General features: G+C 39.0%; 1 non-coding gene and 2 pseudogenes across 1 annotated transcript; 1 reads left to right on the top strand and 2 right to left on the bottom strand.

Moving 5' to 3' along the window:
- Window positions 1-43474: 43474 nt before the first annotated feature.
- LOC114214075 (mitochondrial genome maintenance exonuclease 1 pseudogene) lies at window positions 43475-44500 on the bottom strand (annotated as a pseudogene).
- Window positions 44501-65024: 20524 nt separating this feature from the next.
- TRNAS-UGA (transfer RNA serine (anticodon UGA)) lies at window positions 65025-65106 on the top strand. Its single transcript has one exon. It is a non-coding gene; the product is annotated as a tRNA-Ser (tRNA).
- Window positions 65107-71664: 6558 nt separating this feature from the next.
- LOC114214244 (U6 spliceosomal RNA) lies at window positions 71665-71764 on the bottom strand (annotated as a pseudogene).
- Between the last annotated feature and the right edge of the window lie 325 nt (window positions 71765-72089).

Below are 72089 nucleotides of genomic sequence, written 5' to 3'. Positions count from 1 at the left end.
AAAAATCACAATTGAAGAAATCACTCCTCTCCTTTATCACCTACCTCTCTATCAGCAACTTCATCAAAGAGCAAAAGAAGCAAGGAATAGAACCACTGCCCTGGACTTAATTCTTACCAACAAAGAGAAATTAGTTAGTGAAGTGGAAGTGACAAGAACCTTGGGGAAAACTGAACAGATCACTTTTAGAGTTCATTACAGTCAAGGAAGAAAACACAAGGCAAAGTAAGACAAGTACTTAGATTGTTTAGCAGTTCAGAGAAAATATAAGCATGTTCCAGAGCCAGAGATCCTAAAGTGAAAGGTCAAAAAATAAAAACCACTACTGCAATCACATGAGAAAAAAAATATGGGAAAGTACATAATACGCAAATATAACTCAATGTGGTATACAAGGAGCTTTCTAAAGAGCTGAGATTTTTAAAGGACATACAAGAGATGAAGGAAGAAGGGAAAGATAAGAATGAACAAATCAGTATAGTACTGGCTTATTTAAAAAATGGACTAAATCTAGGATGAGCAAAGACTTGTGAAAAACACTCAAAACAATACAAAAACTTTAGGTTGTATTTGAGAAAGAAGGACAGAAAGGTACAACTGCTGGCCCTCCACTCCCAGACAGTTCATGATCTTGACAAATAACAGAGAGGAAGGAAAATTATAATATTTTGCATTTGCTTTCAACCTGTCTACCAAGGAAAATGCCCTTTACAACAGAAAGATTGTGCCAACAGTCTTGAGAATAAATTAATAAACGAGACAAAAGACAATGAAGGAATGTTTAACTGTTTAGATCAATGTCCATTTCCAGGTGTAGTCTATTGACCAGGGTTTCTCATTCTCACACTACTGACATTTTGGGCTGGATAATTCTTTGTTGTAGGGGGCTGTCCTGTGGGTTGTAGGATATTTAGCAGCATCCCTGGCCTCTACCCATTAAACACCAATAGCACCAGCCTCCCGGTTGTGACAACCAAAAATGTCTCCAGACTTTGCCAAATGTCCCCTGGGGAGCAAAAGTACCCTGGGTTGAGAACCACTATATTACAGAGCAGTGAAAATTTTGCATGTATCATCACAGAATTATTGTTTGCATCTTTGAGTAAACATGGCATTGAGAACTGACAGATGTTGTCCCATATATCAGAAAGGAAGGCTCTATACCCTATGACCCAGCAATTGCACTACTGGGTATTTACCCCAAAGATACAAATGTAGTGATCTGAAGGGGTACGTGGCACCCCAATGTTTATAGCAGCAATGTCCACAATAGCCAAACTATGGAAAGAGCTAAGATGTGCATCGATAGATGAATGGATAAAGAAGATGGGAGATATATATATATATATAGACATATATATATACACACACATATATATATAATGGAATATTATGCAGCTATCAAAAAAAACCCGAAATCTTGCCATTTGCAATGATGTGGATGGAACTAGAGGGTATTATGCTAAGCTAAATATGTCAATCAGAGAAAGATAAGTATCATATGATCTCACTGATACAAGGAATTCTTAATCTCAGGAAACAAACTGAGGGTTGCTGGGGTGGTGGGGGGTGGGAGAGATAGGGTGGCTGGGTGATGGACATTGGGGAAGGATATGTGCTATGGTGAGCACTATGAATTGTGTAAGACTGTTGAATCACAGACCTGTACCTCTGAAACAAATAATACATTATATGTTTAAAAAAAAAAAAAGTAAGAAGGGAAAAATGAAGGGGAGGGAATCAGAGGGGGAGATGAACCATGAGAGACTACAGACTCTGAGAAACAAACTGAGGGCTTTAGAGGGGAGGGGGTTGGGGAGGGATGGGTTAGCCCGGTGATGGGTATTAAGGAGGGCACGTATTGAATGGAGCACTGGGTGTTATATGCAAACAATGAATCATGGATCACTACATCAAAAACTAATGATGTAATGTATGGTGACTAACATAACATAATAAACCAAAATTAAAAAGAAGGGGGGGGTGCCTGGGTGGCTCAGTTGTTAAGCGTCTGCCTTCGGCTCAGGTCATGATCCCAGGGTCCTAGGATCGAGCCCAGCATCGGGCTCCCTGCTCAGCGGGAAGCCTGCTTCTCCCTCTCCCATTCTCCCTGCTTGTGTTCCCTCTCTCGCTGTGTGTCTCTCTCTGTGTCAAATAAATAAATAAATAAATCTTAAAAAAAAAAAAAAAGGTAAGCTCTAAAAATTTAAAACCAGTAAATTTGATGTTGGTCCTCAACAAATTTTAACACAGTATCAAAATTTTATTAATTAGAAGAGAACAATGGTCCAATGATATCTTGGTATAGTTCATTAAGAGCCACTCATACTAACATGGTTTAATTTTCTTCTTTTTTTTTATATCATTGCTAAAGAGGGTAAATTAGCTTCATTAAAACATTGTTTTAAATCTCTTATGAAATCTTCTTTCACAAGATAAATAAAAGCTGTCTCATACATTGTTGGTCTGAGCGTATATTCGTAAAATCTTTTTTGAAGGCACTCCGGCAGTATGCATAAAATTTTATATGCACAAACTTTTAGACAAAGCAATGCCACTTTTAGGAATCTGAACATGTATACGAAGATGCATGTCAAGGACTGCAGTATTGTTTGTGTTAACTAAAAAGCTAGAAACAACCTAAATGTGAATCAATTAGGGACTAGTTAAATAAACTGTCATATATTCTTTCATTGGTATGACTTTAACTGTGACCAGAGGGTCAGGAAAAGCCTTAAGAAATATACAAAATCCAACTGGATGTCATTTGCCTAGCAGTGGGAAGATACTAAAAATATTTAACCACCTCATTGCAGGCTCCAACCAGAACTTAGCCGAGAACTGAGTCTTAGAAGGCCCCTTTTGTGCCAAATGCTTGTCCTTTAATTGCTGGGTCTAAGAAAGGTCCCAGGCAAGAAGCCAAGTTGAGGAAGGCTACTAGCGGTGGGGAGAGGGGATACAAAAGTATTTCATATTTTAACAATTTGTATGGCCTTACTGGGGAATATCAGTCCTCAATCAATACAGAGAAACAACATGAAAATATTCCAGTATAAAAAAAAAAAAAAAAGAAAGAAAATATTCCAGTATAGCGTGGGGCAATAAATCGGTTAAATTCAACCAAGTGGCAGCTATAATAAAGAGTGAAATAAATGTATGTGTACTGATACAGAATGATACATTAACTTTTTTTTTTAATTTGCACCAGAAACTGGTAGGAGTTTTGGGGGTCAGGACAGGAGGAAAATTTATTTTCATTGTACAACCCTTTGTGGCAGATAGGTCTGCTAACATACCTTCCAGCTCTGGCCCAGCTCCACTCCTCTAGAGTTCAAAAACCAAATACAGCTTGGGTTAGATTTTCAAAGGTCGCAGGCATCAGATAACTTCTGGGAAAGCTGTGGGGGGCTTCTGGTGTCCAGCCCAAGAACCCAGAATGGTAGAAGCTAGTACGTCCACAGGACTGTCTCTCAGGTACAGTTGGAGGTTTTCCCCGCCTCGTCTTTGGCTGTTTCTCTGGGTCTCCTGGAGAATCTATGAACTATCTAATGTCACTTATGAAACTCTGTAGACTGTTGCAATAAAGAACTATAGCCAAGGCATCCTTTGTTTAAAATTAAAATAAATGTGCACGTATAACTTATTCAGTTTAAAAGTTCATTTTTATAAACATTTTTTTTAAGCATGCAAGCTGGATGGCGGTACAGTTCCGGCCTGAACACATCCGGTCAAAGAGGCAAATCCAAAATAGCTAGTCTAGAGATCTGGGTCCCAAAAGCCCATCTGAATGTTAGCGTGTCCCAACCACCAGAAAAAATGTTATACTAAAATTCATCTAGAAATGAACATTATGTGATCATATCTAGGAAAATCCTAGCAGGGCAGAAAAGAGTAAAAGAAGGATTAATCCTTCCAGGTATTAAAACATGTCATGAAATGAAATTATTTAAAAAGTAGGGATTGGAGGGCACCTGGGTGGCTCAGTCGGTTAAGTGTCTGCCTTTAGCTCAAGTCATGGTCCCAGGAATGTGGGATCCAGTCCCGCATTGGCTCTCTGCTCAGTGGGGAGCCTGTTTCTCCCTCTCCTTCTGCCCCTCCCCCTTGGTCATACTCTCTTTCTCTTTCTCTCTCTCTCAAATAAATAAAATCTTTAAAAGAAAGTAAGGATTGGAAAAAATTAGATACAAATATTACTGCAACAGAAGAAAGAGTGGGAAACAGACTATAATTATAAATTTAGCTTATGATAAAGATGGCATTTTAAATTAGCAGGAAAAAGAGTTATTCTTAAATAAATCATACTGGGTCAAATGAATAAACATTTGGATGAAAAATTAACATAAAACTGACTCCCAGCCTCACTCCTTTGCTCAAAATCAACTCCAGATGTAGCAAAGACTAAAATTCTGAAAGTATAAGTGAAATTATCTATAACACATTTATGCAGGCTAGTTGAAGCAAAAAGTCATTTAAAGGAAACACAAAACCCAGAAGTCATAAAGAAAGAGGTTTAAAATTTTGAGTACAAAAATATTTTATTTTCGGGGGTGGGAGGGATGGGGCAGCCAGGTGATAGACACTGGGGAGGGTATGTGCTATGGTGAGCGCTGTGAATTGTGCAAGACTGTTGAATCACAGATCTGTACCTCTGAAACAAACAATACATTATATGTTAAAAAAAAAAAAAGAAGAAGAAGAAGATAGCAGGAGGGAAAGAATGAAGGAGGGAAACAGAGGGGGAGATGAACCATGAGAGAGGATGGACTCTGAAAAACAAATGAGGGTTCTAGAGGGGAGGGGGGTGGGGGGATGGGTTAGCCTGGTGATGGGTATTAAAGAGGGCACATTCTGCATGGAGCACTGGATGTTATACTCAAATAATGAATCATGGAACACTACATCAAAAAAAATATTTTATTTTCTGCATTATTTAAAAATAAAACATAAAAGTCAAAAACTAAACAACAAATTGGGGGGAAATACAACATATTAAAAAGACAAAAAGCTATTTTGGAAAGATAAAAAGAAAAAATGTACAAAGAATGCAAAAAGGCAATTTATGTAAAAAGAAATACAATGGGCTAAATAATTACTTAAATATTGCTCAATCTCACTCATAACTAATTAAATGCAAATCTAAAGACAAAGATATATCATTTTTACCTATCAGGGTGTCAAAAGTGAAATTTTTGAAAGAGTATCATCAGTGTTAGTTAGAGTTGGGGAGATAAGCTCTCAGCATACAGCTAGTGGAGATGTAAACTGATATGAATTTCTTAAAGAGAAATAGGACAATAGCTTTCAAATTTTAAATTTTGCATACTCTTACCCTTTGATATTTCCAATTAAAGGTAATACTTAAGTTTTAAAGTGAGCATTTCCAAACTGGTGCAGCCACTCTAGAAAACAGTATGGAGGTTCCTCAAAAAGTTAAAAATAGAACTACCCTACCCCAGCAATTGCACTACTGGGTATTTACCCCAAAGATACAAATGCAGTGATCTGAAGGTGCACGTGCACTCCCAATGTTTATAGCAACAATGTCCACAATAGCCAAACTATGGAAAGAGCCCAAGTGTCCATCGACTGATATATATATATGAAATATTCCTCAGCCATCAAAAAGAATGAAATCTTACCATTTGCAACAATGTGGATGGAAATAGAGTACATTATGCTAAGTGAAATAAGTCACTCAGAAAAAGGCAAATACCAATGATTTCATTCATATGTGGAACTTAAGAAACAAAATAAATGAACATATGAGAAGGGGAAAAAAAGAGAGAGAGAGAGGGAAGCAAACCATAAGAGACTCCTAACAACAGAGAACAAACAGGGTGGATGGAGGGAAGTGAGCAGGGACAGGCTAGATGGGTGATAGGTATTAAGGATGGCATTTGCTGGGTGTGTGGGTGGCTCAGTGGATTAAGCAACTGCTTCAGCTCAGGTCATGATCCCAGGGTCCTGGGATCGAGCCCTGTATCAGGCTCCCTGCTCAGCAGGGAGTCTGCTTCTTCCTCTCCCTCTGCTACTCCCCCTGCTTGTGCTCTCTCTCTGTCAAATAAATAAATATTTTTTTTAAAAAAAAAAGGAAGGCATTTGTTATGAAGCACTAGATATTCTATGTAAATGATGAATCACTGAGTTCTACTTCTGAAACCAATGTTCCACTATATGTTAACTAAAATTTAAATAAAAATTTGAAAATAAATAAAGTAAGCATTTCTTTAGACCCAGTAATTCTACTTCCATGAGATTCGTCATGTACGTCAAGATATAAGAACAAGGATATTCATCACAGCATAGCAACATGAAAAAACAAAAACTACTAAAAACAACAAACATCAATACAAAAATGGGCTAAATGAATTATGCTACATCCATATAAAATACCATGAAGTTGAAAAGAATGAGATAGGTCTACCTGAATTACTATGCATCTGCCTTAACTAAAGATAACAGTCCTAAGTGGGGGAGAAGGACAGGTCAATATATACAACATTATACCTTTTTATTCTTGACCTAAATTGGGATTCTGAAAAACCAGCAGCAAGAGCATAATGTATGGATACCGCATAGGCAACCAACAGTGCCTATCACAGGTTATTTGATTCTGAAAACTAGCATTCTTTTTTATCTCATATTGGGGAAAACAGAATTGCTGGATCTAACCAAAAAGCAAGTTGATCTTGCAAACTCCCATGGAAATATGACCTATGAGCTCCAGCCCTGGACTAAGACAGACACTGATACCTCTTCTGGAGAATCACAGAGAAATCTGTTTTATTTCTTACTCTCCCTTCATCCCCAGCCACAAACACACATTAGAGGTCAGGGCCTTTATTTGATTCACCAGTATCTATCCCCAGCACTAAGAATAATGTCTGCTACACAGGTCATCTAAAATGAGTGAATTAATTAATTCCAAAGCCAATACCAGAGTAGACCCCATGTAGTACTTTCGGCAATCTTGCCTCTCAGTCATTCTGAGGGTTCTCGGTGAACTAATCCAGGGCCACTTTGCATTAACACCACCTCCAGAAACCTCATCAACTGAGAGCTGGTAATTCATTTATTATCTAATTAATTGTACACCTCCATCCCAATTCTTTACCCCAAATGCATAGACTGAGGAGATAAATGTTGTACAGTGTAATTTAAAGCAATGCTACTCAAAGCACAATTCTGCAATGATATAAGGAGCTTGTAAGAATGTAAATCAATGACAATTTCCTTCATCTAAAAAGTCTTGCTACAAAGTCTTAGAGCATTGATGACTTACATTCTGGTAGAAACTTCTTTTCTCCTTTCATGGACCAGTAACAGATTGAGAACTGATCATATGTTGAATACAGCTAATATAAAGTAGGGCCTAAAGTGCTCAAGTTCCACTACTTGAGGACCTTTCTTTGCACTAAACATTGCCTTCTCCATCACATCTATTTCCCCACTGATGGAGGGACCTGAAGCAGCACAAGTATACTGGTTAGGATAATGAAGACAGGAAAAAGAGGTGGGAGTGGGGGTGCCAAGTAAATTTGACCTAATTTACAATTTAGCACATAGGAACTGAAAATAATTTCTCAAACCATGGAAGTTAGTGATTAAATTGGTAGCAAATAAAATTGGCTGTGTTTAGGCACCAATAACATAGTTAAAAACAGTAATTAAGCATGTGAAAATTATGTGCAATAGCTAATAGTCCTGTTCACTTTCAAAAATTCTGTAGTCTCAATTATCAGCCACTTTCCATTAGATCTGCAACTTGACTAAACTCAGGAGTTCCACCCCACGGTACCATGTCACTTAAAATTCAGTAACCAAACAAAAATCTGAAAAATCATGCTTTTTGAGTCTCTAGACTAACATTCCCATGAGCCAACGACCCATAAGTAAACACTATTTAAGTCTTCATTACAAAGCACATAAGTTTCTCTTCAGGCGAGACTGAACCGCCAACTTCTCAAATCTTAATCCCTCTATCCCAGAGGAAGAATAAAAACACACCAACAGAAGTTGATAGGAATTAGAGAAGGGAACTCCCATCCTTCCATAGCTTTGGTCTTCCTCTAAATATCACTGCAAAAGAAAACTTCACAATTAAAAAAACTTTTAATACAGGCAAAAACATATCCTTTAAGAATTCACAACCCTATACCTCACCTCACCTCCCCTCCCACCAATTAATATTGATATCTCTATTCTCTCTACTTTTATTTCTCTGGACAGCCACCCCCTCTAAAAATCAAATAGTTTTACTGACCTCCAATTCCTTGGCTTTTTCCCTTCAATATAGTCTATTTCTACAACCATAACTCCCAAATTCAACAATAACAAAATTAAAACTTCATCTCTTCCCTGACTCCAACTCTAGCCATGTCCTATTCCATTCTCATGTTTCCCTAAGCAGAAAAACCCAACTGAATTTCTGCTCTTGTATATGCCCTCTATCCTTTTTCTTTCACCATGCTGCCCATAATTTTCTCCAATACTTCTAATTTCTCCCAACGTTTATCATAACTAAAGTATTTATCCTTCTTAATTCTATTTCTTTGTCACAGTTGGATCATAAAATTTATATAAATCAGAATTATGTATAGATGGTCCTCTAACAGAAGTCATTTATAATTTCTATTGTTCTAAGTCCAAAATAATATGATCAATAACAGTGTCAGCTGGTTTCCGGCAGAGCTGAAGCATTTTCCTCACATGTAGCTTTGTTGATATCTGTAAAGTTGATAAGTTGAAATTTTGTAAATAGAGGGGACTCTGTCCTTCCAAACACTTAGTACATTGCTATCTACATACCTGATAACAATGTTTTTACATATCAGAGACATTCAATAAATACATCATTTGGAAGACAAGGAGTTTAACAAGGCCTTAAAACACAACACGTCTTCTTAAAAATCACCACCTTTGTCTTCAACTCAAATGCCCTTTAATCTGAGTCCACATTTAAGAATATAGCTTGAAGAATCAGACCTATAAATATAGAGAACAAACTGATGGTTGCTGGGGCGGGTAGGGGGGAAATGGGCAAAATGGGCAAAAAGGAGTGAGAGATACAGGCTTCCAGTTATGAAATGAATAAGTCATGGGAGTAAAAAGCACAGCATAGGGAATATAATCGATGATATAATAGCATCGTATGGTGGCAGTAGCTACACTTGTGGAGAGCATAACATATAGAGATATTTAACCACTATGTTGTACACCCGAAACTCACGTAACATTGTGTGTCAACTATACTCAAATAAAAAAAATTTTTTTAAAGAATACAGCTTAAAGAAATGATCTTCAAAATAAATACACAAAGATATTTACCACAGCACTTAGGTATTCAACGATAATTAATAAAATTATATCCATTAACTTGGAAAAATGTTACACAGCAATTTAAAATGACATCTATGTAAAATAAGGAATATACACGGAAAATGTTTTGGTATAATGTTAAATGTAAAAGCAAGGTCCCAAATTTTATCTACAGTATTACTGCAATTCATTTTAAAGCCATGCAGAGAAAAAAGACTAAAAGGAAATACACCAACGAGATTACAGGTAATTTTTTTTCTGTGCTTTCAAAATTCCTATAATTCCTACAATTCCTTCAAATTTCTATGCTCATACTACTTTTAAGATGAAAAGAAAATAAGTTTTACTATAAAATCCCAATATTTTCCTCAAATAAGAAGGAAGATACAAACTATGTATAGGAGGGTAACAAAATAGCTGTGTCTACACTCTCTGTATTTTGGATGTATCCATTTAACAAATTTGTCCTTTGCTAATACTTAGGTCATTTTTTATAGTGGATGATGAAATTTTAACAGCACATCCAAATATGCCATTCAAATTTAATTGCTGATAATCCACATCTCCAAATCGCAACTATTCTCAATATGCTGAGCTTTCATTCTGTCTAAATAAGCTAACCACAAACCCAGAAGCAAAGCTAATTTGAAATCCTATTTTTCATACTTGTGTGTTCTAAGAAAATCACTGGATTTCATGTATCTTCAAAGACATTCTAACAGGCTTTCTTAGTGGTGTATATCGGTGACTCAAAACCTGTACAATCAATGACTTTCCTGATGCCTTAACAATTTCTTCTGGTTTCTATTTGAACTCATTCCTTCCAGTTCTGTCCCTCAGTGCAACTGAGAGCAACTGTTCAGTCACTAAGACCCCATCAAACAGTGACCTTCTCTTTACATTACTGAAGACTACATCTTACATAACGTGATTTTTATTTGATTATAGATGGTGGTAAACAGTTCTGAGAGAACTCAACCTCTTAATATTACTGCCAACTATAAAACAAGTACATGAGACAAATATTAAATTCAGGAATTACTTCTTTTGCCACTATCTCATTTGAAAAATTTTCTATTTACTGTGAACAAGCTTTTGGTTGAAAGTAAAATCCCTTCAAACATTTTCTATCTTTGCTTCCTTTTGCCCCAGCCCCATGCCCAAGCACAAGCATCCAGGCCGTATCTTATCTCTTCCTGCACAGCATTGCAATCGGCTTTTTATAGCCAGAAACTCTCTGAATGCAAAGCACGACCTTGGCTACTAGCTTCCCCTAGTTCAAAAGTTATTTATAACTTTAAAATTAGCATGAAAGCCTACATTTCTCATCATAACTATTCAAAACATTCCCAGATTATATAACAATGTAATGTGCTTTAATTCAGAAGGAAACTCCACATTTTAAGCCTACGATCTATAACTAAGGCAGAGCAATTCAACGCAGAAACAAGAATGTACTAAGTCCAGCTCTTCTCTTTACAGACTTGACTCTTACCTTTCTGTTGCTTTCTATAAAGTAAATGTTTTAAAAATTCAGCTCTTGTAGGGAATTTTCCAAAAAGAGTTTTGGGTGGGGCAGGGGAAGAAGACGCCGATGACTTCTTAGAGTTACCGAGTACCAAATTAAGAGGCAGTGGTAGTGGGGCAGTCACTTTAGCTGAGCGTCATTCACCCAGGATAAGAAAGAAAGGGGAGGTTACAGACCAGGGTGGGTGGTATCTAATCCTGAACTGCTAGTCACTGACCTCACTGACAACTTGTTACTGAAAATACTTCGGTGAAAAAGGCCAGACACATACTTTGCCTAGAGATCGACAAACATAGCTGTCGGGAAGCTCTGAATAAGTTAGACTTGCATTTCTCTAGTCCCTTCCCAAAATAAGGACTTCTTTATATCTAATTAAAGCTGAGCGCTAGAATTATGGAGAGTGAAAAAATGATAAAGCAGGGATAACAGGAGTCCAGGAAATCCACATATCAAAAGATCAATTATGTAAAATTCAGTGTCTTCAATACCACAGGACAATGTGACACATGTGAGATAGTGTTTTTCTTCTGAAGTCTTGCCTCTCTCACACACCTGCCCCACGTATCACATACTCTGTTCCCAGAGTTTATGTAATGCCACATAATTATCAGTAAGACATGTACAGTGAAGATTTACCAACAGCTCCACAGGTGAAACCATTGTTAAAGTTACCCAAAAAAGTCTTCAACAAAATTTCTTACTTCTGTGGCTGTTCTTTTTCATAGTTCCTCTTCTCTTTTTTTGATATCCTTTTTCCTCGATGCCCTATCATTCACCGGAATAAATCTGGCATATCCCTGCCTTATGCTTTATCATTTCATCAGATCCTTGACTCCCCACTTGAACTCATTTCCTTACACATTTCCTTACACATTAACGCTTCTGCAACTTTCTCCCAACAGCTTCTAAAACAACAGGTAGTAACTGTCCCTTAAAAAAGAACTACTCCACTGTACGTTAACTATACTGGAATTGAAATTTTTCTAATTACATACTTAATAAGTAAATAAAAGAGCTACTCACTTGAGTTTGGGCATTCTTGTTCTTAAAAAGTTGAATTCATACTGTATGGTGACTAACATAATAAAAAAAAAGACGGATGTTAGAAGAAAAAAAGTAAAAGGAAAAAAAAGAAGAAAAGCTGAATTCAAAATAAAGTCAAAAAAATAATTTAAAAAATAAAAATAAAAAGGAAGCGTTTGTGTATTAGCTCCACAGACACTCTTAGAACAAGTATTAGGGAAACGAGCGAAAAAACGAGCGAAAAGGCAGGGTCTGGGGACCGTCAGAGAGAATCAACAATGAAAGGAGCTTAATTTTATATGATTTCTAGGGAAATCTGCAAATAACTATTTTTATGTAGCTTCCTTTAAAATGTGCATAATTGGCGTTACATTTATCTAAAGGTTCTTAGTTGCCGACATACTGTCCTCCCAGATTTTTTTTAAAGCAGCTTTTTTTCCCCTGGAGAATCTAGCAATAGCCTCTTTTCACACTGAAAACAAAGAGTAAGTTTTATGTCTCTCAATCCATCTTTTCTTGAATAAAGAATTCACTTGACACTTGCAAAATAGAAGTTTTTGTTTTAGAGCTTTAATAATGAATGTTTTCCAAACCCAGACTGTTGAACTGAACCCAAGATAAAATATCCAAATTCTATTATGAGCCACTCTGCCCCCACCATAAAACCACAAATAAGTTACTTACCTGCTCTGTACCTCTCTTTTCCATCTGCAAAATGGAAATGAAAACCCCTATTCTTTCTATTTTTCAGAGAATAGGTGAATTAAATGGATAAAATCTGAAGTGCTTCAAATTAAACTGAACTTCTCATAGATAAAATACAGATGCAATTACAGTATTTGATGTTATCAAAACAATTAAATATTATAAGTATCTGAAATGTAATTTTAAAGAGCTGTATTTTTTTTTAATTGACTCATCAAAAATGTAACCTCCCAGATAGGTCTCAGTTGAAGTATTTCCCATTATGGCCACAAGAGGTCCTTCTCCTAGCAATTCAAATCACGTCAGATTTGATAGGCAGGGGCCCCACAATCCTCTATATTTCTATCAGTTGGCTGAGACAAAAATACAGATCACCTATGTCAAGTTTCCATAGCTAACTATAGGGCAGCAGACAAAACCAGAGAAATCCGGCTTTCTCTGGGTGATCAGTGAAGCATGCTGAACACTAAATAGTTCCTGTAAACTACACAGCCACCGCATTTTGCATCCTGGCCCCCTTCCAGGTTTTCACAGTAATTCCTTCTTGTAACCTTGCCCAGTCTTGTTCAATATTTATTCTCCTTCCCTATTTACTTGTTTCCTTTCTTTATACTTTTCAAACTTTAAAATTTTGGCTCACATTCCTCTTGCAAGCAAACAAAGGTTAGGGGTAAAGAGGAGCTGGAAAAAAGAGAGAATAAATCAGGGCAGTTGTAGCAATCATCCAGAGGTAATCAAAAGTGTGTCTCTGGCCCCAGACAAAGTCACTCAACCACATGTACTGAGAAGCCCCTTGATGTGGAGCCCTATATTAGGAGCCAGCTAGAACATCAGAGGCACAGAAGGGAGGCCTCCAAAAAGAAAATAATTCTATCTCTATCAGCAGCCCCTCTTGGAAAATAAGCCCTCCAGGATACAATCAGTTCTTCAATCAGAACAGAATACCTTTTCTTCTTTTCATTAAAATACCTTAAAGAATGAATGTAGCTTTTGCATGAACCGTGAGTCCATTTTATTCTATATATGATACCTCAAAAGTTTCAGGCAATTTCAGGTTGGGGCTTCAAAAAAATATGTGATTTTCTGAACAGCTATAACACCTTTTCAAGATGAGATTTAAAGCTAAGGATAATTCGTCGGTGGTAAATAAAATGATCTTATTCCAAAAATGTGATAAATAGTTCTGGCACTTTGTCAGGTCTTTTAGATGAAACTAAATGAATCTGCTCCTGTTTCAAAGGTCTTATATGCTGCAGCAAAGAAGATGTTTCCCAACTCTTCCTTCCCACCCCCCTGTAATTAGCTACTAATCAACTCTCCTGCCTCACAGACAAAAGCAGAAGCCACCTGGGAAGATGCCCCATGCCTTATCAACGTCTACAAAACCACCAGCACTGAGTCCCACCTTCTCCAGCTTCCCACCTATTATAATGTGAGCAGCACCCTTGCTCCTATCAAAGACTAATCTCTCCTCTTCTGCTCTGGATCCCTTCCTCTCCCCCCTTCTCAAGGACTCTGCTCCTTCATTATCACTTCATGTACCACATTATCACCCTTTCTGTAATGATCGGCACAAAAATATGCCACAAGAGCCCTAACGTAAAAATATCCAACAAACAAAAGCATTAGCTTCACCCTACAGCTCCTCCTAGTTTCTGCTACCTTCATCACAATACTTCCTAAATAAGCTGCTTACCCTCCCTACACTTTTAACTATCATTCACTCCATAACCCATTTCTGTTTCCTTCACTGCCATGAGGGCCATTTTGAAGTCTACCACCAACTCCTGTGTGGCCAAATCCATACAGTCACCTCAGGGGTATCTCATCCAATCCCACAGCTTTAAAGAGATCTATAATAAGATGTCAAGTGGGATTTTTCCTATTGTGCAGATTTGGCAACTAAGCTCAAAATAAAAGAAAATTAAGGCACCTGTGTACACTGCATGCTAATGAATTTCCAATATTTGAGGACAAACACCTCATTCAGGGCTCACTAAGAAGCAGTTAAGAGCTACATGCTCTTCCCCTCCTGTCTCCTTTCCTAGCCCTAATACTACAGAAAAAGTCAGGGGACTTGAAAAATTAGAGGAACAAGGCCAACTAAAGCTCTCCTCTTGAAGATACCATAACAGAAGTGGTGAAAAAAATCAATCTTGCCCCTTCCCATTTCCAAGTCCCTTGAGAAGACATCTGGTCAGTGCTGAAGGAAAAGGAGGAGATGAGATTTAAACTAGAATAAAGTGCAAGTTTTAAACTGAACTAAGCCGCCTTTAAAGCACTGCACTAAGGGCAGGAAAATTATGGTGCTTACCCAATATGTCATTCATGAATGAGAAAGGGAGATGCAATAGAGCAAAGGGACATGCAGAGACTGGAGAAGGCAAATTAGTTCACTGGATACACCAATCATACATCCATACACTAATGAATTCCAAATTTGTATCCCCAACCTGGACCTCTCTCAAGAGCCCCAGAGGCATACATCCAACTGCCTTATCCATTTGGATAGCTAATAGACATTTCAAACTTATCATATCCCAAAAAGGAGCTCTTGATTATGCCTCTCAAATCAACTTTTGTCATTCATATCCTAGTAATTGGTTTCATCACTAAATGCTTAAGCCAAAACCTAGGAATCATCTTTCATCCATTTTTTTTCCTCACAATCATCAAAAATTCCCACTAATCCTACTTCCTAAAGTTATCTTTAATACATCCACTTCTCCCTGGATTTCGTCTGGTCTCAGGAATTCAGCTGAATAGGGATCAAACCATACTGAACACCTACGAACTCAAGAGGAGATGGAAGATAAGAAGAGTAACAACACTCTGAACAGAAAAGCAACCACTTTCTGGAAGGTAGGATGTGCGGAGAAGTGAATCCAAGGCGATATTCGGGAGGATAGATGGCGGGGAGGGGGCCTCGTCGGCCGCTTCTGGCAAGTGATAGAGCCGCGGAGCACAAAATCGGAACTTTTAGAAGCCGGCTCCGCTGAGGGACATCGCTCCAGTGGCTAAGCGGGGGGTGGAACCCTCGCGGGACAGTGTGGTCTCAGGACCCTCGGGGGTCACAGAAAGACCCGGGATGCCTGAGTGCAGCAGAGCTCCCAGGTATCGGAGCGGGGAAGCCGGCTGCAGAGGCGCGGGCTCTCAGCTCGGGGTTGCCATAAACTGTGATCCGCGGCCCAGTCGGGCCACTGCTCCTCCAGCAGGGACCCAACAAGCAGCAAAGCCAGGGAGACTCCCCACCCTCCCCCGGCAGGAACGGCACGGGAGCGCACCGCAGGGATATGCTGGGTCTGGAGATTCCACATGGGGTCGGGTGCCAGAGATAGAAATGCTCGATCACAGGCCGGGTGAGCGCGGAGTGTGGCCGGAGACCGGGGAGACAGGAGTGACTGCTTTTCTCTGGGGGCACACTGAGGAGCGGGGCCCCGAGTTCTCAGCTCCTCCAGGCAGAGATTGGGAGGCCACCATTTTCACCCTAGTCCTCCAAAGCTGTACCGAGAGCTTGCAGGGAACAAAAGCTCCTGAGAGCAAACCCGAGCAGCTTGCTTAGCCCGGACACACAAGGGCAGGGCAATTCAGCCTCCGGCAAAGACATTCGGGAACCACGGCAACAGGCCCCTCCCCCAGAAGATCAGCACGAACAGCCAGCAAGCCAAGACCAAGTTTACCGATCAAGGAGAATGGGAGAACTCCAGCGCTAGGGGAATACTGCACATAGAATTCATGGCTTTTTTACCATAATTAATTAGTTTTTCAAAGTTAATTTTTAACTGTTTTTTTTTAATTTTCCTTTTTCCCTTTTTCAAACAACATCTTATCAATCCCTTTTTTAAAAAAACATTTTTCATTTTCCATTTTTAGTCATATTTTTATCCCTTCATAGTAGTTACCCTTATTTTTGGCATATATATATAAGTTGTTCTCTCTTTAAAATTTTGAGATACAATTTCTTCTCACAGATCAAAATATACCCTAAATCACTAGTGTATGGCTTTGTTCTAGTCTCCTGCCTGATCACATTCTCCCCCTTTTTTTTCTTTTTTTTATCTTCTTCTTTTTCTTTTTAAATCTTCTTCTTTCTTTTTAAAAAAAACTTCTTATCAATTCCTTCTATAAAATCTTTAATAATTTTCATCTTTACATTCATCTGCCATCCCTTCATTGTATCAACCCTTATTTTGTACATATACAAGTCTTTCTTCCTTTAAAATTTTAGCAGGCACTTTCTTCTAACAGACTAAAATATGCCCAAAAGCTAGTGTGTGGCACTGATCTATGCACTAGCCTGATCATGTTTGATCATATTGTTTTTTGTTTTGTTTTGTTCTGTTTTTGTTTTTATCTTTTTCTTTTTCCTTTTTTTTTTTTTCTCTTCTTTCTTTCCCTCTCTTGTCCCCTGGTTTCAGATCTTTTCTGGTTTGTAGAGAGTATATTTGCTGGAGACATTGTTAACCTGTTAGCATTCTGTTCTCTCATTCATCTGTTCTCCTCTGGACAAAATGACAAGACGAAAAAATCACCTCAGCAAAAAGAACAAGAGGTAGTACCGTCTCCCAGGGACCTACTCAATACTGACATTAGTACGATGTCGGACCTAGAGTTCAGAATCGTGACTTTAAAGATACTAGCTGGGCTTGAAAAAAGTGTGGAAGTTATTAGAGAAACCCTTTCTGGAGAATATAAAAGAACTAAAATCTAACCAAGTTGAAATCAAAAAGGCTATTAATGAGATACAATCAAAAATGGGGGCACTAACTGCTAGGATAAATGAGGCAGAAGAAAGAATCAGTGATATAGAAGACCAAAGGATGGAAAATAAAGAGGCTGAGAAAAAGAGAGATAAACAACTACAGGATCACGAGGGCATAATTCGAGAGATAAGCGATACGATAAGATGAAACAACATTAGAATAATTGGGATACCAGAAGAAGAAGAAAGAGAGAGAGGGGCAGAAGGTATATTGGAGCAAATAATAGCAGAGAACTTCCCTAATGTGGGGAAGAAAACAGGCATCAAAATCCAGGAGGCACAGAGAACCCCTCTCAAAATCAATAAAAATAGGTCAACACCCCGACATCTAATAGGAAAACTTAAGAGTCTCAGAGACAAAGAGAAAATCCTGATAGCAGCTCGGGGGAATATATGTAACCTACAATGGTAGAAACATTAGATTGGCAACAGACCTATCCACAGAGACCTGGCAGGCCAGAAAGGACTGGCATGATATCTTCAGAGCACTAAATGAGAAAAATATACAGCCAAGAATACTATATCCAGCTAGGCTATATTGAAAATAGAAGGAGAGAAAAAAAGCTTCCAGGACAAACAAAAACTAAAGGAATTTGCAAACACGAAACCACCCCACAAGAAATATTGAAAGAGGTCCTCTCAGCAAAAAGAGAGCCTAAAAGCAGCATAGATCAGAAAGGAGCACAGACAATATACAGTAACAGTCACCTTACAGGCAATACAATGGCACTAAATTCATACCTTTCAATAGTTATGCTGAATGTAAATGCGCTCAATGCCCCAATCAAAAGACACAGGCTATCAGATTGGATTAAAAAACAAGACCCATCGATTTGCTGTCTGCAAGAGACTCATTTTAGACCCAAAGACACCCCCAGATTGAAAGTGATGGGGTGGAAAACCATTTACCATGCTAATGGACACCAAAAGAAAGCTGGGGTGGCCATCCTTATATCAGACAAATTAGATTTTAAAACAAAGACTGTAATAAGAGATGAAGAAGGACACTATATCCTACTTAAAGGGTCTATCCAACAAGAAAATCTAACAACTGTAAATATCTAGGCCCCTAACGTGGGAGCAGCCAATTATATAAGGCAATTAATAACAAAAGCAAAGAAACACATTGACAACAGTACAATGATAGTGGCGGACTTTAACACCCCCCTGACTGAAATGGACATATTATCTAAGCAAAAGATCAACAAGGAAATAAAGACTTTAAAAGAAACACTGGACCAAATGGACTTTACAGACATATTCAGAACATTCCATCCCAAAGCAAAAGAATACACATTCTTCTCTAGTGCCCATGGAACATTCTCCAGAAATGATCACATCCTAGGTCACAAATCAGGTCTCAACCGGTACCAAAAGAATGGGATTATTCCCTGCATATTTTCAGACCACAATGCTTTGAAACTAGAACTCAATCACAAGAGGAAAGTCGGAAAGAACTCAAATACATGGAGGCTAAAGAGCATCCTACTAAAGAATGAATGGGTCAACCAAGAAATTAAAGAAGAATAAAAAAAATTCATGGAAACAAATGAAAATGAAAACACAACTGTTCAAAATCTTTGGGATACAGCAAAGGCAGTCCTGAGAGGAAAGTATATAGCAATACAAGCCTTTCTCAAGAAACAAGAAAGGTCTCAAATACACAACCTAACCCTACACCTAAAGGAGCTGGAGAAAGAACAGCAAATAAAGCCTAAACCCAGCAGGAGAAGAGAAATCATAAAGATCAGAGCAGAAATCAATGAACTAGAAACCAAAAGAACAGTAGAACAGATCAACGAAACTAGGAGCTGGTTCTTTGAAAGAATTAACAAGATTGATAAACCCCTGGCCAGACTTATCAAAAAGAAAAGAGAAATGACCCAAATCAACAAAATCATGAATGAAAGAGGAGAGATCACAACCAACACCAAAGACATACAAACAATTATAAGAACATATTATGAGCAACTCTATGCCAGCAAATTAGATAACCTGGAAGAAATGGGTGCATTCCTAGAGATGTATCAACTACCAAAATTGAACCAGGAAGAAATAAGAAAACCTGAACAGACCTATAACCACTAAGGAAATTGAAGCAGTCATCAAAAATCTCCCAAGAAACAAAACCCAGGGCCAGATGGCTTCCCAGGGGAATTCTATCAAACATTTAAAGAAGAATTAATACCTGTTCTCCTGAAACTGTTCCAAAAAATAGAAATGGAAGGAAAACTTCCAAACTCATTTTATGAGGCCAGCATTACCTTGATCCCAAAAGCAGACAAAGACCCCATCAAAAAGGAGAACTACAGACCAATATCCTTGATGAACATGGATGCAAAAATTCTCACCAAAATACTAGCCAATAGGATCCAACAGTACATTAAAAGGATTATTCACCACGACCAAGTGGGATTTATCCCTGGGCTGCAAGGCTGGTTCAACATCCGCAAATCAATCAACGTGATACAATACATTAACAAAAGAAAGAACAAGAATCATATGATGCTCTCAATAGATGCAGAAAAAGCATTTGACAAAGTACAGCATCCTTTCTTGATCAAAACTCTTCAGAGTAGAGGGATAGAGGGTACATACCTCAATATCATAAAAGCCATCTATGAAAAACCTACAGCGAATATCATTCTCAATGGGGAAAAGCTGAGAGCTTTGCCCCTAAGGTCAAGAACGTGGCAGGGATGTCCACTCTCACCACTGCTATTCAACATAGTATTAGAAGTCCTAGCCACAGCAATCAGACAACAAAAAGAAATCAAAGGCATCCAAATTGGCAAAGAGGAAGTCAAACTCTCACTCCTTGCAGATGATATAATACTTTATGTGGAAAACCCAAAAGACTCCACCCCAAAACTGCTAGAACTCATACAGGAATTCAGTAAAGTAGCAGGATATAAAATCAATGCACAGAAATCAGTGGCATTCCTATACACCAACAACAAGACAGAAGAGAGACAAATCAAGGAGTCTATCCCATTTACAAATGCACCCAAAACCATAAGATACCTAGGAATAAATCTAACCAAAGAGGCAAAGGATCTGTACTCGGAAAACTATAAAATACTCATGAAAGAAATTGAGGAAGACACAAAGAAATGGAAAAACGTTCCATGCTCATGGACTGGAAGAACAAACATTGTGAAAATGTCAGTGCTACCTAGAGCAATCTACACATTCAATGCAATCCCCATCAAAATACCATCCACCTTTTTCAAAGAAATGGAACAAATAATCCTAAAATTTGTATGGAACCAGAAGAGACCCCGAATAGCCAGAGGAATCTTGAAAGAGAAAATCAAAGCTGGCGGCATCACAATTCTGGACTTCCAGCTCTATTACAAAGCTGTCATCATCAAGACAGTATGGTACTGGCACAAAAACAGACACATAGATCAATGGAACCGAATAGAGAGCCCAGAAATGGACCCTCAACTCTATGGTCAACTCATCTTTGACAAAGCAGGAAAGAATGTCCAATGGAAAAAGGACAGTCTCTTTAACAAATGGTGTTGGAAAAATTGGACAGCCACATGCAGAAGAATGAAACTGGACCATTTCCTTACACCACACACAAAAATAGACTCCAAATGGTTGAAAGACCTAAACGTGAGACAGGAGTCCATCCAAATCCTAAAAGAGAACACAGGCAGCAACCTCTTCCACCTCAGCCACAGCAACTTCTTCCTAGAAACATCGCCAAAGGCAAGGGAAGCCAGGGCAAAAATGAACTATTGGGATTTCATCAAGATAAAAAGCTTTTGCACAGCAAAAGAAACAGTCCACAAAACCAAAAGACAACCGACAGAATGGGAGAAAATATTTGCAAATGACATAACAGATAAAGCGCTAGTATCCAAAATCTATAAAGAACTTATCAAACTCAACACCCAAAGAACAAATAATCCAATCAAGAAATGGGCAGAAGACATGAACAGATATTTTTCCAAAGAAGACATCCAAATGGCCAACAGACACATGAAAGAGTGCTCAACATCGCTCGGCATCAGGGAAATCCAAATCAAAACCTCAATGAGATACCACCCCACACCAGTCAGAATGGCTAAAATTAACAAGTCAGGAAACAACAGATGTTGGCGGGGATGCAGAGAAAGGGGAACCCTCCTACACTGTTGGTGGGAATGCAAGCTGGTGCAACCACTCTGGAAAACAGTATGGAAGTTCCTCAAACAGTTGAAATTAGAGCTACCCTACGATCCAGCAATTGCACTACTGGGTATTTACCACAAAGATGCAAATGTAGGGATCCGAAGGGGTACGTGCACCCCGATGTTTATAGCAGCAATGTCCACAATAGCCAAACTGTGGAAAGAGCCAAGATGTCCATCGACAGATGAATGGATAAAGAAGTGGTATATATACACAATGGAATATTATGCAGCCATCAAAAGGAATGAGATCTTGCCATTTGCAACGACGTGGATAGAACTGGAGGATGTTATGCTGAGTGAAATAGGTCAATCAGAGAAAGACATGTATCCTATGACCTCACTGATCTGAGGAATTCTTAATCTCAGGAAACAAACTGAGGGTTGCTGTAGTGGTGTGGGGTGGGAGGGATTGGGTAGCTGAGTGATAGACATTGGGGAGGGTATGTGCTATGGTGAGCACTGTGAATTGTACAGGACTGATGAATCACGGATCTGTACTTCTGAAACAAATAATGCAATATATGTTAAGAAAAAAAAAAGAAGATAGCAGGAGGGGAAGAATGAAGGGGAGTAAGTCGGAGGGGGAGACGAACCATGAGAGACGATGGACTCTGAAAAACAAACTGAGGGTTCTAGAGGGGAGGGGGATAGGGGAATGGGTTAGCCTGGTGATGGGTATTAGAGGGCACATTCTGAGTGGAGCACTGGGTGTTATGCACAAACAATGAATCATGGAACACTACATCAAAAACCAAAGATGTAATGTATGGTGATCAACATAACAATAAAAAATTATTAAAAAAATAAATACATCCACTTCTCCCTATCTCCTCTTCCCCAACTAAATTGAGCCATCTGCAATCTATTCTCCACAATCTAGATGATCTTTCAGAATATAACTCAGTTCATGTTATTCTCCTGCTTAATATCATCCAATGCCTTCTTACTAGGAAAAAAAAAATCCACGCTCTTTAACAAATCTACAAGGCCCTCCATGATCTGGCTCCTGTCACCCTTTTCTACTTTGACTTACAGCACCCTCTCCCCTAGTTCATGGGCTTCAATTATATTTTCTACTATAAAATACCCAAGCTTACGCTCCTTAGGACTGTTGCATTTAACTGCTCCTCTGCCTGAAATTATTTCCTTCCAGCTATTTATATGTCTGGCTCATTTTCATCCTTCACCTTCTCATGGAGGTATTACCTACTTACCTTTTCTCACTGCCCCGCACTCACTTAACACAACCTTGCATATGTGTTTGTTTACTTATGCTGTCTTCACCAGGGGAATGAAAGCTAGGGGCAGTGGCAAAGCCCCTAACACTATGGCATATTTAAATTAACTTAATACAAGGTGAAGCATCCATAGCTATGAGATTTCAAAGGAGGGAAAGATGGCTCTAGAAGAGGATAATCTAGGAAATTTTCCTGGAGGGAGTTATATTTGTCTTTTTAAAAATATTTTATTTATTTTTTTTGGCAGAGAGAGACATAGTGAGAGAGGGAACACAAGCAGGGGCAGTGGGAGAGGGAGAGGCAGGCTTCCCGCTGAGCCGGGAGCCCGATGCGGGGCTCAATCCCAGGACCCCGGGATCATGACCTGAGCTGAAGGCAGAGGCTTAACGACTGAGCCACCCAGGTGCCCCTATATTTGCCTTGATGCAGAAATGAAAGGTATCAGCAAAGTAAGACAACGGTGTCTTATTATCAAATCCACTGCCTCTCCATCTTTACAGCTACTACCCTGGTGCAAACAACAGTTATGTCTTGTATGTTATCTTCATATATTTACCACCAAATGTCTCCTTCTCCCTCTATTTCACTTTGTGTAAAACCCAAATACAGGATTTAAACATTAGTAGGTGTTAGTAGGCAGTTAAAATTAAAAATCTCAATTTAACTATTTCAGAACTACCGAAATTGACACATTAACTTTATTTCCTTGGTGATAACACAGAGGTAAAAACGAATGTTTTTCTCATTAATTTTTCTCATTTAATTTTCTCAGAATGCCATGTTTCAATTTTGACAGCCCATCTTCCTGTTAGTCAATAACCTTAACAGGCACAGTAATTACAGTCAATCATTTCTGTTTTAGTTCATTGATTACTTTGTTATTTCTTTTTCAACTTGTTAATGAAAATTCCCAGCACAAACCTTCTTGGTGACATTTCTTTTATTAATTAACCACCCTATCAGTCCCTTGAATATATTAATAAACCACAGGATCTAGTACTGATGGTTCTAAAAACAACCTTCTCTTGCAGCTTTGAAAAATCACAATCATTTTCAGGGATACAAAACATTTAGAAAGCAATCAACATTTACTGTCATGCAACCTTTTTGTTTCAAATTGTTTAAACAAAAGATGTAATTATTGATCAAATTATTTAATATCAGAGACATATTTAAACATTTTTAATTTTTACTTTAATTTTTACTTGAGACAGCTTTCTTTTTAAAGATAGATTTATTTATTTATTTATTTTAGAGGAGGGGGAGAGAGAGAGCATGAGCAGGGGGAGGGGCAAAAGGAGAGGGTGAGAGAGAATCTCAAGCAGACTCTGCACTGAGTGCAGAGCCCGATGCGGAGCTTGATCTCACAACCCCAAGATCATAACCTGAGCCGAAACCAAGAGTCAGACACTTAACCTACTGAGCCACCCAGGTGCCCCATTGATACAGCTTTTAAAAATGTTAAAGAAATTGTCTTATCTTTGTGAATGTAACCTCAAAAGCTAGTAGTAAATAATGTAAATAACAAGTAATGTAGCACCTTAGACTAGAGGCATTCAACAAGGAATGCAGTAATATTGATAACATTTAAAAGTAGAATCGTTTTTTGCCTTCTAAGAGTACCAGGTTAAATTTGCCTTTGAGGCAAATTGTCTCAAATTTCTTCTGAGAAAACCAATATGGTAAATTTTCTAGTTGCACAAATGCGCAAAAGCAAGTCTCACCTAAAATAGGAAGAAGAAAATGACTGCTGTTTTACACAGAGAAATTCAGTGAGGTATGTCTCTACAGATTTTTATTACTTCTTAAAAAGAACAGCTTCTTTTCCCCGGATGAATTTATACGGTTCTCAAGCCCATCAGAACTGACACCCTCTTAAGTATTTTCCAGTGCCCTTTTTTAACATCCTAAAATGAAATTCATAGTTACTAACTACACATTAACTTCCTAACTGAATCTTTAAAAACACATTTTATATATAAATGTAAGTTATTTACAATTATATGTATTTACATAAATTGTATATTTGTATTTCATTACACAAATGCTCAGGCACACTTATACTGGAACACATAATGAAAGTAACTTTTCCCCTTAAGCAAAGAATCACTGTGAATGTGATAGCTACAAATGTAAATTGGTAAGGATGTGTTGTGTTGGTAATTCAAATGTCTACAGCTGCTTTGCAACAGCTATAAGAGTTTTCTGAAATGGTGAACAATCCCTCATATAATACAAAACAAGAACAATCTTCCTTTGATACACCCAAGTGCAATATTCCTTAGATATACTCAAGTGCACTCCTAGAAAAATCAGTGTATATTAAAGCTATGCAAAAAAATACTCAGTGTTTATAAGTTAAAGCAGAGTTAAGTTCTAGGCTTAGAAAATTATAAACATGAATGTCCAGTGGGATATCTGAAACCTGCATGGGAAGTGGGACAATTCATTTTAGAGGAGAGTTTCACGCATTGCAAAACCTGTAAACTTCTTTAGCTCAAGCCAAGTAAATGGAAGATGTGCCCCCACACTACCGTGATAACCAAAACTGCCTGCCCCGAGGTGAAGCAGAAGAGGGGGGGACTTGAGAATCACGGCTGTAAACACTGCATTTTTACAAAAGCCCCAAGGCTGGGGGATGTGGAGAAAGGGGAACCCTCCTACACCGTTGGTGGGAATGCAAGTTGGTGCAACCACTCTGGAAAACAGTATGGAGGTTCCTCAAACAGTTGAAAATAGAGCTACCATACGATCCAGCAATTGCACTACTGGGTATTTACCCCAAAGATCCGAAGGGGTACGTGCACCCCAATGTTTATAGCAGCAATGTCCACAATAGCCAAACTGTGGAAAGAGCCAAGATGTCCATCGACAGATGAATGGATAAAGATGTGGTATATATACACAATGGAATATTATGCAGCCATCAAAAGGAATGAGATCTTGCCATTTGCAACGACGTGGATGGAACTGGAGGGTGTTATGCTGAGGGAAATAAGTCAATCAGAGAAAGACATGTATCCTATGACCTCACTGATCTGAGGAATTCTTAATCTCAGGAAACAAACTGAGGGTTGCTGGAGTGGTGGGGGGGTGGGAGGGATGAGGTGGCTGGGTGATAGACATTGGGGAGGGTATGTGCTATGGCGAATGCTGTGAATTGTGCAAGACTGTTGAATCACAGATCTGTACCTCTGAAACAAATAATGCAATATATGTTAAGAAAGAAAAAAGAAGAAGATAGCAGGAGGGGAAGAATGAAGGGGGGGAAATCGGAGGGGGAGACCAACCATGAGAGACGATGGACTCTGAAAAACAAACTGAGGGTTCTAGAGGGGAGGGGGGTGGGAGGATGGGTTAGCCTGGTGATGGGTATTAAAGAGGGCATGTTCTGTGTGGAGCACTGGGTGTTATGCACAAACAATGAATCATAGAACACTACATCCAAAACTAATGATGTAATGTATGGTGATTAACATAACAATAACAAATTTTTTTAAAAAGCCCCAAGGCTGAAATGAAGAAGATAGATGATAGAGAGATGATAGATAGATAGATAGATAGATAGATAGATAGATAGATAGATAGATAGATAGATGATAGATGGATGTAGGAAGGAAAATAAATTCTGTAAGAAGTCCGAACTAAAATGGCATAGCACAATCTAGAATGGACTACTGTAGTCCCAAACATGGTTTTAAAAAGAATTCAGATTTCTAGAAAACATTTTAAAGACAGTTACAGTAACTGCCTGGAGGAGAGGAGAAAATAGGCGGTACCCACAAGACCACACCTTATCTTATAAATGAGGGAGTGAGGTTTCTGTGAAAAGAATGGATATTTCCATTGTTATTTACTCTGGGAAAGAAGCTGAATCTAGGACAGGAATGAGAACTGGAAAACTAGGTTTTTAGCTGAAATGGGGGGGAGGGGACTCTTTCTCTGTAAAGTCCGTGGTTTGGGAGCCTAGTCTCCAGATAGAAAGGGAAAGCCAGACAGTATCCCACAGTGGAAAGGCAAGCTGACACATTCTGTGGTAGACAGAAACAAGTCAGAGAAACCCTTTTCAAGGATGCCTTGAAAATGACTCGGAACTTGGAGCAGGGACTACTGAGCATAGCCCCAGTAATTATTTATGTGTATGTATTTTTATTGTAATTACTGTATGTGTTACCTTTATCCTGTCTCTTTTTGTAAAACTCTGGTTAAAATGCTATGCTGTAGAAAATTAAGAAAAGTGTCTGTTTTCTAATTCAGATGGAATACTGATCTGGAGAACAAGCAACAGTGCAAGAGCATGACAACATGTCCAAAACAGAAAACCACGATGGGCCTCTTCCTAAACACAATTGAGAGAGCTCTGGGGATGACTCAGATATAGCCAATAAACACTTTGAGGGCTGGTTTCTGGCATTAAGACAATGGGGACTTGGGCACCTGGCTGGCTCAGTCAGTATAGCATGCAACTCTTGATCTCGGGGTTGTGAATTTGAGCCCCACGTTAGATGTAGATATTATTAAAAATAAAATCTAAAAAAAACAAAAATAAGAAAGCAGGGGAGGGGTGCCAGGGTGGCTCAGTTGCTTGGGCATCAGACTTCTGATTTCGGCTTAGGTCATGATCTCTGGGTGGTGAGACTGAGCCCCACATCAGGCTCCGAGCTCAGCAGGGGATCTGCTTGGGTCTCTCTCTCTCTCTCTTCTCTCTCTCTCTCAATAAATAAAACTTTAAAAAAGAAAAGACAATGGGGACTTGAGCTATTGAAATCTAGATATTTAAAAGAATATGTGACCTTATTTTATAAAACATGGTGTTGATGTTCAGACATATGGAACAACATACAGTTAAGTCTTCAATATATGGTAATTATATTTAATTATGTTAACCAGTTAGTAAACAGTATATGAGTTCACGTTGCATTTTAGGCAAGCTCCACCTCAACTTTAGCAATGAACAAGTGCAAGAAAGAGAAAGGACCAAGCAACAATATGGAGCCAGGCAAAAATAACACTAGAGGAAATGACCAAATGATAGGGCTAAACCCCAGAGAGACCTGGATACCAGCCCAACTGAAGTGGCTTGGGGGTTAGGAGGATACAGAAAACTTGTATTTAACTAGGACCAGTTACAATGTCCAAGAACCAAGAATCTAGTAAGTGGGGCACTGCAGCAGAAATCTCCTGCCAGCAGTATGGTGTTAGGTGGTAGTGATGCCCTATTTCAGGTGGTTCATCTGGAAACTGCTAAGCATTAGGCTGGGAGTTAGAGCCCCAGCCAAGTGCACTGGGTAAAATCCCAGTCACCTAGATTAAACAAACATGGTGGAGAGTTAGAAGGAAGGCTGTGACTCAATGGAGGCACCAGATATGGGACTAAAAGTCCAGATTCTATCCACAAACAGGATTTGTTTGGGAACTAGGATGGATCTGATTGAAGCTGTAAATTGCAAACATTAGTATCAACACAAGTGTCAAAGTTTGAGGTAGGCATTCTTTACATAATGCTTTTCTCAAGTAATCCATGCAAACACTTATTATGTCCTGAGTTGTAAGAACCCTTTTCACATATTCTTTTCTTTTTTTTAATTTTATTTTATTATGTTATGTTAATCACCATACATTAATTACAGCATTAGTTTTTGATGTAGTGCTCCATGATTCATTCTTAGCATATAACACTCAGTGCTCCATTCAATACGTGCCCTCTTTAATACCCATCAGCAGGCTAACCCATCCCCCCACCCCCCACCCCTCTACAACACTCAGTTTGTTTCACAGAGTCCATAATCTCTCATGGGTCATCTCCCTCTCCGATCCCCCCACTTCATTTTTCCCATCCTACTATCATTTTTTTTAACATATAATGTATTATTTGTTTCAGAGGTACAGGTCTGTGATTCATCAGTCTTACACAATTTACAGCGCTCACCATGGCACATACCCTCCCCAATGTCTATCATCCAGCCAACCTATCCCTCCCACCCCCCACCACTCCAGCAACCCTCAGTTTGTTTCCTGAGATTAAGAATTCCTCATATCGGGGCGCCTGGGTGGCTCAGTCATTAAGTGTCTGCCTTCAGCTCAGGTCATGATTCCAGGGTCCTGGGATTGAGCCCTACATCGGGCTCCCTGCTCTGTGGGGAGCCTGCTTCTCCCTCCCCTACTCCCACTGCTTGTGTTCCCTCTCTCACTGTCTCTCTCTCTCTCTCTCTGTCAAATAAATAAATAAAATCTTAAAAAAAAAAAGAATTCCTCATGTCAGCGAGATCATATGATATATGTCTTTCTCTGACTGACTTATTTCACTTAGCATAATACCCTCTAGTTCCATCCACATCGTTGCAAATGGCAAGATCTCATTCCTTTTGATGGCTGCATAATACTCCATTGTGTATATATACCACATCTTCTTTATCCATTCATCTGTCGATGGACATCTTGGCTCTTTCCACAGTTTGGCTATTGTGGACATTACTGCTATAAACATTGGGGTGCATGTACCCCTTCGGGTCCCTACATTTGTATCTTTGTGGTAAATACCCAGTAGTGCAATTGCTGGATCGAATGGTAGCTCTAATTTCAACTGTTTGAGGAACCTCCATACTGTTTTCCAGAGTGGTTGCACCAGCTTGCATTCCCACCAACAGTGTAGGAGGGTTCCCCTTTCTCCGCATCCCCGCCAACATCTGTCGTTCCCTGACTTGTTAATTTTAGCCATTCTGACGGGTGTGAGGTGGTATCTCATTGAGGTTTTGATTTGGATTTCCCTGATGCCAAGCAGTGATGTTGAGCATTTTTTCATGTGTCTGTTGGCCATTTGGACGTCTTCTTTGGAAAAATATCTGTTCATGTCTTCTGCCCATTTCTTGATTGGATTATTTGTTCTTTGGGTGTTGAGTTTGATAAGTTCTTTACAGATTTTGGATACTAGTCCTTTATCTGTTATGTCATTTACAAATATCTTTTTTCATTCTGTCGGTTGTCTTTTGGTTTTGTTGACTATTTCCTTTGCTGTGCAAAAGCTTTTTATCTTGATGAAGTCCCAATAGTTCATGTTTGCCCTGGCTTTTCTTGCCTTTGGCGATGTTTCTAGGAAGAAGTTGCGGCTGAGGTCAAAGAGGCTGCTGCCTGTGTTCTCCTTTAGGATTTTGATGGACTCCTGTCTCACATTTAGGTTTTTCATCCATCTTGAGCCTATTTTTATGTGTGGTGTAAGGAAATAGTCCAGTTTCATTCTTCTGCATGTGGCTGTCCAATTTTCCCAACACCATTTGTTGAAGAGACTGTCTTTTTTTCCATTGGACATTCTTTCCTGCTTTGTCAAAGATTAGTTGACCATAGAGTTGAGGGTCCATTTCTGGGCTCTCTATTCCATTCCATTTATCTATGTGTCTGTTTTTGTGCCAGTACCATACCGTTTTGATGATAACAGCTTTGTAATAGAGCTGGAAGTCCAGAATTGTGATGCCGCCAGCTTTGCTTTTCTTTAACATTCCTCTGGATATCTGGGGTTTTTTCTGGTTCCATACAAATTTTAGGATTATTTGTTCCATTTCTGTGAAAAAAGTGGATGGTATTTTGATAGGGATTGCATTAAATGTGTAGATTGCTCTAGGTAGCACTGACATCTTCACAATATTTGTTCTTCCAATCCATGAGCATGGAACGTTTTTCCACTTCTTTGTGTCTTCCTCAATTTCTTTCATGAGTATTTTATAGTTTTCTGAGTACAGATTCTTTGCCTCTTTGGTTAGATTTATTCCTAGGTATCTTATGGTTTTGGGTGCAATTGTAAACGGGATCAACTCCTTAATTTCTCTTTTTTCTGTCTTGTCGTTGGTGTATAGAAATGCAACTGATTTCTGTGCATTGATTTTATATCCTGTCACTTTACTGAATTCCTAAATGAGTTTTAGCAGTTTTGGGGTGGAGTCTTTCAGGTTTTCCACATAAAGTATCATATCATCTGCAAAGAGTGAGAGTTTGACTTCTTCTTTGCCGATTCAGAGGCGTTTCTTTCTGTTGTCTGACTGCTGTGGCTAAGACTTCTAGTACTATGTTTAATAGCAGTGGTGATAGTGGACATCCCTGCCGTGTTCCTGACCTTATGGTAAAAGCTCTCAGTTTTTCCCCATTGAGAATGATATTCGCTGTGGGTTTTTCATAGATGGCTTTTATGATATTGAGGTATGTAGTACCCTCTATCCCTATACTCTGAAGAGTTCTGATCAAGAAAGGATGCTGTACTTTGTCAAATGCTTTTTCTGCATCTACTGAGAGGATCATATGGTTCTTGTTCTTTCTTTTATTAGTGTATTGTATCACACTGATTGATTTTTCGGATGTTGAACCATCCTTGCAGCCCAGGAATAAATTCCCCTTGGTTGTGGTGAATAATCCTTTTAATGTACTGTTGGATCCTATTGGCTAGTATTTTGGTGAGAATTTTTGCATTCATGTTCATCAAGGATATTGGTCTGTAATTCATCTTTTTGATGAGGTCTTTGTCTGGTTTGGGGATCAAGGTAATGATGGCCTCATAAAATGAGTCTGAAAGTTTTCCTTCCATTTGTATTTTTTGGAACAGTTTCAGAAGAATAGGTATTGGCGGGGATGCGGAGAAAGGGGAACCCTCCTACACTGTTGGTGGGAATGCAAGTTGGTGCAACCACTCTGGAAAACAGTATGGAGGTTCCTCAAAGTTGAAAATAGAGCTACCATACGATCCAGCAATTGCACTACTGGGTGTTTACCCCAAAGATGCAAATGTAGGGATCCGAAGGGGTACGTGCACCCCAATGTTTATAGCAGCAATGTCCACAATAGCTAAACTGTGGAAAGAGCCAAGATGTCCATCGACAGGTGAATGGATAAAGAAGATGTGGTATATAGACACAATGGAGTATTATGCAGCCATCAAAAGGAATGAGATCTTGCCATTTGCAACGACGTGGATGGAACTGGAGGGTGTTATGCTGAGGGAAATAAGTCAATCAGAGAAAGACATGTATCCTATGACCTCACTGATCTGAGGAATTCTTAATCTCAGGAAACAAACTGAGGGTTGCTGGAGTGGTGGGGGGGTGGGAGGGATGGGGTGGCTGGGTGATAGACATTGGGGAGGGTATGTGCTATGGTGAGCGCTGTGAGTTGTGCAAGACTGTTGAATCACAGATCTGTACCTCTGAAACAAATAATGCAATATATGTTAAGAAAAAAAAAAGAAGAAGATAACAGGAGGGGAAGAATGAAGGGGAGTAAGTCGGAGGGGGAGACGAACCATGAGAGATGAAGGACTCTGAAAAACAAACTGAGGGTTCTGGGGGCGGGGGATGGGTAGCCTGGTGATGGGTATTAAAGAGGGCATGTTCTGTGTGGAGCACTGGGTGTTATGCACAAACAATGAATCATGGAACACTACATCAAAAACAAATGATATAATGTATGGTGATTAACATAACAATAAAAAATTAAAATTAAAAAAATAGGTATTAATTCTTCTTCAAATGTTTGGTAGAATTCCCCTGGGAAGCCATCTGGCCCTGGGCTCTTGTTTGTTGGGAGATTTTTGATGACTGCTTCAATTTCCTTAGTGGTTATAAGTCTGTTCAGGTTTTCTTTTTCTTCCTGGTTCAGTTTTGGTGGCTTATTACATCACTAGGAGTACATTCATTTCTTCCAGATTATCTAATTTGCTGGCATAGAGTTGCTCATAATATGTTCTTATAATTGTTTGTATATCCTTGGTGTTGGTTGTGATCTCTCCTCTTTCATTCATGATTTTGTGGATTTGGGTCATTTCTCTTTTCTTTTTGATAAATCTGGCCAGGGGTTTAACAATCTTATTAATTCTTTCAAAGAACCAGCTCCTAGTTTCATTGATCTGTTCTACTGTTCTTTTGGTTTCTATTTCATTGATTTCTGCTCTGATCTTTACTATTTCTCTTCTTCTGCTGCGTTTAGGCTTTATTTGCTGTTCTTTCTCCAGCTCCTCCAGGTGTAGGGTAGGTTGTGTATTTGAGACCTTTCTTGTTTCTTGAGAAAGGCTTGTATTGCTACATACTTTCCTCTTAGGACCGCCTTTGCTGCATCCCAAAGATTTTGAACAGTTGTGTTTTCATTTTCATTTGTTTCCATGAATTTTTTCAATTCTTCTTTAATTTCCTGGTTGACCCATTCATTCTTTAGTAGAATGCTCTTTAGCCTCCATGTATTTCAGTTCTTTCCTTAGCCTCCATGTATTTGAGTTCTATATCATACTTAAAGGGTCTATCCAACAAGAAAATCTAACAACTGTAAATATCTACAGCCCTAACATGGGAGCAGCCAATTATATAAGCCAATTAATAACAAAATCAAAGAAACACATCGACAGCAATACAATAAGAGTAGGGGACTTTAACACCCCCCTCACTGAAATGGATAGATCATCTAAGCAAAAGATCAACGAGGAAATAAAGACTTTAAATGACACACTGGACCAAATGGACTTCACAGATATATTCAGAACATTCCATCCCAAAGCAACAGAATACACAGTCTTCTCTAGTGCCCATGGAACATTCTCCAGAATAGATCACATCCTAGGTCACAAATCAGGTCTCAACTGGTACTAAAAGACTGGGATCATTCCCTGCATATTTTCAGACCACAGTGCTTTGAAATTTTTCATATATTCTTAAGAGCAGGTATCTTAACTAACTGCAGCCAGTCAGGTGGATAAGCAGAACCTTTACTATATGGCCCCTGGATATGAATGATCCTTGTTTGGATGTGCTACTCCTTTCAATAACAAACATATAAGTTCAGTGTTTTATGATTAGAATTCATGTTATCAAATATATTAACACTTACCATGTGCAAACCAGGAATTTTTGTCTCAGAAATTATGAAAGAGAAGCTAAGCATTAGAGATTTTAAGGTACTTAGTAAAGGATCTAACTAGTACCACGGATTCAAAAATAAGGAAAATCTCAGTAGCTTAAAAACTAGACCATGCATGACTCACATACTCTTTCTAATTCTGACTGCTAACTGTGAATTTAAGTAAGTTAAAACTTCTGGGGCACCTGGGTGGCTCAGTCAGTTAAGCATCCAACTTTGGTTTCAGCTTAAGTCATGATCTCAGGATTGTGAGATCGAGCCCAGAGTTGGGCTCTGTGCTCAGTGCACAGTCTGCTTGAGATTCTCTGCCTCTGCCCTGACTCCCCACCCCCGCTCATGCACGCCATGTGCACTCTCTCTAAAATAAATAAATATTTTTTAAACAAGTTAAAACTTCTATTAACAATATTAATTGTTTCCTCTTGTTCATACACAAAATAATACTTTATCTTGGAAACTAGGACAAACATTAAAAACCAAATTTTTAAAATTCAGTACCGGGGTTTACATCTAGCAGAATTCCACATGACCTCAGACTATTCACTAGTTTGGGAAATGTTCAGAGAAAAAGAGTGACAAGGAAGGTGAGTAATAGATAAAAGAGGTAATGGGAGAATTTATTTCTAGTAAGACTAGTCTAATTCTAGTTTTTGTTCCTACTTTTCTAAAGAAGATAAGGCAAAGTATGAATCATGTCATGTAGTTTTTGCTATCCTCCTTGCTCTCTGAATTTTTACAGATACCTAAAGGCAATCAAATACACAAATAATTTACAGATACCAACCTCAAAGGAGGAAATAACATAAGGATGATATCCCAAAAGAATCTGTCAAGGAGTAAGAGGTTTAATTAGAGACATAGCTTTGAGACCATATAGATATTTTGTCTTTATTCCTTTACCAAATGGAAAACCACAGCAAAGACCTCTAACTAAGTAGTAGAAGCGCTAAAACTTCTAGAAACATTCTCTCCAAGAAATAAAAAATAATGAATGCCTAAATTTCATCAAAGTTGTTTTATATCATCCTTTATCCCTTATAAAACACCTATAAAGACTTTTTAAAGGAATTCATGGTTTCATATATTAAGTTTATATTTTCCCATTCCTAATATTAAATATTCATTAAATGAATTAACATACTTGCTCATGTCTTTTCAATGTTTATGAACTTTATTAAAATCCTTTCTATGGGTTTCTTAGGACACAAAAACACTACATAACCCAAAGTTTTACTTGAGCAAGAAGAAAAAGAAGGAAGAGAGAGCTGCCTGGCTGGCTCAGTCAGAAGAGCATCTGACTCTTGATCTCAGGGTCATGAGTTTGAGTCTCATGTTGGGTGTAGAGATAACTTAAATAAAACTTTAAAGAAAAAAAGGGAGAGAAACATTACATTTGCCCCAAAATTCTTTTTTTTTAATCTTTTTTTTTAATTTTATTTATTTATTCATGAGAGACAGAGAGAGGGGGAGAGAGAGAGAGAAAGAGAGGCAGAGGGAGAAGCAGGCTCCCAAGGAGCAGGGAGCCCGATGCGGGACTCGATCCCAGGACTCTGGGATCATGACCTGAGCCGAAGGCAGATGCTTAACCATCTGAGCCACCCAGGCGCCCTGCCCCCAAAATTCTTAAACAACAAATTCCACAAGACCCATGATCTAAAATAATAGCTTCATTGTGAATAAATGCTTTTTAGTCTACCTTTTAAAACATTATAAACCAAGTATCACTGTATCAGATACTTCTGGTGCCCTGCCCACAGAAGCTCAGCCTCATTTGTGATTCCAATGACAGTGGTGGGAGATACTTCCTGGAGGGCCACAACACCCTCACATTGCCAGTGTGACACCTCACATCTTTCACTGGCTGCCCCAGGGCTTCTCCAATGCCACAGAAGATACAGGGAGCCCACTCGGTATGCACACAGCCATATAAATTTGGGAGAGTGAGTGCTCAGGATTAACCCACAACCAGTGGGGGCCAAGAACAACTGGTAGACAATTGCTCCTTCTAGTTAACCCCCAGGTAGAGAATTCTACAGGACATCAAGCCCCAACAGGGCTTAGCAGTGAATTTGATAATGCAGGCTTATCCCACATTATCCTTTCCTCTTTTCCTCACCCGACCCAGTTTCTCATCCCTACTCCCTGGTGTTACTACCCAAATAAACTAGACACAAGTCCCAGTCTTTTTTCTTTTAGGGAAAATCCAAGCCAAGACCATTTATAGCAGGCGTGGGCCTGGAAAGCAGGATGGTACTCTTGAACTGGATCACTCAAAATCCAGATGGAAATGAGAGCCCTTTGCTGGTGATAAGCCCTAGCATATGATATCTCACTAATGTTGATTAAGACATAGTACAAGTGAAAAGAGCTGATTGTGAGCATCCATTCCCGATTCTGCATTTAGTGACATCACACAGGTAATTTGAGAACAGCCACAGTTATCAGTATTTACACTACAAAAACTGGCAAAAACTACAAATCAAGGCTTCCCCATCACCTAGAACTCTTCCAAAAGGCCTCGATGGTTGGGAAGGCACTAGGAGACTCCTTATTGTATAGAATTATGGTCAAGACTCCAGTTTTCCGCTTCTTTCTTTCCATACTCCCATTTTTAGGGGTACCTGGCAGTACCTCCTCCAGAACTGATGCCACAAATCACCAATCCCAAGGCTATTCCTGGTCCCATGGCACAAATCAGCTGCTTCCACTATAGTCAGCCCTTATCCAAGTACAGGAAGTATATTTTTAGCAATTAGAAAAATCTTTTAATAGTAAGGCTTGAGAAAGTTTCTAAATACATATTATATTGCAGTCTGCCAGGGCTCAGGTGAAAATTCCATAAACATAAAAAGGTAATACATATTAATCATATTCTATTTTTTATAAAATTGTATCATTTGTACTCCCACTACAATCTATTTTCAACTTTTTACTATCTTAGGGCACATACTATTTTAAGACAATGGATTTACAGTATGCATGAGTCACTTAACTATACACTCACCTAATAAAAGTATTAATTTACTATATTGCTTTTATATAATAAGATCTGTCTAATATACTCTAAGGACAAAACACTTTTATTTCTCCCACCGTTATCATTTGTCACACATCAGAGTCATTTGACTAAATCCTTAACAGAAAACAGTGACAGTTGGTATTCTAACAGAGCCATGGTAACCAAGGGGGGAGAAAAGGATGGGGATGGGAAATGGGAAATGAGAGAGGAGAGATGAGAGATGTGGGATGGAGATGGGAGATGATAAAGATGGAGTTGATGGAGCTGAAGATGGAAATAACAAATATGGAGATGACAGAGATGGAGATGGGAGACAGAAGTAATAGAAAGGGAGGTGGAGATGAAAGAGATGAGAGAGATAGAGATGAGAGAGATGGCAATGATGGAGACGGAAATGATAGAGATGGAGATTATGGAGATGGAGATCATGGAGATGGAAATGATAGAGATGGAGATTATGGAGATGGAGATCATGGAGATGGAAATGATAGAGATGGAGATTATGGAGATGGAGATCATGGAGATGGAAATGATAGAGATGGAGATTATGGAGATGGAGATGACAGAGATGAAGACAGAGATGACAGAGATGGAGATGATAGTGATGGAGATGGAAATGATAGCGATGGAGATGAGAGAGATGGAGATGGGAGATGGAGATGATGGAGATGGAGATGATAAAGAAGGCAACGAGAGGTGCTTGCTCCAAAACCAATGTTAGAAATTGGTTCTAGGAAATGCAAAAGGCCCAAGAACCCTGCCCCATGCCACTCCTAATTCCCAAAAATCTTAAAATGTTTAGGTTTTATTGTAGATACATAAGGTGCACCTTACTCAACAGTGAGTAGAATTATTCTTAGAAGCTCTAAAGCAAGCAGAATTACTCTAAGAAACTCTCTAAAACTCCCAATTCATTTTTGACTTCAGGAAGAAAGTCAGGTTTATTCCCTCTCCCCACCTACCCAGTCAGTCACCAAATCCTAATGATTCTAAATTCTCTCTCGCCCCATTCCCATTGTCCCATTGACCACCTTAACAATGGTCATCTGAACTACTGCAATAGCTTTACAAGTGATTTCTCAAGTGTTAGTCTTCTCAGTATCACTACCTCCACTACACCATAACTCCACCAATCCATTCTCCACATTTACTATCAAAGAGTTCTTTCTAAAATACAGTCTGGAGGTGACTGGGTGGCTTAGTCGGTTAAGTGCCTGACTCTTGATTTCAGCTCAGGTCTTTTTTTTTTTTAAGATTTTATTTATTTGACAGAGACACAGCGAGAGAGGGAACACAAGCAGGGGGAGTGGGAGAGGAAGAAGCAGGCTTCCCGCCAACCAGCAAGCCCTATGCAGGGCTCGATCCCAGGACCCTGGGATCATGACCTGAGCTGAAGGCAGATGCTTAGCAACTGAGCCACCCAGGTGCCCTTCAGCTCAGGTCTTGATCTCAGGGTTGTGAGTTCAAGCCCTGCATTAGGCTCCATGCTGGGCATGGGGCCTACTTTAAAAAATAAGTAAAATAAAATAAAACACAGTCTGATTTCTTCACTACCCTGCATACAAAGTCTTCAGGGGGCTCTCAGAATAAACTATAAACTCTTTAATTTGGAATTCAAATCTTTTACCAGTCTGGGTTTTCCCTATTTTTCCAAATACCAATCTCCAACTTAAAGCATACAAATATACTAAGGACAAGAGATTTTATTTATCTAAGGAGTTATCTTTCAGGGGTAAAAGCATAAAGACACAGAGTATTTGCCAGTTTCTAGAGAAATCATGGTCTTTTTTTCCCCAATGAGCTTCCCCTAAAACATCCTCCAACCAATCCATAAGACTGTCCATTTTCCCACATCCTAGCCAACCCCCTGCATTATCAAACTTTTTATTTCTGGGAACGCCTGGGTGGCTCAGTCGGTTAAGCATCTGCCTTTGGCTCAGGTCATGATCCCCAAGCCCCAGCATTGGGCTCCCTGCTCAATGGAAAACCTACTTCTCCCTCTCCCTCTGCCTGCCACTCTCCCTGCTTGTTCTCTCTCTCTGACAAATAAAATCTTAAAAAAAAAAAAAACTTTTTATTTCTGCCAATCTGATTGATGAAAAGTGGTCTCTTTTAAAAAACAAAATTTGTATCTCTTCAATTATATGTAATTTTGGGATTGTTTCATTTGTATGCAAGCTATCTGTATATCATTTCCCATACATAGCTTGTTCTCTGTTACTTTTCCACTGGATGCTTTCATATTTAACTGTGAGCCCTATATATGTGAAGGAAATTAGTTCATCTTATACAGATGTTGTCAATCTTTTCCTATTAATCTATCACTTAGGGTGTCTCCTACAAAGCAGAAATTTACAATTTCCATGCAATCCAACATACAAATCCTGTCCCTATTGGACCTGGATTTTGTATCTGGAGTAACATTCCCAACTCCAAGATGATGAAGAAGATGATAATGATGACAATGTGAACTATCTAATCATCTAGTACTTCTACTTTTTGAATGTAATTATACCTTCTTCTAGGACTTCTGGTTTTGGATGTTTAAATTTTATCCATCTGTAAATCTTGATTCTTATGAAAGAAATGAGGTAGAACCCAATTCTTCTTCCTCCAAATGTATAGCTAAGTGTCCCAACATTATTTTCTGAACAATTCTTCTTTTCCTAATTCTAAAGACTTTTTTTTTTTTTTTTTTTTTTTTTTAGTCAGAGAGAGAGAGAGCACAAGCAGGGGGAACGGCAGGCAGAGGGAGAAGCATCCTCCCGCCGAGCAAGGAGCCCGAAGCAGGACTCAATCCCAGGAACCTGGGATCATGACCCAAGCCGAAGGCAGATGCTCAACCGAATGAACCACCCAGGCGTCCCTTCTTTTCCTAATTTTAAATGAGTTGTACTGCACACTCATTTTCAATATATATATAGAGAGAGAGATCTATTTAGGGGGTTTCTATTCTATTGGCTCATAAGGCAATACTAAACTTTCTCAAATACAAATCAATAGCTCTATAAAGGCTGTTTTTATACCTCCCCATTTGAATATCTGTCAGGACTGGTCACTCTATTACTTTTCTTTTCACAATTTTATCAGCTGTTCACACATGTTTATTTTCCATATGAACTTTAGAATCAGCTTATCCAGCTCCCAAAAATCCTATTAATACTTCAAAATTGCACAAAATATATGGAACAGTTTAGGAAAACTTGATCTTCACAAAAACAAGGACTATACATATTCAAGGTGCCTTTCATTCACATCAGTACAGCTTTAAAGTTTTCTTCCTTAGTGTGTTCTACATTTCTCATTAAATTCATTCCAATTTATTTTCTCTTTTGTTACTATTATAGGTTTGATTTTTATCTTTCTTTTACTCTCAGGTAAAAGAAGATTGAGTAAATCAAATGCTGTCAGTTTATGGTAATTATCACTACTGGTCTGTCTGTGCACAGCCCCTCTCTTGTTACTTTCTTTTTTCTTTTTTTCTTTAAAGATTTTATTTATTTATTTGTCAGGGAAAGAAAGAGAAAGAGCACAAGCAGGGGGAGCAGCAGGCAGAGGGAGAAGCAGGCTCCCTATCAAGCAAGGAGCCCGATGCGGGACTCGATCCGGGTGCCAGAGTCCAATTCCAGCAGCGGAAGGGTCCTTGAAGGAAAGGACGGCGTCAGCGAGTGAGGAGACACGGACACAGGATCAGGTTGCAAGCATCTCCTCCTGATAGCCTCAGAGGGACTTTATTTATACATTAAAATATTTCCTTGCTTTTCCATTCTTTCATAACGTGATTTTATTTTTTACATCTTATCGCAATCATCTTAAATCATTTTGGATTTAAAAACAAAAGTACTAGACAGAGCGTGACCATGCGAGACAAAGCGTGACCTATCTGCTATTGTGTGTTAATGTGGAAAAAGTTATATTTTTACTCTTGCTTAAAGATTATCTAAAGTTAATTCTTGCTCCCAAGGCAACTTACAATGTGTGCACCCTATCCTATCAAAGTAACATATGGAGGTCCCTGTACTGTGGGAATGACATGAGATTTTCCTTTCCTAGAACTCTGATGTTTCAGAGGTGCCCGAGCAATTCATCAATAGGGACTTTTACTGGGCCTGGATCCAACAGCTCCCTTACAGATTGGAGGACATTGGGTATTTTTACTTCTTGGCCCATCGTCAGCCTTTTTGGAATCAGTTTCATTGTGATTGCTTACATAGGCATAACTAAATTTATAAATCATTTTATCATGAAACCCGAGGAAAAATCCCATGATTATAAAGATTGCCGCAAACAAAATGAAAGGAAGTAGGAGCCAGCTGTGGAGTCTCCTGATTTTCAGGATTATCCCCCATACTTGGACTTTGTCAAACAGCATGAGTAGCTTGGCTCGCGCCACCCAGGACCCTGGGATCATGACCTGAGCCAAAGGTGGATGCTTAGCCGACGGAGCCACCCAGGCGTCCCGTTTTTTTTTTTTTTTTTTTAAGATTTTATTTGAGAGAGAAAGAGGGCAGGTGAGCGGGAACAGGGACAGAGGGAGAGAATCTCAAGCAGACTCTGCGTTAAGCATGGAGCCCAATGCAGGGCTCAATCTCATGACCCTGAGATCATGACCTGAGCCAAAATCAACAGTCAGATGCTTGAACAACTGAGCCACCCACGCATCCCTATTGTTACTTTCTTTTATACCTTGAGGCCCTTCTAACATGCCCAAAGTATATCTTTGTGTTTGAATTTGTTCTGGAAAAAATGTGTATTGTTTTGTATCAATATATTTTAACTCACATAAATGGTATTAGTGTCATATATCTCATTGTCTCATGAGATATATGGTTCTTAGCACCATGATTTTATAATTCATTTGTGTTTCTATGTTTTTCCCTTCTAATTATTGTATAGATCTTCATATTGTGCATCCACCATATTTAAACTGTCTACTTTCACCGTAATAGACACCCAACTTGCCTTCAACTCCTCTACCATAAAAAACACTGCAACAAATACTACTGTGGTAATAGTTAGGAGAATGTCATGTACTATAACAAACAAACCCAAAATTTCAGTGCTTAACAAAGTAGGTTTATTTCTTGCTCATATAGCAGTCCAATATAGGTGTTTCTGGGAGGTGAACCTATTTCCTTCATGTGGTGGTACAGACAGATTACATAATTTGCCAGGATCACGCAGTAAATAGTATAGCCAAAATTCAAATCTAAATTGTCTTATTCCAGAATCTGTGCTTTTAATCACCCTGCTACATATGTCTCTTCATGGACATGTGTGAGAACTTGCAGTGCTATTTTTATTATATATTAGGATCTCATATTGTGCTGGATATTAAACTATTGTCCCTCGGGTCCAAATGTACAGCTCCTATACTTTGCTTTGTGATACTGGAGCTGGAACTCAGCAAATTATTCTCCTTTGCCAGCTGGCTTACTGTTAGGTTCTTCCAAGGACACTGGAAGGCAAGAGAGTATATAGAATTCCCTTCTTCCTATTGCCTTGCTATTCACACAGCCCAGCCCAGCAATGGTTCTTCATCCCATCAGCAACGGCTCTTCAGGGTCAGCTCCTTTATACTCCCAGAGGTTACCTCTCTGTAACCCCATCCTGGCAGTACTCTCTCCTCAGATGACTGAGTCCCAGCTCCACCAGGACCTGCTCCATACTTGAGATTTCTAAGAACTCCAACCTCCTCCCTTTGTTCTCCGCAAGGGTGTTTCCTCTGATTTCCTTTGGTTTTAGCCCTCCAACACAATATAGCCATTTCCCGAGAGTGAATTATTTTTATTGAACCTCCTAGTATGGCTTGTGCTTTTTTTCACTTTACTCACATGTTATATTTTATTTCTTACAATTAATGGCTAAGTAAAGGAAAAAACTAATTGTAGCACCTTACTATTTTAAGACCGCAACTGTAACTTAAATGCTATCCCATTCCATAAAACAAGGAGCCTTCCCCCAAAGCTATAGTGGGCATTTAAGTTTCCCCGATCCCAGTGACAACCAGTGACACAAAAATTACTGTTCCCCCTAGCTGAAGAATCTCACAAATGATACTTTTTCTTTATGTACATGGTTCATTGACTCAAACCAGGACAGAGCTACTAAAATATCCATGATTATGAATCTCAGACTGGGGTCTGGCTACTCCTGGGGGTTATTTACTGGTATGCTAAGGGGGATTATCAACCATCTGAAAATGCTCCATCTTTCCAGAGAGCAATGTTTACTTGAGGCTAAGGAATCACATTAAATATGAAAAAAATAAATTTTTTCAGAAATGTTAAATGGAAGTTTTTTTCCCCCAAGTGAAATATATAGAAAACCTCAACATATAAAACCAGTTTTAGGAAACCATGTTGGCAGTAGGAGTTGGCCGATGCGATTTCTCCCACCACACACACCGTGAGGGCGTGTGACCCCTTCCCTCCTGGGGTACCCTGGGGAACTTCTTGCACACCAAGCCTCACGCCCTCCAATCTTAATTCAAGCACTGGGCATCCTGCTCGGGATACAGAAAGTTCTACAGGGGAGTCCAAGAGCCAACCAATGCTGTGTGAATCCTGCTTCCCTTTCCCAGGTAAATGACAGACCATCCTTACTTGTGCTTCTTTTATGTGCTCAAGTCCAACCCTTAAAATCTAAACTTTTCTGGCTTTTCGATCTTTTTAGTTGTAATACATTTCAACAAATACTTCCATTTGGGTTATGTAGTTCTCAGATCCTGTGGCATCTCTACCGTAAACAGCAACAGATCTTCCCAAACTGTGAGGAACTAGTGAATGTTCCCAGACATCATTCTGTCCCCTAATCTGGTTTCTGAATATTCTGGTTCTTTTCGCTCTTTGTATATTCTTCTAGACGAAGAAGTCACTTGGTCCAGTACTGGGAACAGAGCTCAATGTCCATGAAATGTGGGTGGGCAGGGGATCCATCTTTGTAGGCCACCACAATTAAGCCACACTGAACCTGAAAGCTATAGTTGGCATCATTATTTATGGCACCCACATAGGCCACAACCTGCAGCAGGTTGTCAAATGTATCTCAAATATAAGGTTTTGGTTTCTCCTATGTCTTCCAATCAATCACACACAGCTTGCCCTGATATTCAGCCACACAGTCCAGTAGACCTACCTACTTTAAAGCCTCATGCTGAACAGTACTTTCGAGAGCTCGCACTCCACTGACATCTTTCAGGATATGCTGGACACTTTCGATATATCCAGATTCGAGATTCTCATCTCTCTCTTTCAAGTCCCCTTGGGGCGCAAGTATGCTTTCCAAGACTTTATGGAACCATTTCCCTTGTAAAAAATATATTTGAAGAATATTCAGCAAAGCCATCCTCTCCCAGTTCCAGAATCATCTGCTGTTTCCACCTCTCCACGTAGAAAATCTGTTCTGATGTCATGCTCTGCTGAAGGATCTTGGTCACACTTGATATGGTATTTCTTTGCAAAGGGATTCTCAAAGAAATTGTAGGAGTACTTGTTGCATTTGGTTTTACACTTCTCTCTGGAATTAAGAGAGGACACCAGTTTCGTGGAGCTTTTGCTTCCTCATCTTGCTTTGGGGGCTTACACTTACTCACAGGTCCATAGAGTAAATTACCTTCCTCAAACAATGATTCTGGAGTCTGAGCAAGGCCTCCGGATGACAAGACAGACTGTACTAAATCAGAGTACTTTTCTTGGTCTACTTCTTTATAAGGTTCACTTTTTTCTTCTGGCTACAAGAATAAGAGGAAGTGGAAAAATCCACATGGGCGATTGGTTCTAGAGAAAACCCCTTTGAACTTCTGAGCTGTCTGCAGATGGTCTGAAACACCTTCATCTTTAGATGCTTTCTCACTTCCCTCTAGGCTACTTGCAATGTTGAGGGCCTTTTATTTTTGCACTCCTCAGGAGCCACAAGACTTAACTTCCAGAGCACCGACAACCTCTCAGGACCCGTACTTTCCTCAGTCCCTGGCTTCTGATTTCTTGACTAGACTCTGACTGATGTACATATGAAGTCGATTCTTGTTAATTATGCAATAAAATCATCACAAACACTGAATTAGCAATACTGAACCATTGATCCTAGGAGGAATATAGTTTCGGTGAATCTGTGGTCACAATATTTCCAGTACAATCAATACTTATACCTTGTTTTATGTGTGCCTCTGTTTAAAGATACCTTATTTATGTACCTCTGAAACAAATAATACATTATATATTAAAAAAAAAGAAAAAGATAGTAGGAAGGGAAAAATGAAGGGGGGGAAATCAGAGGGGGAGACGAACCATGAGAGACTATGGACTCTGAGAAACAAACTGAGGGTTCCAGAGGGAAGGGGGTGGAGGGATGGGTTAGCCTGCTGATGGGTATTAAAGAGGGCACATATTGAATGGAGCACTGGGTGTTATAGGCAAAGAATGAATCATGGAACACTACATCAAAAACTAATGATGTAATGTATGGTGATTAACATAATATAATAAAAAGAAATATTAAAGATACCTTATTTAATATATATCATTAATTATGAACACTGAACTCTCAGCTAACAGCATTATATAATTCATGTCTGAATGAAATTATCTGACACATATTTTTTCCATAAAACACATCACAGCCTCCTTGTGCTTAAGAACACTAGACAGCACTTCAACACTATGCATCAGGGCCATTTTAAACAGTGAGGTCACCATCAAAACACAAAAAAATCCAGGAAACTTGACTCTAACTAGACTACAAAAAGGACACATTTATAGTATGAGCACTGAAACAAGAAGAACATCGCCTTGTTCAGCTGGGAACATGCTCCCGCTCATCAGGCAACTCAAATACTTCTCACTTCTGGACATGTTGGTGAACTACTGCAGCAGCACTGTGAATATTGATTTAGCTTTAGAAACAAGTTTTAGCAAGTAGATGAATTCGCAAATACAGAATCTGTGAACAATGAGAATCAGCTAACATACATGGCCTGTCTCCAGAATCTCTAAGCTGTTTCATTGGTCAACGTGTAACACTAAGGCTTTTTAATGTCTTAATATTTTGCTTGATAAATCTCTACCCTTTGTTTTTTTTTAAGGCTTAGTTAACAAAGCTTATCAAATTCCTCAAAAATAAAACTATAATTTCAATTGGAATTGCAATTAATTTGTACATTCATTAAGGGAGAACTGACATATTTTATTAAGTTGTTCTATCCAATATGGGATATCCCTCCATTTATTCAGCTAATTTTTTCTTAGCATTTCAAAGTTTTTACCATTTAGATTTTGTATATTCTAGATACTTTAGAGATATTTTCATATTGTGAATAAATTTTCTAATTATATTTTCTAGTTGGCTATGACAAGTGTAAAGAAATACTATTCATTTTTGTAAGTTGATCTCATACCTGGCAATCTTGCAGAATTCTCCTTCCCTTTACATTTCTCAGTTGATTCCTACGTCATCTACAAAGTGCCCCTCCCTTTCTCTCAGACACACTGGCCTGGACCACCCTGCTAAACTTGTTTCCTTTCTTCAAAGCCAGATGAAACATTACCTTCTTTGCCAAGTCTTACCTAACTACCTGGCCCTACACACAATTATCAACCAGCCTTCCTTGCTTTCCACCCAAGTTGAACGCCAAGTTAAATGTGCCACACATATGTTCTACAGCACTTTCTACATACCTCTATAATACTACTCAGCACACTGCACTGAAGTTACTTGTTTACATATGTCTCCACAAAAGAATAAGCTCTACCATATCCTACTCATGCTTATACACTGAGCACCAAACATGGTACCTAGCACTAACACTCATGCAACAATCGGTTAAGTGAATAAATTGAGTTGCCCAAAATGTTGCACTTCTCAGCACATGCAGAGAACAAATCAGTATTAATATAATCACTTATATGAGTAACTCATGTTAAACAGGTTTCTCAAATTCAATACATATATGCACAAAATCACAAAAATTATGCAAAATGAAAATAAAACCCAATCATGCTTCCTTATTTCAATTAGTACTTTGAGTTATGATGCTTAAGAACTAAGCAAGTTCAGGGCACCTGGGTGGCTCAGTCAGTTAAGCGTCTGCCTGTGGCTTGAGTCATGATCCCAGAGTCCCAGGATCAATCCCCACATCGGGCTCTCTGCTTAACAGGAAGTCTCCTTCTCCCTCTGCCCATCACCCGGCTTGTGTGCACTCTCTCTCTCTCTCAAATAAATAAATAAAATCTTTGAAAAAAAAAAAGAACTAAACAAGTTCACAGATTACAAGGGAAACATTAAATGAGCTTATAATTAATAGTACACTAATATATACTTTTCCCCACAAATTTCTAGGAAATCTGTAATATTATAAAAACAGTGAAAATACAAGTACTCTACAAAAAACAACTTCCTCTGAATTTTCAATTCTAAAAAAAGAAAAATGAAATATGAATCTGAGATAGCACCTTCTTAAAACATTTTTTCCATAAAAATTTAAAATTTGTCACTTTAACAGTTAAATTTAACTGTGAAATAAAGTAAAGCAAATTTTCCATTAACATGAAATATAAACAATAAAGAATTATTAGTCACAAAAATTAAGGGCTAAAACTAGGAGTCTCAGCAAACTACAAAAATGGTTCTAGAGTTAAACACTAATAGTACATGTAATTGTAATAGCTAATAGTTACTGAGGATTTATTATGTCAGACACTATGTTAGCACTTCAGACATAATGTAATGCTCACATCTATAAATTATAAATTGTATGGAATGTAATGGTCACATCTATAAATAAGACACTATTAGACAGACTATTAGATGAGAAAACCTAAGCTCAAAGGGATTTATTTGCCAAAGACACTAAGCTAATACATGGAGATGTGGTTTAACTGACTCAACAGACCCTCTATTAACCACTAAGCTCAAGTAAGCAAGCACCTCTATTCTGAGATTAAAGGCAAGGAAAAGCTCATCAGTCCCAAAATATCTTCTTCAATTGCTTACTATGGTCTCCAAATTCCTGCCTTTAAAGGCTTCAAGATAGAACCTGTGAAAGACTGAAAATATTTAAAGGAAAAAGTGAGTCAAAAAGGACTAGACCAGAGGGGTGCCTGGGTGGCTTAGTCGGTTAAGCATCCAACTCTTGATTTCAGCTCAGGCCTTGATCTCAGGGTTGTGAGATCAAGCCCCACGTCAGTTCCTCACTGAGCATGGAGCCTGCTTAAGATTCTCTCTCTCTTTCTTTCCCTCTGCCCCTCTCCTCAACCTGCACCTGAGCGCTTGCTCGCTCTCTCTCTAAAAAAAAAAAAAAAAAAGCAACAACAAAAAAAAGACTAAACCAGAGAATGAGACACTGAGCAGCCAAAGGCCAATAAACAGAGGTGATGAAGGGGCATGAAGTGAAAAACACAAAATTCTAATAAATTAACATTTTTAAGCACCCACTACTGCTTGCTTTAGAGTTTTACAAAGTTTGTCTATGCCTCTTTGGCAATATGACAGGATATTAGTAAGTATATAAAAAGATAACATGGTAGGCAAGAAACTGTTCCCCCATCCTTCCTTCTTAAAAGAGAAATATTCATAGTATAAGTGTGGAAAATAAGAAGATGAAATTATGAAGTATTAAGCAGTCTTCAATATTATGTTTAACAAATATTTTTAATGACATGGAAAATGCTTTTTCCATAATGCTAAGTCCAAAAAAGACCAAAATTTAAAATTGTATAGATGTTTTCTAAAATTTGCAGATGTATGCATAGAAAAAAAAAAGACTTGAAAGAAATATTGAGGGATGCCTGAGTGGCTCAGTCATTAAGCGTCTGCCTTTGGCTCAGGTCATGATCCCAGTGTCCTGGGATCGAGTCCTACATCAGACTTCTTGCTCAGTAGGGAACCTACTTCTCCCTCTACCTGCTGCTCTCCAGGGTCTCCCTCTGCCCACTGCTCCCCCTGCTTGTGCTCACTCACACTCTGTCTCTGACAAGTAGCTTGTGCTCACTCACACTCTGTCTCTTTAAAAAGAGAGAGAGAGAGAAAGAAATATTGAGAGAAGGTAATTTTTTAGGGGGGCTGCAGAGGGGAAGGGAGAGGGAGAGAAAGAATCTTAAGCAGGCTCCATGCCCAGCACAGAACACAACACGGGTTTCGATTTCACAACCTTGAGATCATGACCTGAGCCGAAATCAAGAGTCTGAGGCTTAACTGACTGCCCCAAGAGAAGGTAATTTTTATATATATATATATATATATATATATATATATATATATATATATATATATACACTTTCATTTTTATCTTTACATCAGGATTTGCCTGATGAAATGCAATTTTGGCAAAAACACTAGAGGACACCCTATCAGTCCTAATATAGTGGTTTCCAAACTAAAATTGGGTCCTGCATCAGAACCACTTGGAGGGCTGCGGGACCTCACCCCTAGAGTCTCTAAATCAATACACAGATACTGCATTTCTTTTTTTTGTTTTTAAGATTTATTTACTTATTTGAAAGAGACAAAGAGAGAGTGAGCAAGCATGGGGTGGGTGAGAGAGGGAGAGAGAAACCCAAGTGGACGCCACGCTCAGCTTGGAGCCCAACTCGGGGCTCAATCTCATGACCCTGAGATTACGACTTGAGCTGAAACCAAGAGTCCAGCTCTCAACCAACTGTGCTACCCAGGTGCCCCAGACCCTGCATTCCTAACAAGCTCCCAGGTGATGCCGACGCTGCTGGTCTGGGAGCCGTACTTTGAGAATCACTGATCTAAATAATTATATCTAATTATCATATATGGATGTATTTATATACATACATTTAATTAACATGTAATTTGATTTTTATCATTTTATTTATATTATTTGTTATTATTTTCTATTTAATTTACACTCTGTAATTATTAATAATTACAGCTGTGTGGTAATTTATAACACTCCATACTTACTTAGATTTGTTAGATCTACCTGTTGTTATGTGGTATTTTATTCCACACTAAAACAAAACAAACAAAAAAGATAGACAATCTGTGTATTTCACTGACAGAATGAAACAACAAATCTGGCTTAACTACTACCCATGATTAACCTGGCAAAAACTGGCAAGAGTCTGCTTTCCAGAGAGAATGTTTCTTCCTTTGAAGTTTCCTTACTAATCTCTAAATTTCACAAAATAAAGAGTTATTTATAAGAAAAGCAGGAATGTGAAGGGAATCTAATTTTTTAAAAATAAGAGTTTTGGGGGAAATGAAAAGATAAAAGTAGTCTCTGGCACTTTTCCTACTCCTTTTTCTCACTGCCTCTCTAAAGGTACCAGAAATTATTCTCCATGAAACCCCACCCACTTTAAGTTCTATTCAAAAGAGAATCTCCTTCACAGAATGACAAGATAATCATCCTACAGGGGCGACTGGGTGGCTCAGTCATTAAGTGTCTGCAGTCCCAGGGTCCTGGGATCGAGCCCCGCATCGGGCTCCCTGCTCGGGCGGAAAGCTTGCTTCTCCCTCTCCTACTCCCCCTGCTTGTGTTCCCTCTCTCGCGGTGTCTCTCTGTCAAATAAATAAATAAAATCTTTAAAATTTAAAAAAAAAATGATCATCAGCATGTGACAAATGGCTGCATAATGTACTGGTGGGGAATCTATTAACTTATTTGTTAAACAAACCATTTCTTGATGAGATGTGTTTATTCTCTAGCTTGCATTTTCAAAGTTCTGTGGCAGTACATTTCTAAATATTCTAAAACAAAAACAATAAAGACAATCTAATTTTTTGAATATTGTGTCTGTTCTAATTTAACTTCTACACTGTAATTCAAACAACATGATAGGGCACCTGGATGGCTCAGTTGGTTAAGCAACGGCCTTCGGCTCAGGTCATGATCCTGGAGTCCTGGGATCGAGTCCCACATCGGGCTCCCTGCTCAGCAGGGAGTCTGCTTCTCCCTCTGACCCTCTTCCCTCTCGTGCTGTCTCTCATTCTCTCTCTCTCTCAAATAAATAAATAAAATCTTTTAAAAAATGATAAGTAGGAAACACATTAATATCTTTTTGTGATTTTCTGGTAAGAAAACTATAAACTATGTACAATGTAATTTTGAAGGAACTTAATGCTCAGAATATAATAATTTGGCTTATTTCCTTTAGTGACTACTAATATATTAAGACCAAATATGAAAGCCATGGTACAAGTTTATGTTCTAAGAAAAGAATCAGTATCAAGATTTGGCAATCCTTTTGGGGTGATGAAATGTTTTGGAGCTACACAGAGGTAGGTTGCACTGTAAATATACTAAATGCTGCTGAATTATTCGCTTTACAATGGCAGACGCTTAACTACTGAGCCACCCAGGTGCCCCAAGACATCAACATTCTTTTAAAATATTCCCAAGAAAAGGGCCAATGAGAGCGTAACTTTGTATTTATTTTGAAAGATGCAAGGCATTTGAATTGATATAGTTAGCTTACCTCTCTGCTTTTTAGCCCTAATATGTGTAAAGTTTTACTCAGAATTTTCTGAGATTTTTTTTTCCCCTGGAATTATGAGTAACATGTGAAGTTGGACAGGGACTGTCCTTTCCAAAAGAGAAGGGAGAGTAAATGAAGAACCAAGTGGGTGGAGGACACCAATCAAATTAAATGCTTTTGGGAGATTATCATTCAAAGTTATTTGCTCCTTGGGTTTATACATAAGAAGTCCAACATTTGGGGCACCTGGGTGGCTGTCGTTAAGCGTCTGCCTTCGGCTCAGGTCATGATACCAGGGTCCTGGGATCGAGCCCTGCATCGGGCTCCCTGCTCAGTGGGAGGCCTGCTTCTCCCTCTCCCACTCTCCCTGCTTGTGTTCCCTCACTCATTGTGTCTCTCTCTGTCAAATAAATGAAGTCTTTAAAAAAATTTAAAAAAAGAAGTCCAACATTTTAAGTTTTTTTCTCTTGTAAAATGTCAGGAGCAAGAATCTTAAAAGCAGAGGTGCCTGGGTGGCTCAGTCATTAAGCATCTGCCTTCGGCTCAGGTCATAATCCCAGGGTCCTGGGATGGAGCCCTGCTCCGCAGGAAGCCTGTTTCTCCCTCTCCCACTCCCCCTGCTTGTGTTCCCTCTCTCGCTGTGTCTCTCTCTGTCAAATAAATAAAATCTTTAAAAAAAAAAAAAAGAATGTTGACATCTTATTAAACTTTGATTGATTTTTACACAGCCACACTATCAAACACATGCATGAATAAAGACATTTCACGTATGCAGAGTTGAAAGATATACTTCCTCTCTCATTCACCCTTTCTGAGGAAGCTACTGTAATACATGAGCCCCTAAACTGAGAAAGTAAACAATGAAAGAGGAAGATGTGATCCAGCAAACAATAAAATACATCAGAGAGAGAACTGAAGGAAGATCCCAAAATGACAGGTAAGCAATAGGTTTAAGAGCAACTGGTCCAGATTAGAGCAGGGGATAGAAGGCTCTAGAAGGCTACTGGATAAAAGAAAGGAAGGAAAGAAGAAAGGTAGGAAGGAGGAAAGAAAGGAAGAAGAGAGGGGAAAAGAATAGATGGCAGGAGAGAGGAAAAGAAATCTATTATCTGACATGTTTAAATATGAGATTAATAGTTCTGTCAGAGAATTTACAGATGAATTAGTGACAATCATATAGAAAATTAAGCAGGCAAAAAAGAATAATATAATCATTAATGCCCCAAGGAAAATAAAGATTCTAGTAGAAAGGAAAATATAATCATGGTGTATTATGTGGCTTAGCTATGAATGAATAAAAATCACATAATCACAGTAATATGAACATTGAATACTGTTTGAACCAAATATCATCATATAATTTAAAAGGTAAGATTTTTAAAAAGCTGAAGTTTATACAGTAAAAAATCAAGAGATAAAATCTCAAGCTAAAAATTCAAGAAATAGTAGTATAAGAATATTGTTTAGAACACTAGAATTAAGGGGTGCCTGGCTGGCTCAGTCATAGAGCATGTGACTCTTGTTCTCGGGGTTGTGAGTTTGAGCGCCACACGGGGTGTAGAGATCACTTAAAAATAAAATCTTAAAAAAAAAAAAAAGAAGCAAGCTGCGATTAAATACCAGAATAAACAACTGTAAGAGTTAAAGGTGGTTATATCTGGAGAACAAGACATGAGAAGGGGAAGCGTGGGGTAGGGAATGTTGTTTTTTCATTAAAAATCTTTTCATACTAGTTTGCCTTTTTTTAAAATTAAAGTATAGTTGACATATATTAGTTTCAGGTGTACAACAGAGTAGTTCAACAATTATACACATTACAAAATGCTCATCATGATAAGTGTAGTTACCATCTGTCACTATACAAAACTATTGGAATATAGGGAACAACTCATGCTCTATGTCACCTGAAGTCAATTACAGGAAGACTACAGACTCCAACAGAAGCATTCTCAACAGCAAAGAATCATGATTACAGGCCCCAACAGGGAAAAATGGACACTGCCTCTCCTACAAGAAACTGACTAACCTAGTAACTCAGCCAATGAGAAACTGTTATCACCCTGAACTCTTGCTTTTCTAAAGTGGACTTTGGTTCAGAACAATCCCTTCCAACTTTTCCTTCATAAAATAACATTCCTCTTCCTTCTTTTTGGACTTGCCTGTCTTTGCAGTAGCTTGCATGTCCCAAATTGCAAGTGCAGTTCTCTGCTATTCCCAAATAAATCCATTTTGCTGATTAAAAAAAAAAAACCTATTACAACATTATTGACTACATTCCCTATGCTGTACTTTTCCATCTCTGTGGCTTATTTATAACTGGAAGTTTGTACCTCTTAATCTCCTTTACCTATTTCACCCATCCCCCCAACCCTATCCCCTCAGGCAACCACTTGTTTGCTCTCTACATTTATGAGTCTGTTTCTCTTCGTTGTTGCTGTTTTTTCATTGGTTTTGTTTTTTAGATTCCACATATAAGTGAAATCATATGGTATTCATCTTTCTCCATCTGACTTATTTCACCTAGCATAATACCCTTTAAGGCCATCATGTTGTCACAAATGGCAAGATTTCATCCTTTTTAATGGCCGAGTAATATTCCACTGTGTATATGTACTACATCTTCTTCATACATTCATATATTGATGGACACTTAGGTTGCATCTGTACCTTGGCTACTGTAAATAATGCTGCAATAAACATAACAGTGCATTTGTCTTTTATACTAGTTTGCTTTTCTTAGATTTTATTTATTACTTACTTTAGAGAGACAGAGAGAGCATGAGTGGGGGAGGGGAGATGGGCAGAGGGAGAGGGAAAGAATCTCAAGCAGACTCTGCACTGAGCACGGAGCCCTACGTGGGGCTTGATCTCATGACTCTGAGATCATGACCTGAGCCAAAACCAAGAGTCAGATGCTTAACCAACTGAGTCATCCAGGTGTCCCTATACTAGTTTGCTTTTAGCAAGTGTTTATATCATTAGATAAAAAGTAAAGCTTAATTGAAAAAACTTATTTACAGATTTCCAGGATACCAACCATTAGGTTTGTATTTTAAAAATCAAACAGGGGTGCCCGGGTGGCTCAGTCTGTTAAGTGTCTGCCTTCAGCTCAGGTCATGATCCCAGAGTCCTGGGATTGAGCCCTGCCTTTGGTCTCCCTGCTCAGCAGGAAGCCTGCTTTTCCCTCTCTCTCTGCACCTCCCCCCACTCATGCACGCACACACACACATGCTCTCTCTCAAATACATAAAATTTTTTAAAAAATAAAAAATAGGGGCACCTGGGTGCCTCAGTCGTTAAGCCTCCGCCTTCGGCTCAGGTCCTGAGGTCCTGGGATCAAGCCCTGCATCAGGCTCCCTGCTCAGCGGGAAGCCTGCTTCTCCCTCTCCCACTCCCCCTGCTTGTGTTCCCTCTCTCGCTGTGTCTCTCTCTGTCAAATAAATAAATAAAATCTTTAAAAAATAAAAATAAAATAATAATAAATAAAATTAAAATCAAACAAAAGTACTAAGCTATATAAAACAACTATCTAAATGCTTAAATTAAAACATGCTTATGAGTAAATGCATATTTAGTCATTTAAGTTAAAATCTTGTTTGAGTATCTAAATGGGATGTGGTCTTAGGAAAAAAAGTCATAAAAATCACAAAAATCATAATCCTTACAACCACTGTTGACTTAATCCTCTTGATCAGTAGAAACCTCATGTTACTAATTTCACCCAAACTGAGAAATCCTTTTTGCATACTGTAAGCACTTCTTATTGACATAACTTTCTAATTAAATATGCACAATTTTAGGATAAAAAAATGTAACTCTTCACCTCAAAGCTCATCAGTAACAGAACTGCCCTAAATCTTACTATATATTTACCTGAATAATGAGCCAAAAACATAAAAACGGGCAGTTTTGTAATCAAGATAGAGTATGAAATTAGATAAAATGTCTTTTAACGTACTATCTCTCTAACATATTACTTTCTCATTATTTTTTCATTTGTCCATATAACTCTATAAGACCTGAGTATTAAAACTATGCAACATAACTTACAAGAAAATATTTAAAATTAGGTTAAAGATGACAAATTGAGCACAGCTTTATCTTCTTTTCCTCTCAAGACTCCATTAAAATTGTAGAATTGAGCAAACAAGATGAGCTTCTAAATGATCACAGAAGAAACATACCAAACCTGGAACAGTGTTTATGGGAGAAATGCTCAGAGATAGTAACAGTAATACGTTCACAGTCCCCAGCTGCCTATTACATAACCAAAATGTAATCCATTCGCATATAGTATATGTACTTCTTCAAGAAGAAAATATTAAATAATGCAGAAAGAATTGTAATGAGTTACCCATGTACCTATATTACATGTGTTTATTTAAATTTTTAAATAAAAAATAGTAAAGTTCAGTTTTAGAAAAGCTGAGATTAAAAAATAAAGTGGCCTACATAAATTTTCTTTGAAAAATTGCTACTATAATTCCAATTCATAGGATTTGATTTTTCCCAAAAGGGTATGTGGTCAAATCACGATAAATCTATTTAAATGTATCAAATCTATTTGAATGTGGCATTTCAAATATGATACATCTATAATAGAATTCTGGATTCCTCAATATTCACCCTCCATTCCTAGACCTCCTATCCTCCTGTTCCTAGATCATAACCATAGCCCACATCGGTGCCTTTATTCAACATCAAAGAGGCTGTTCTCCACTCAGAGAGGAGCCACAAGGAGGACTTCTGGTGGTATGCATTTCTTTCTATTGCTCAAAACAATTCAAATCTGGCCCTAAATGTGTACTTGCCACTCAGCAAAATAAGAACTGGACTCACCTTCCTTGGTACATACATAATTAGACACACCTTCCTTAGAAAAGAATTTAACAACATCTTTTGTTATTGGAGCATGTTCCCCACAAATATCCCACTACTACCTCCTCTACCACTCCAAGTGTCTTATTCCTTCCTACCATATTTCCTTTTCTTCCTGAGAGGCATTCTGGAAAACAGGACTTTCTCCATCCTATTACACTGCCACTGATGTTTTAGTAACACTTACAAGTAAACATTCTGGGCAGCTCCATGGTGGCCAGAACCTAAATCTGGTTCTGGTCTTTAAGAGATTAAAAATATAAAAGAAGCCATGGTCCAATCCTTCAGGAACTTATAGATTCTCTTTCAATGAAAAGGCTGCACCTGGACCATTCAGAGGGAGACAGATTTTCAGAAAACATTTAACCTCCACCAGAGAATTTATTTTAATGTCTCATAACCACACTGAGACTCTTTTTATTATTCCTAGCTTAAACTCTTCCAGGTGCAGGAACTCTCAGTTCCTTCTATCCTCTAGGAAACACCTGCTTACAGACTCAAGACCTTATTAAATAACACTTTCCCTTTCTCTTTTTCTGGCCAACCAATTAAATCAACTAAAAATTCACTTAACCTTTGTTCAAATATTAAATCTACATTTTAATTAATTCAAATTAACTTCCCTTTTTTTTTTTTAAAGATTTTATTTATTTGAGAGAGAGAGAATGAGAGAGAGCACGAGAGGGAAGAGGGTCAGAGGGAGAAGCAGACTCCCCGCTGAGCAAGGGAGCCCGATGCGGGACTCGATCCCGGGACTCCAGGATCACGACCCGAGCCGAAGGCAGTCGCTTAACCAACTGAGCCACCCAGGCGCCCTTAACTTCCCTTTTTTTTTAATATGAAACTAAGAACCACATGAAAATGAAACACCTGACTGTGGACAGTGTGTAGATGGGACTGAAAGATTAACAATCTTATTACACGTTCTAAATCTGGAAGTGAGAGTTGAAGAATCTGTTGTCGTTGGGAATTCAAGTCAAATATATAAAAAATTACTGAGTACTTATCCAGGACAAGATTCCAGTAAGGACAAATACAAAGAAAAAAAAAAGACTCAAAAACCTATCTCCTGCAAAAGTGACAATCTAGCAGAAGAAAATAATATGAGGGATTTTACCTATTACATTAAAGGATAACTAACATGAGAGTTAAATAATTCATCAAAACAATAAAAATATTATTTCGTCAAGAGTACAGAGATACAAAAACTAAGACACTTTTGGTATAAATGCAAATTGGGAAAACATCTCTCAAGGGCAACTTGGCAACACATACCAAATCTGGAACAGACCAAATACCAGCAAAGAAACTGAATCAGTAATCAAAACACTCCCAACAAACAAAAGTCCAGGACCAGATGGCATCACGGACAAATTCTACCAAACATTTAAAGAAGAGTTAATACCTATTCTTCTCAAACTACTCTAAAATATAAAAAATGAAGGAAAACTTCCAAATTCACTCTATGAAGCCAGCATTATCCTCATACCAAAACCAGAAAAGACATCACAAAAAAAGAGAACTACAGGCCAATATCTCTGATGAACATGAATGTAAAAATCCTCAACAAAATATTAGCAAACCAAATTCAACAATACATTAAAAAAAATCATTTACTATGATGAAATGGAATTTATTCCTGAGTTGCAAAGGTGGTTCAATATTTGCAAATCAATCAACATGATACATCACATCAATAAAGGAAAGAATAAGAACCATATGATCATTTCAATAGATGCAGAAAAAGCATTTAACAAAGTACAACATCCATTCATGACAAAAACTCTCAACAAGGTATGTTTGGAGGGAACATACCTCAACATAACAAAGGCCATCTATGAAAAACCCACAGCTAACATCATCCTCAATGGGGAAAAACTGAGAGCCTTTCCCCTAAAATCAGGAAAAAAACAAGGATGTCCACTCTCAACATTTTTATTCAACATAACACTGGAAGTCCTAGCCACAGCAATCAGACAAGAAAAAGAAAAGGCATCCAGATCGGTAAGGAAGAAGCAAAACTTTCACTATTAGCAGATAACATGATGCTATATATAGAAAACCTGAAAGACTCCACCAAAAAACTGCTAGAACTGATAAACAATTCAGTAAAGTTGCAATATACAAAATAAACATACAGAAATCTGTTGCATTTCTGTATACTAATAATAAAGAAGCAGAAAGAAAAATCAAGAAAACAAACCCATTTAGAGTTGCACCCAAAACCATAAGATACCTAGGAATAAATCTTACCAAAGACCTATACTCTGAAAACTATAAAACACTGATGAGAGAAATTGAGGACAACACAAAAAAATGGAAAGACATTCCATGTTCATAGTTTGGAAGAACAAAATATCACATCACATCGCATCACAATTCCAGACTTCAAGTTATATTACAAAGGTGTAGTGATCAAAACAGTATGTTACTGGCACAAAAACAGACACATAAATCAATCGAACAGAATAAAAATCCAGAAATAAACCCACAATTAAATGGTCAATTAATCTTTAACAAAGCAGGAAAGAATATCCAATGGGAAAAAGATAGTCTCTTCAACAAATGGTGTTGGAAAAACCAGACAGCTACATGCAAAAGAATTAAACTGGACCAGTTTCTCATACCAAACGCAAAATAAACTCAAAATGGATTAAAGACCTAAATGTGAGACCTGAAACCATAAAAATCATAGACGAGAGCAGAAGCAGTAGTTCTCTGACATTGGGCATAGCAACTTTTTTCTAGATAGGTTCCCTGAGGCAAGGGAAACAAAAGTAAAATAAACTATTGGGACTACATCAAAATAAAGTCTGCAGAGCAAAGGAAACAATCAATAAAACTGAAAGGCAACCTATAGAATGGGAGAAGATATTTACAAACGACATATCTGATAAAGAGTTAGTATCCAGGGGTGCCTGAGTGGCTCCGTTGTTAACTGTCTGCCTTCGCTCAGGTCATGATCCCAGGGTCCTGGGATCGAGCCCCACATCGGGCTCCCTGTTCAGCAGGAAGCCTGCTTCCCCCTCTCCCACTGTCCCTGCTTTTGTTCCTGTTCTCTCTCTCTCTGTGTCAAATAAACAAATAAAATCTTTAAAAAAAAAAAAAGAGTATCCAATCTTTATATACTTATAAAGAACTTATAAAACCAAATACCCAAAAAACAAATAATCCAATTAGAAATGGGCAGGAGACATAAACAGACATTTCTCCAAACAAGACATCCAGCATTCTCCAAAGAAGACATCCAGATGGCCAACAGACACGTGAAAAGTGATGCTCATCATTGCTTATTATCAGGGAAAGGCAAATCGAAACTACAATGAGATATGTCAGAATAGCTAAAATCAAAGGCACAAGAAACAACAGGTGTTGCCAAGGATGTGGAGAAAAAGAAATCGTCTTACACTGTTGGTGGGAATGCAAACTGGGGCAGCTACTCTGGAAAACAGTGGAGATTCCTCAAAATGTTTAAAATAGACCTACGCTACAATCCAGCAATCACACTACTGGTATTTACCCAAAGAATATAAAAACACTCATTCAAATGGATACATGCACCTCTATGTTAATAGCAGAATTATTTACAATAGCCAAATTACAGAAACAGCCCAAGTGTCCATCAATTGATGAATGAATAAAGAAGATGTGGTATACATATATTTTTTAAAACACTTATTTGAGAGAGAGCACACGCTCATGTGTGATAGTGCACGGGGGTAGGGGGAGAGGAAGAGAGAGAATCCCAAGCAGACTCCACATTGAACATGGAGCCCAACACACAGCTCGATCCCATGACCTGAGCTGAAATCAACAGTCAGATACTCAACTGACTGAGCCACCCAGGTACCCCAAGAAGATGTGGTATATAAATACAATGGAATGTTATTCAGCCATAAAAAAATGAAATCTTGCCATTTTTAATGACATGGATGGAGCTGGAGAGTATTATGCTAAAGGAAATAAGTCAGTCATAGAAAAACAAATACCATATGATTTCACTCATATCTGTAATTTAAGAAACAAAACAAATAAGCAAAGAGGGGAAACAGAGAGAGAGAGAGAGAAACCAAGAAACGGACTCTTAACTAGAAAGAACAAACTGACGGTTACCAGAGGGAAATTGGGTGGGAGATGGTTATAACAGTTGATGCGTATTAAGGAGTGCCCTTGTCATGATGAGCACTGGGTGATTAAAATAAAAACTTAAAAAAAATGATTAATGTGGGGTGCCTGGGTGGTTCAGTCATTAAGCATCTGCCTTCAGCTCAGGTCATGATCCCAGGGTCCTGGGATTGAGCCTGACATCAGGCTCCCTGATGGACAGGAAGCCTGCTTCTCCCTCTCCCACTCCCCCTGCTTGTGTTCCCTCTCTCGCTGTGTGTGTCTCTCTTTCTGTCAAATAAATAAATAAAATCTTTTTAAAAAATTAAATTAAATTAAAAAATGATTAATGTATCAAATTTACTGCATACTTTAAAGTATAAAATAATTTTTTTAAAATCTTGATGCCACCAATACAGTTCTATTCTAATAAAAAAAGAAAAAGAAAAGAAGGTTCCATTTGTCTTAATTCTATTTAATTCTTAATTGGCATGGCATTAGGGGACCAAGGAAAATCGTATAAATAAGTTGCTCTAGTGCTGAGTAGGCTATATCTGCAGTATTCCTCAAACATACATGTTTAATATATTTCCATCACTTTTCATGATGTCTGTAACTTACCAGCTAAACCTTCATTAGGGTTTTGTTGCCAACAACTTAGTAAATTTTCTGGCCAACTTGAACTAAGTTCTCCTACATATGTTGTCTAAAATGGATAGCTACAGTAATTCTGCAATCAGTACAGAATTAAATTTAAGAACCTTGAATGGTGGCTAAGCCTCTAAAATTCTGCAGTTGTTGTCAACTCTATTTCTTTCAAATGAGGTACAAAAGCACTTAAGGCAGCTAAGGTAAAATTTCCAGACTCTGATCACCTCTCGTTGATTACCATGTATGGGTTTTGTGTGTGATGTCCATAAAAATACAATTGTGTAACAGAAAGAACAGGGATTTAGAGAGGATCTGATTGGCCCAGCTTGAGTTATGTGGTAGGCAGGATTCTAAGATGGCTCCCAAGAAACCTGCCCCAGCTATATGTACACACCCTATATAATCCCCCTTACTTGAGCTAGATTTCTGAACATGATGCAATAGTCACTTCTGCAATTATATTACATTACATAAAACTCTACTGTAGTAAACTAGAGAGTAATTCTTCTGATGGCCTTAAAGAACCAACCTACAACCAACTACCATGTTGTTGAGAGGGCCACATGATAAGGTACAACCTCTAGCAGCTGAGAGTGATCCTCCACTGACAGGCAACAAGTCCTACAACCAAAGGAGCTGAATTCTGCCAACAACTAGTGATCTTGGAAGAGGACCCCAAGTCTTAGATAAGATCAAAGTCCCAGTCACCGCCTTGAGATCTGGTCAGACCCTGAGGAGAGGACCCAGTGAACCCACGACCACACCCATGACCATATTGCTGACACACAGAAACTGTGAGATAATAAATTCATGTTGTTTTAAGTCACCAAACTTGTTGTAATTTGTTATGCAGCAACAAAAAAACAATATGTCACATGCCTACCCCTTGGCCAGAAGACGGTAGTATACCTTGATTAACAGCTGAAGTAAGGCTGCATCCAATGGAGGAGGGGTGGTCCTCTTTAAGCACAACTGAAGTGTCATCATTAGTTGAAAGGATGGACACTGGAATAAAAAAAATTTAAAAATCACCAGTCACGATATATTCAGTATCTGACATCTCATAGGCCTTCAAATTCCAACTCACAGCTCTCCCCTACTCAGTAAACTCCGTCTACTGCCATATACACACTTCCTGATCTACATGCCACTGGACCAGAGACTAACAAAGAATACATGAAGGCATCAAAATCTAGTAAGAACACTGGGCTAACATAACAAATTATAGTCTTGTGGCACCTGGGTGGCTCAGTCGTTAAGCATCTGCCTTCGGCTCACGTCATGATCCCAGGGTCCTGGGATCGAGCACCGCATCGAGCCCCGCATTGGGCTCCCTGCTCGGTGGGAAGCCTGCTTCTCTCTCTCCCATTCCCCCCTGCTTGTGTTCCTGCTCTCACTATCTCTCACTATGTCTCTCTGTCAAACAAATAAAATCTTTAAAAAAGAAAATTACAGGCTTGAATGTTCTACTAATTAGCTACATGACCTTGGGCAAGCCATGCATAGGCCACAGTTTCCTGTCTGTAAAAAAAAGGGGATTAGACTAGCTTTAATGTCTCTTCCAACATTAAAACTATGATTTTTTTAATTCAAAAAACAAACCCCCAAAATAATTCAAAATAAATTTTGATTGCTGTAAAAAGAACCCATCTGCTCCTAAACACATGGCCTATTCCCCTCAATATTCTGCCTCTGAAAGTGGCATCAAGAAAGGTTTTTAAGGGTGCCTGGGTGGCTCAGTCGGTTAAGCGTCTGCTTTCGGCTCAGGTAGCCTGCTTCTCTGCTGCTCCCCCTGTTTGTGCTCTCTCTCTCAAATAAATAAATAAAATATCTTAAAAAAAAAAAGCTTTTTAGAGAAAGCCACAGATATTTGCATTCCACACCAAATTAGCTTGATAAAAACTACCACATAAAAGAATCTGGAGTTAGTACAGAGGAGGAGGCAATCAGAATCACCAGGGGAATTTTACAGGTTTTAAAAATGTCCATGGTTGAAAATCAATGTTTTATGATGTTACTGTCATGAATCATAATACATTTATTATAATTATGTTGGAAACATGTATTTTGCTTCTTTTTCCCTTAGCTGCCACTCATTGCATTAAATGGCAATGATAAAAACTAAGCTTGTAGGGGTGCATGGGTGGCTCAGTCATTAAGCATCTGCCTTTGGCTCAGGTCATGATCCCAGGATCCTGGAATCGAGCCCCGCATCAGGCTCCCTGCTCTGTGGGAAGCCTGCTTCTCCCTCTCCCACTCCCCCTGCTTCTGTTCCCTCTCTTGCTGTGTCTCTGTCAAATAAATAAATAAAATCTTTAATAAAATAAAAAAAACTAAGGTTGTATCTGAAAGAATTCATTTGTAAATTCACGCTTTTTGAAAACCTATAATAATTTTGGTCTCTTGGCTCATTTTCGTAATATGATAAATCAGGAAAAAGGCAATTTCATTTTCTGAAAAGCCTACATTAACTCAAATAAGCTGAAAATAAAACATTAATGTAGTTATTTCACTTCTGAAATTTTGCAAAGAAATTTTAATCACAGTTCTCACCAAATACACATTAACTTTGTAACAGATTCTTTTCCTTTGCAGCCTTCCCTTCCCCTCAAAATTAAACCAAAAAATGAGCACAAAACCTTCTGGATAGATTTTTTGGTTAAACTATTTTAACCATAATCAATTCCCATTACTGTCAAGCTTTTAAGCAAGTGAGAATTCCTGAGAGGGGAAGGGAAAGTTAAGAGAGCTTTCAGTAAATATTACCATTTAACTGCATTTAACTTTAAAAAGACTTCCAAATCAAGGTACGACTAATGAAGCTTAAATGATAGATTATCTCACAGCACATATTAAGAACACATATTAAGAACAAGATTAAAGGACAGAAATTTATTTCTTCTTAGATAGTCTCTATTGGAAAAGTGCCAAATAAAGTTCACATATATGATAAAATTTATGCCTGGGATTGTCGGGAATAACTTTGGTCGCATATAGTATCCAGACAGAAACTGGGACCATTCCTGCAGCTTTGCCAAATTAAAAACAAACAAAAGATAAAAATTATAAAAACAATTTCAAACCAGATAAAAATTCTTATAATTCTTAAGTATTTTGTTCCCCTTCTTTAATTAAATCGGTTTAGACACAGCACCATAATTTATTTAGAAGAAATGGTACCGAAAAGTCTCAAGAAAATTCACACATAAAGTGAAGTCACTCAACAACCGGGTTTCCAAATGACAAGGATTTGCCTTCCTGTAACACCATGAGATGGATGGTGAAGTTTATTTCCAGGAAACTTTTAGAATTTTAAATTTTAAAAAAGAAATTTAGAATTTAATAAAAGGTTGCCTTTGTTGTTGTTACCAAATCGTGCAACAACAGAACCAGCTACTGGGCGGGAGCGCCGCCTCCACGTGCGAGGGTAAGAAGGTGCGCGTGCGCCCAGGAGTGGGCAGCGCCAAGCCACGGCCGGTCCCGGGCTTCTGTTCCCTGAGGTAGGCAGCAGAGTACCGACCGACCTACCCGGTTCTGAGAGCTTTAACAAAGTAACTAAAAAAATAAAATAAAATAAATAAGGACCTAGCGCTGAAGGGAGGAAATTAATGATACTTAAAGGTAGAAAGCAGACCTAATGCGCAGAACTTGGTTCTCAAACCACGTCCAATGCTCCTCAACACTTGAGAGAGCAGAGACCACACTTGGGGCCCGATTTCTTCCAGCAGGGACCCTTGGGGAAAGAATGAGAGAGGGCTGCTTGGGCAGAGGCTCGGGGTAGGTGAGGTCACAGACAGCGACCCGACTCCTCACGCCTCCCTCCCTTACTCATAAAGAGGAGGGCTTAAGCAGACGCGGTCAACGCGGGAACGCTGCCGAAGACGCACACTCCCGCAGAAATGCGGAAATTTCCCAGAGCGCGGGCCCGCAGCACTAAATGAGATAGGTCTTTGTTTCACAACTATCTCGATTACCTAATGAGGAAGTGGGAGGGCAAAAATATGGTCGGCGACCAGAAGCCAAGCAACTTTGTGATTTTCGGAGGTCAGCGAAGGGAAGGGTTTCCCAGACCTTCTGCTTAAGGGAGTTTACTTAAATTCCTTAAGGGAGTTTGTTATTTCTCCGTTTCCACGATATAGTTCACACAATTTGAGCGGTCAACCTCTGACCGCTTCTCTGAACCGAGCGGGGGAAGTTGTAAAAGGCTCCGCCTTTTAGTGGGCATAGCGCGCGTGCGCGCAGTTATTGCACTAAAGTGTCTCCGCGTTTCTGTCGTCTCCGTGGCAGCGATGGCCGAGTGGTTAAGGCGTTGGACTTGAAATCCAATGGGGTCTCCCCGCGCAGGTTCGAACCCTGCTCGCTGCGGAAGCAGGTGGCTTATCTTTTCCTCTTCTAATATGTGCCATTACACGAGAATCGTTAATTCTGCTGAATTTCCCTTCCTGCTCGCCAAATGACTCACCTACGGAGAAGTTTAATGTGTTAAAGAAAAGCCAATAAATGTCAGCGCTTGCAAACCTAGCTATGCTTACGCTAAAGGGAAAAATCGTCCTTTGTAGCAGTTTCAGAATCTTGTTCCACAATGTGAAGAAAAGTTTGCAAAATAAAAATAAGGTAAATATTGGCGCAAGTTTGTGGGCTATCACAGCCCAAACAAGCTATCATATTAAAACTGATGGCGGGTGGAGGGATGGGTGAAATAGGTGATGAGCACAGTACAGCTGAAACTGATATAACTGTATGTTGACTATACTGGAATTAAAAAACTTAAAAAAAAAAAAACTGATGGCAAAGTTAATGCTGTTACTTCTTCAATCCCAGAATCACCTTCAACAGTTCCCCCACTGCAGGAAATAGGAAACAAGAATGTTTAAATGTTTGACTTCTATACCGTGATAGATACGTCTACAGAATGGAACACTGCATGTAGCCACTAAAGTGATAGTGATAACATGAAAAGGCCTTCTCAGTTTTGCCAAATGCAAAATGTTGGACAGATTGGAAAACAGTATATATTATGATCACATTTTTGTTAAACTACTTATAGAGTCATTTTGTGGCAAGAATGGGAAAAAACGACTAAATAGGGGCTGCAAAGAAATAATCAAAATGTTAGCACTAATTATTATCTCTGGGTAGTGGAATTTGGGAGGATTTTAATATTTTTAACAGACAGTTTTTTGCTTAACTGAGTTTTCTAAAATTTGTATATTGACCCAGTATTTTTTTTTTAATAATAAAAGAATATTGTGCGGTTAGCCTTTGAGACTGTACACACCCCCTTTCTGCTCCCTCCCACTCCATGCTTTCCAGGTGCTCTTACAGAGTTCCCTAACACTTCAATGCTGGGGCTAGTTTTCTGTGGTACCTGAAGTAGATTCCACCCACATAGCCCCCGTCCCATCTGAGTAGTAGCTGAACATCCTTACCACATTTGTATCTTCAATCCACCCTCTCTGCCCAATCCTACCTCTTCTGCCCCCATTGAAGTGACTTTTTAAATGGTCGTATTGGTTTCCTAGTTGGTCTCCTTTCCTCTCTCAGTCAGGATCACATACAGCTGCAAATAATAGAAAAATCCAACTCTAGTGACTTAACAACACAAGAAATCTGGGAGTAGGCAAGTCTCAAATGAAACAGGGAACAGGCTCTCCCCATCTTCTTATTCTGCCATTTTAATGCATAGGCCTCATCCCCTGCTTGTTGTCTCATTCTCCTAAGATGGTTGCTATACCTCCAGAGCTCACATCTGTATTCAGCTAGAAAGGGGAGAGACAAGAACCCTCAGTTTGGGTCTCATTGACTTGAACTGTGTAACATGCTGTCACTAACTACAAGGAACTCTAGCTGGGTATATAGCTACCCAAATCAAAATTGGAATTGCACTGGTAAGGAAGAAACATGAATGGTTACTGAGCAGACAACTAACTGAATCTGCCACACCCCTCTAACAGGAAAGTCAAACTTGTAGGCATAAAGCCTTCAAAACAAGTCCCCTGTCTGCCTTCCCAGCCCTCCTTCCCTTCTCTCCAATCTCCTTTTGAGTTATTAGCAGGCCTCCCAGCACTGCATGCTAGTTCATGCCTTCGAACCTTTCTACATATTCACATACAATTACCTGGAATATCTTTGTCTTGCCTTCATTCTTCTCCCCTCATTAGGAAAAGAGGGCCGCCCATCATTTGAACTCCCTTTTTATTTAGAGAACTTTCTCTCTTTTTGAATCCAGGTGTGAGACAGCAATCCATCCTCCTGCCCCATCCCCATCATAGAAGCTGAAAAAGCCACGTATTTGCTTATCAAGAGTCCCTTGCAGCTACGGAGGCAGACAATCAAATGTGCCCACCTGCAACTTTCAATCAGAGTCATTAATGCAAAGAAGCAGGGAGGGTAAGGATCCATCCTGGTGGTGAGCAGAGGCTAAATGACAACCACAGGCATTGCTAACAGCAGCAACACCAAGGCTGCAATTGGGGTTTACAGCTGTTCAGCATCAGAGACACTATTGTCTATACCAGACTGGTCTTATGATGTCATTCTGAAACGATCCTGGATTATGCCTAGCCAACTTACTCCTCTCCCATTCTCCAAAAGCGTCTTTGCAGCCTTCCTGGTAATTTTATGAACTATTCAAAATCCTTACAGTAAGTCAGTAAGTTTTCTGCTTAAATAAGCCCCAGTCTTTTTTTTTTTTTTTTTTTTTTGCTTCCAAATACCAGATAAGCTTCTCTCCTTACCCCACCAACATGATAGAAACTCATGTTTTCTCTTCAAGTATCACCTTAGGGGTAAAGCATTCCTGCAATCCCCCAAGCTGACTCATAAGACCCTTTTATATTCTCCTATTCCCTATTATAGCAAGGATCACGTTGAAATATTTCTGTCTTGTTTGCCCATCTTCCCACTAAGTGCCAATTTCCCTGCAAATATATAAAGGAATCGTGTCTCTCATCATCATACCCCTGCCTAGCACAGAAAAGGTACTCAATACATTTGTGAGAAAGGACTGAATAAATATATGAGTAAGCACACAAAACCACACTCCACCCCAAGAATGCCCCAGAAAAGGGGATGAAGGAGGTCAACAGCCATTTTCCTTTTGAGAGTCACTAACCTTTGCTTTAGTATGAGCTAATTTAATATATAGTATCCTTCTCTCAATGTTTTTAATTTAAGAGGAGAGAGAACAGAACCCCAGCAATGTATGCCTCCTTCCCTTCCCATTGTCTTCCCTTTTCTTATCTCTTCCTCACCTTCTTTTACTTTTTCTTCCATTCCCTTGTCTTCTAGCACTGAAAGGGCAGATTGAGCCAGGAAGCAGCACCTTCTTCTCTATGGGTCAACTCCCATTCCCATCTCCCTGAGAGTGATTCACTTTCACACTGGCCTCCATGTAACCCAATGTCAGCTCTCTCCATGGAGGAGAATCATGGAAAGGAAAAGCCATGGAAGACTTCAGAGGGGAAATGTGGAAGAGGTTCTGCAGTGCACTCCTCAGAGGAGGTACACTACTTTACTCCTCTTTCCATGTTTCTCTTCTCCAGAGTCCTCCCACCCTCCCACCTTCCTGTGCATCCCATGGAGCCTGTTTTTTCCAATCCAACCTCACAAGATGCATGACCTTGAAGATTGTCCCTCCAGACCCCAACTTTTTCACTATTTTATGATACAGAGCAATTCTCTGTGCATTGGCCTCAGTGTGCCCAGCAATCAAAGAGCATCCCCTTAGAAGGCAAAGGAGGTTATAAATATGACACCAAAGTCTCCTTTTTCCCTAAATATTTCTCTACTCACTTTTATTAATAAAAGATAAATCCTGCAACTTCCCAGAATCCAAAGGTTTTAAATGTAAATAGATTGCAGTGAATTATTTGCAAATGCAGAACTCATAATCATCCCTTCCCTTCCAAATCCAGTTCCTTCTCCATGTTCTTCACCCAGTTTATGGCATCTCCAGCCACGGAGCAGGACACACCCACTTGGAATCACCCTGAAACTTCCTATCCTTCACCATAGTTCCTATCCAACCCAAGTGCCACTGAGTTTACCCCAAAGTATGCTCAGAATCCACTTTGTTCCAAAGTTACCTCTACCACCCAGTCTAAATCAACATGACCTCTCACCTCTACCACTTCTCAGCCTTCTATCATTTACTCTTCCTCCTTTTCAATCTGTTGTCCGTAAAATAAAATTTTCTTTAAAATGCACATTTGATCTTAGAACACTCCTCCTGCTGGGGATTCCCGTGTGCTCTTAACAATACAGACTAAAATCCTTAGCATGAATCCATGTCTTCCAATGATCCAACCAGCATACCTCTTGGATTTCTCCCATTCATTCTCTAACCAGATGTACTGTCCTTTCTTTTAGTTCCTTGAAGAGACCAGGCTCTTTCTCAGCTTGGGAATTCTACATGTCCCAACGTCATCCTCCTCTTTAAATTGGTCAGGTCCCCTTCTTATATGATTTCATACCATTTAGTTCTTTTTTTTTCACAACACTTATCAAGCTATGAAATTCATTAGTATGAATATTTGTTTGGTTTCTCCGTATGTGTGAACATGTGTGGGGGGTGTCTGTGTGTGTGTGCATTTAACCACTAGATCTCCTTATCTTGTACTTAGTGGGCCCTCAGTAAATAATTTTGTTGAACAAAAGTTGTGGTGGGAAAGTCAGAGAGCAAGAGGTCTCAGAATACCTGAAGTAGTGGGAAATAGAGTCTCTAATGACGGTGGGTAGACTCTGTTTCCCTTCAACTTTGGGAGATGAATCAAAACTGTGCCTGAGCAGATTCGTGCCCTGACTGCATAGATCAGCAGGAATATTGCAGCGGAACCACCTGATATATAGCAGTACTGTTTACTGTGATTTATGAAGCTGTTATTTTAACACATCATGTTCATTGTAAAGGAGTTTCATCCCCAGAGGTTTCATTAATGGAAGCAGTGTTGTGTAGTGAGGCAGTGGAAAAGGGATTGGAAGATAGGGCTGGCCTAGGACATGTGTAAAGCTTGTATTCCGAGTCCCCTCTGGTTTTGACAAGCCCCCCAGGGCCACTTTTGGAGAGTTTGCTCTCCAGTGTGCTGTGTCCCCAAGAACACCTGATCTTAGGCCCTCTCTACACACTAGAATGCAAACGACTAATAGAGATAGCTAAGTCTTAGCCCCGCAGAGTTAGAGAGACAGAAGTTCTGATATTGGAATTTTCAGATGACTTGTTCTATTTGAAGCACTGATGGAAGAAACTTAGAGCCTTTAGCTCTTGTCCTAACAACTAGTTTCCTTCCCAACCTACATGAAGTTGATCAGTCAAGTTCACCCAAGCTAATAGGCTGGATGTCATGGGAAATGAGTTATTTCCATTTCCTTCCCACTCTCCCTGACATCTACTCATCATCTACCCCGAAGCAGGTCTGGGGACATGCGCTCAGGGATTGGACTCTGAGACCTAAAGACAGGATGTGATAGACTTAGATTTACCTTCACTGCTTTTGTCTGGAACTGGGCTGCTTGGGAGGTATGAGAGAGCAAGGCCAGGCCTCCTTGGACATCTCTAGGCCATTCAGAAGACTCCAGTGACAGAGAACATGGCCCATGGGCTTTATGCTCTTTATAGTCTCTGCTGCTTGAGGTCAGGGGTAGAGAAGAGTCAGGGGTTGGTAAGCTCACTCAGGTACTGAGGTAGGCCACAGCCCCAGCCTGGTTAGCTCATAAGTCCCATGGTCCCATCCAAGGGATCTCAGAGTCCTTTGTTCCTTCACACCACAGTTGTCCCCAAAGACTTTTAGGGAATATGTTTCCCTCCCAAACATATTCATTTAAGACAAGATTCTCAGAGTATTTGTCCAGTGAGGGAACTTTAGACACAGTTTACCTGACAACACAAGTCATTCCAAGAGATGAGTATATACAATGTCCATGTAAGTGGTACTTATCTTCCAGATGTTAAGACACATACATCAGCGGCACCTGGGTGGCTCAGTGGTTAAGCATCTGCCTTTGGCTCAGGTCATGATCCTAGGGTCCTGGGATCAAGCCCCGCAGTGGGCTCCCTGCTCAGCAGGAAGACTGCTTCTCCCTCTCCCACTCCCCCTACTTGTGTTTCTTCTCTCGCTGTGTCTCTCTCTGTCAAATAAATAAATAAAATCTTTAAGAAAAAAATAAAGACACATACATCAGTGGAGAGAGACTTAGTGTTTTGAAATAATGTGTTGGGATGTTGGAGCACAGAAATGCCATGCTTATTTTTTGTACATGACCCTGGTGCAGAGATCAGCAAACTTTCTATAAAAGGTGAGCTAGTAAATATTTTAAGCTTTGTAGGCCGTGTAGCTTCTGCTGTAACTATTCAACTCTGCCTTTGTAGCATGAAAGAAGCCATAAACAAATAAGTGAGGTCATGTTCCAATAAAACTTTATTTTCAAGGGCAGGCAGCAGGCTGGATTTGGCCCAGAGGCCAGAGGACTCACCCCAGTATAATAAAAAGGTCTTTCCAAGTTATAACTGTTAAGATATGATTAACTGGGACACTGTTAAGAGGCTAGTTAACATATCTATAAATTCTTAAGATTTCCATTAACATGAAGGTACCAAGAAAAGACATCAATAATATAGGCATGAAGCAAAACTGGGAGTGAATGTTTTCTAAGATCATTTTATCTCAATACATCAGAAGAGCCCAGAATCTTCCAGAATCTTCTCCTATACATTGTGCTTTTCTGTTCCATTCACCAATGAGGCTGATAGGGTGCAGATCCTCTTTCTATAGTTTGCAACATAGGCTACTGCTCTGAAAAAAGAAATGTTCTATCTGTATCTGCTGTTGCAAACAAAACCCTGCACCTTGGGATGTGATTAGAATACACACTGGCAGGTTTATTTGTGAAGCACCTTGAAGGAGTGGGAAGAACGGTGGTTTGAAGTCAGAGGCACCAGGCTTCATGAATTTGCATGTCATCCTTGTGCATGCTAATCTTCTCTGTACCATTCCAATTTCAGCATATGTGCTGCTGAAATGAGCACCAGAGCCACCAGACTTCAAATCCAGGCTCCTTCCCTTTCTTGCTGTGTTACTTCGGGCAGGCGACTTAACCTCTCTGAGCCCTAGTTTCATTATCTACTAAGTGGTAATAATTATAACTTCTACCTCATGGTGCAGGAATAACTACCATTTTCTGAGCTCCAAGCATAGGCCAGGCACTGTGATAACTGTTTTACGTACATTATCTCATTTAACCCCCAAAACAGTCCACAGCTAGTTGACTGCTGAGGAACGGATGATGAGATCTCATGCTGTTACTTCCCTTCCTCTTTACCCAGAGCAGGTCCTTCCTAAAGGTGTCTGGGA

The sequence above is a fragment of the Eumetopias jubatus genome, unplaced genomic scaffold, assembly GCF_037043125.1.
Source record: "Eumetopias jubatus isolate StellerSeaLion01/CBP00866 unplaced genomic scaffold, mEumJub1_p1.0 scaffold_17, whole genome shotgun sequence".
Taxonomy (NCBI): domain Eukaryota; kingdom Metazoa; phylum Chordata; class Mammalia; order Carnivora; family Otariidae; genus Eumetopias; species Eumetopias jubatus.
The sequence above is the reverse complement of the archived record's forward strand: the minus strand, read 5'-3'. Positions and strand labels throughout refer to the sequence as shown.